Here is a 72,089-nt window from a genome sequence, read left to right as displayed (position 1 = left end):
TCTCTCACTCGCTTGCTCTGTGTGTGTGTGTGTGTGTGTGTGTGTGTGTGTGTCTCCCTTCTGCAAGCATCTGTCTCTGTGTCTACATTTTCCCTGTTTTATAAGGAGACCAGTCATTGGATTAGGGCATACTCTAATAACTCAATTTCAACTTGATTTTCTCTGTAAAGACTCTATCTTCGAATAAGGTCTCATTCTGAGATACTAGGAGGTAAGACTTCAACATATCTTTTCTTGGGAAGACGCAATTCAACCCATTGCCGTCTGCCTCTGGCACCCCAAAGTCCATGTCCTTCCCACATGCAAAACATAGTCACCCACCCAACATCTCCAAAAGCCTTATCAATCCAGCATCAATGCTAAGTCCCCAATCTTATTTAAACATCATCAAGTCAAAGTCCCAAATCTCATCATCTAAATCATCCAGATCAGATATGGGTGAGACTCAGTATGATCCATCCTGTGTCAAAATTTCTCCTCTATCTGTATACTTGTGAAAACAGTAAGTTATTTACTTCTAACATGCGAGGTGGGAAAAGCAGAGGATAAATATTCCCATTCCAAAAAGGAAAAATCAGAAGGCCAAAAGGGGCCATGGGTCTGAAGCATGTTGGAAACCCAGTTTGTTTTCTTTTGTTTTGTTTGAGACAGAGTCTCACTCCATCACCCAGGCTGGAGTGCAGTGGTGTGATCTTGGCTCACTGCAACTTCTGCTTCCCATGGTCAAGTAATTCTCCTGCCTCAGCCTCCCGAGTAGCTGGGACTACAGGTGCGCGCCACCATGCCTGGCTAATTTTTGCATTTTTAGTAGAGATGAGGTTTCACCATGTTGGTCAGGCTGGTCTCGAACTCCTGACCTTGTAATCCACCCATCTCAGCCTCCCAAAGTGTTGGGATTACAGGCGTGAGCCACCATGCCCAGCTGGAAACCCAGCTTTTAAGGCTTCAGCATCATCTTCTTTGTCTCCATGTTCTGTTCACGTCCTCCTCCCCTCAGTGCTGGTGAAGAACCAGATGCCTGACAACCTTCTTTCATGATGCCTCAACTCTGCCCGTTTCAGTCCAAGCTGGCAGTTTCTTCTGAGATGGTTGAGGATGCACAAGTCACGTGCCTTGTCTCTTTAGCCAACGGTGTCTAGACACACCCTAGGTATTCTCTCCAGAGCACACTTTATTATTTTTTGCAATATGTATAGACTGAGAGTTTCTCAAATCTTCAAGTTCTGATTCTTTTATGCTTAACAATTTCTTCTTCATTTCTCTTCTCTCAGGGCCCGTCTTAGTAACCTCAAATTAAACTCAGTTCCTGTTTTTGGGAAAGCTTCTGTACAAACTGTATCCCTAAATAAGGTCACACTCTAAGATACTGAGGATTAGGACTCATATATATACATATATATCATACATATATGTGTGTGTGTATATATGAGTATATATATGCATATATGAGTATATATGTATATATATGGGTAGATATATATACACATATATGTATTTTATATATATATCATACATATATGTGTATGTATGTATATGTGTGTGTGTGTGTGTGTATATTTTGGAAAGGGCATGATTCAACCCATAACAATGTGCTTGAGGAAGCAAAATGTATTCTGTATGTCTGGAGACTAGACTGCGTAAATTGCTCATATAACCTAAGAGTTGACACAACCAATGTTGGACTTTGTGTTGAGTCCCATTTGTGTTTAAGTTAAATATTCTGTGGAAGAAGAAAAGGGCTAGCAGTTAGACCAATGCTTTATCAAGGGCAAGAGACGGAGAGAAGAGGAACTTAATGATTTACCTTATGACAACATCGGGAAGTTTGGGTGGAGAAAGTAAAGGTACTTGACGGGAAGGGGTGAGGCAGGTCTTGTACACTGTGGTTTTTGAACTTTGCCTCCCAAAGGGATCAGAATTTTATCTAGCGCTGGTTGCAGGAGGAGCGTGGACTTGGCTGATGCCTGAGACTTTCTTTCCGTTAGTAGCAGGACAAGCACTGGCTTGGAAAACTGCCTTTGGCAGAGTTTTTCTGTTTATGTTTTTGCTTTACTTTTTCATGAAAAGCAGTATTAGTTAAGGAATATAATATTTTGGGGAAAGATATTCATTATCATTTCTTTAAGATGCATTGTACAGAAATTAGTATTGAAAACACTCACAAGATGTTTATTATTTTTCCTTTTATTTTACTTTAAGTTCTGGGATACACGTGCTGAATGTGCAGGTTACATAGTTATACATGTGCTATGGTGGTTTGCTGCACCTATCAACCCATCATCTAGGTTTTAAGCTCCACGTGCATTAGGTGTTTGTCCTAATGCTCTCCCTCCCCTCGCCACCCAGCACCTGACAGGCCCCGGTGTGTGATGTTCCCCTCCCTGCATCCATGTATTCTCATTGTTCAACTCCCACTTATGTGTGAGAACTTGCGGTGTTTGGTTTTCTGTTCCTGTGTTAGTTTGCTGAGAATGATGGTTTCCAGCTTCATCCAACTCCCGTCTATTACTCTTTAAAGGTAAACTACATAAGATAGTTTTAGGTTCCAAAAATTTTGTGAAGATGGTACAGGGCTTCCAAATATTCTAAACGCAGTTTCCCCTCTTATTAACACCTCACATTAGTATGATATATTTTGTTAAAATTAGTAAACCATTATTGATAGATTATTGTTAACTAAACCCATATTTTGTTGAGATTTCCTTAATTTTAATCTAATGTCCTTATTTTGTCCCATGATCCAATGTAGGATATCACATTACATTTATTTGTCAAATCTTCTTAGACTCTTCTTGGCTATGATGATTTCTCAGTCCGTCCTTCCTTCCTTCCTTCCTTCCTTCCTTCCTTCCTTCCTTCCTTCCTTCCTTCCTTCCTTCCTTCCTTCTTTCCTTTCATTTCTCTCTTTCTTTATGGAGTTTTGCTCTTGTTACCCAGGCTGGAGTGCAGTGGCATGATCTCAGCTCACTGTAACCTCCGCCTCCCAGGTTCAAGCAATTCTCCTGCCTCAGTCTCCTGAGTAGCTGGAATTACAGCCACCCACCACCACGCCCGGCTAATTTTGGTATTTTTAGCAGACACGGGGTTTCACTATTTTGTCCAGGCTGGTCTTGAACTCTTGACCTCAGGTGATCCATCCACCTCAGCCTCCCAAAGTGCTGGGATTACAGGTGTGAGCCACTGCACCCAGCCAAAGTTTCTCAGACTTTTCTTATTTTTGATAACCTTGATAGCTCTGAGGAGTGCTAGTCAGGTAAATTATAGGAAACCCCACTATCGAGATTTGTGTGACTGGGTTCTGTGTTTGGGGGCGGAAGATGACAGAGATAACTGCCATTTTCATCACATCCTATCAAGGCTTATCACTGTGATAGTGACTTGAGCACCTGGAGGGGCTGGAGCGTCACTTTCCTCACTGTGAAGTCACTCATTGCCCCTCCCCTTTCCCTGCTGCACCCTTTGGAAGGACATAAGCCTAGCCCACACACAGTCAGTGAGTCCCACCCGCTTGAGGGAAGAATATTTACAAAAATTACTTGGAAACTTTTGCCTGGGAAGTCTGCCCATTCTTCCCCATTTATTTATTCAATCATTTATTTTTATCAGTAGGATCTTGTGGATATTTATTTAATACTATGGGATATAATCCAACACTACTTTATTTTTTGTTGTTGTTGCTCAAATTGTTCCAGCTTTAGCCATTGGGAGATCTTTTAGTTTGTTTATGTGTCCCTGTTACATACCATAATCATTCTCTGTCTGTGTGTGCTTTTTTAAAAATAATTTCTAATTTTTGAAATTACAAGCTTTTCCAGGCTTAGTTTGTATATTCCCTGCATTAGTCCTGTAGTCAGCCATTTCCCCAATGATCCCTGGTTCCTTTAATTGGAGAATGGCATTAGAAACTGGGGTCTGGGGCTGGGCGCAGTGGCTCATGCCTGTTATCCCAGCACTTTGGGAGGCCAAGGCAGGTGGATCACCTGAGGTCAGGGGTTCAAGACCAGCCTGGCCAACTTGGTGAAACATTTTCTCCACTAAAAATACAAAAATTAGATAGGCAAGGTGGTCCATGTCTGTAATCCCAGCTACTCAGGAGGCTGAGGCAGGAGAATCGCTTGAAATTGAGAGGTGGAGGTTGCAGTGAGCCAAGACATGCCACTGGTGACCAGAGAAAAAAAAGAAACTGGGACCTGGGCCATTGGTATGCTGATTGCTGCTGGGGTGGCATTGCCTTTAGGCCCTCTCAGCTGACAGATTGGGGAAATATATATGTATACTAACCTGTGTAAATATACAACATTTATCAATTTTTTTAATGCGTAGCTTTCTGTATCTATATTAAGCTAAACATAAATTCATACTGGTGTCTCTAACTCTAATCCATTACCAAAAGGATTATTTCAGCCTCCTTCCATTGCTTATCTGTAACTCCCACTCAACTGTAAGAAAGCTGACCCCCACCATCTGCCATCCATTTATTTCATTATTTGACTCCTCTATACAGAGAGGTATCAGAATTGTTAACTTGTAACCCCATGGGAAATAACTTTATCAACTAGTTTCTTTAGTATTATTCTGAAGATTCACTCATTTCTGAAGTTACTTGGATCAGCATCATTTGCCTTCACCTTCTTTACAAATTGTTTAAAACATGTATAACATAGGTTGTTTTGTTATAGTATGTATTTCATCTTGGAATACCCTGACCTTCTAAATAAGTTCTTTAAATTTGCATTTAAGATTATAATCACCTTTTTGTGGCATAAAGTTCTATAGATTTGACAAATGCATATTGTGAATATCCACCATTACATTATCATACAAAATAGTTTCACCACCCAAAAATTCTCCTGTGCTTTAGCCATTTGACCCTGTCCCAACCCCTAGCAAACACTAATTTTTGTTTTTACTATCTCTATGTTATACCTTTAACAGAATGTTATATAATTGGAATCATTTATTTGTTAATATGCTTAGATGATTCATTTATGTTTTTTCATGTCTTGTTAGCTGATTTCCTTTTAACACTGAATGATGTTTCATTGTGTGGATGTACCACAGTTTATCCATTCACCTATTGAAGGATATCTTGGTAGTTTTCTGTTTTTGGCTATTATGAATATAGTTGCTATAGACACATCTACATGCAGGTTTTTGTATGGAAACACCTTTCAAATAAGTTGGGTGAATATAGTTGCTATAGACACATCTACATGCAGGTTTTTGTATGGAAACACCTTTCAAATAAGTTGGGTGAATATCTAGTTGGAATATATGGAAAGACCATGGTCAGCTCTGTCAGAAACTGCCAAACTGTCTTTCAAAGTGGCTATACCATTTTGCATGCCCACCAGCAATGAATGAGCATCCCTGTTGCTCCATGTCCTCAACAGCATTTGGTGTTGTCAAAGGGATTTTGCCCATTCTAATAGGTGTGTAGTGATTAGTCATTATTGTTGTCCCTAGTAAGTCTGAGGATTCTGCAGGAGACCAGGGTGTATCTCAGTCCTTATCTCAACTGCACAACACAGACAATCCCAGAGCGGCCATTTATAGACCTTCCCCCAGGAACGCGTTCCTTTCCCAGGGTATTAATATTAATATTCATTGCTAGGAAAATAATTTAGCGATATCTTTCCTACTTGCATGTCCATTTATAGGGTCTCTGCAAGAAGAAAAATATGGCTCTTTTTGCCCGACCCTTCAGGCAGTCAGACCTTATGGTTATCTTCCCTTGTTCCATAAAATCACTGTTATTCTGTTCTTTTTCAAGGTGCACTGATTTCATATTGTTCAAACACACATGTTTTACAATCAATTTGTACACTTAACACAATTATCACAGTGGTCCTGAGGTGACATACATCCTCAGCTTATGAAGATAATAGGATTAAGAGATTAAAGTAAAGACATATAAGAAATTATAAAAGTATTATTTGGGAACTGATAAATGTCCGTATTAAGATGAAATCTTCACAATTTATGTTCCTCTGCTGTGGCTCCAGCTGGTCCCTCCGTTCAGGGTCCCTGACTTCCCGTAACAATCCCCCATTGACTTTGTATTTGCATTTAGATCTATGATTCATTTTTCAAAAATAATTTTGAAAAGTTTAAGATCTGTGTCTATATTCACTTTTTTTGCATATGGACATTAAGTCATTCTGGTACTCTTTGTGGAATAGACTATCCTTTCTTTATTGACTTACCTTTGCTCCTTTGTCAAAGATCAGTGTTAGTGCAGGTCTTTCTTTTGGCTCTCTCTTCAGTTCCATTTACTCATTCATCTTTTCTTTTGCCAAAACCACAACCTTTATTACTGCAGCTTTATAGCAACTCTCCAATTTGGTCTCTCTTCTTCAGTATTGTATTGACTATTTTCTGTCATTTGCCCTTATATATAAACTTTAGAATCAGTTGGTCAATATTTATAAAATATCAAAAATTCTTGGGGAAATTTTGATTGGGATCATGTTGAATCTATAGAACAAGCTGGGAAGAATTGACATCTTAACAATATTGAGTCTTCCCATCCATGAATATGGAATATCTCTCCATTTATTTAGAACTTCTTTGATTTCATTCATCAGATTTTTATGGTTTTCAGTATATAGATCTTGTACATATATTGTTAGATTTATATCTCTTTTTTTTCTTTGTTACTATTGTAAATGGCATTTTTTGAAAAAAATCATTTTCCGTTTGTTTATTGCTGGTATACAGGAAACAACTGACTTTTGTATATTAACCTTGTATCACATGAAATTGCTAAAATCTCTTACTAGTTCCAAGATACTTTTAATGATTTGCTGGGATTTTCTACATAGACAATAATGTCATCTATTAAAAAGACAGCTTCACTTTTTCTTTTCCAATCTATATACCTTTGATTTTTCTTTCTTTTCTTAGTGCACTAAGTAGAGCTTTCAGCTCCATATTAAGTAGGAGTGGCGAGAGAGAACATTTGTGTCCTTATTCCTAATATTAGAGAAAAAATATTCAGTTTTTCATAATTAAATGTGATATTTGTCATAAGTTTCTATAGGTATATTTTTATTAAGAAAATTTCCTTCTATCTCTACTTTGCTATGACCTTTTATTGTGAATGACTTGGATTTTGTAAAATACTTTTTCTTCATCAGTTGGTGTGATGATATGATTTTCTTTCTTTAGCTTGTGGATATGGTGGATTATATTGATTGAGTTTTGAATGTTGAACCAGTCTTGGATACCCAGAATAAACTTTACATGATTGTGGTGTCTAATTCCTTTTTCTTGAGACAGAGTCTTACTCCGTCGCCCAGGCTGGAGTGCAGTGGTGCAATCTGCAACCTCTTCCTCCCAGGTTCAAGCAACAAGCAATTCTCATGCCTCAGCCTCTTGAGCACGTGGAATTACAGGCATGCACCACCACACCCAGCTAAGTTTTGTATTTTTAGTAGAGATGGGGTCTCATGATGTTGGCCAGGCTGGACTCGAACTCTTAACCTTAAGTGATCGCCTGCTTGGTCTCCCAAAGTGCTGGGATTACAGTCATGAGCCACCACACCCAGCCTGTTGCGTCTAATTCTTTTTATACATTATTGACTCTCATTTACTATGATTTTTTGAGCATTTTTGCATCTATTTTTATGATAGATATTGGTCTGTAGTTTTTTGTGTATGATGTCTTTATCTTGTTTTACTATTAGAGTAATTCTGGCTCATAGAATGAGCTAGTAGGTGTTCCCTCTGTTTCTATTTTCTGGAAGATATTGTAGATAATTGGTATTATCTCCTTCTTAAATGTGTGGTAGAATTCACCAGTGAAAATCATTTGGGCTGGTGCTTTCTTTCTTGGAAAGTTAATTATTGATTTAATTTTCTTAATGGACATGAGCCTACTAGGATTATCTGTTTTTCTTTGTGTGAGTTTTCATAGTTTCATCTTTCAAAGTTTATTCATTTACATTGTCCATTTTGTAATCGGTCCACTTCATCTAAGTTACCACCGAATTTATAGGCATTGAATTGTTCATAACATTTCTTTATTATCTTTTTAATGTCCATGGAATCACTAGTGATAATCCCACTTTCATTTCTGATGCCAGTGATTTGTTACTTCCTCCTCTCTCTCTCTCTCTCAACCTGGCTAGAGGTATTTCAAGTTTATTAATTTTTTTCAAAGAATTATATTTAGGTTTTCTTTTATTTTCCTGTTTTCAGTTATATTGATTTCTGCTCTAATTTTTATTATTTCTTTCCTTCTGCTTGGTGCAAGTTTAAATTGCTTTCTTTTTCTAGTTTCCTAAGCTTAGGATATTGACTTTAGATCTTTCTTCTTTTGTAATATATGTATTTAATGCTATAAATTTCTCTTGAAGGACTGCTTTGGCTGCATCCCACAAATTGATAATTTCTCTTGAGATATCCTCTTTGACCCTTGTATTTTTGGGAGGGGATGTGTATTTTACTCTTCTAATATGTGGATATTTTCAGGTATCTTTCTGTTATTGATTGGTTTAACTCCATTGTGATTTGAATATATATTTTGTACAGTTTCCATTCTTTTACATTTAAGATGTCTCTTGATTGTCTATTTAAGATTTCTATTACTCTGAGCGTGGTGTATATTAGTGAATGTTCTGCGTGAGCTTCAATAAAATGAGTATCCTGCTATGTTTAATGGAATATCTTGTAAATATCAATTAGATGAAGTTGATTGATAGTGCTATTTAACTATATCCTTATTGATTTTCTTTCTGCTTAAGCTAGAAGGTACTGATAGAGAGAAGCTGAAGTTTCCAAATATAAGAGTGGATTTATATATTTCTCTGTTTGGTCCTTTCAGCTTTTGCCTTATGTATTTCGATGTTATGTTATTAGGTGCATACATATTTAGGATTATGATGTCTTTTTGGAGAACCAACCCCTTTATCATTATGGAATTTCCCTCTTTATCCCTAATAGTTTTTCTTGTTCTGAAGTTTGGTTTATCTAAAATTAATATAGTTATTTCAGCTTTCTTTTGATTCGTGTTAGCATCATGTATCCTCATCCTTTTACTTTTAACATGGGTAAGTTTTATATTTAAAACGAAATTCTTACAGACAATATAGTTGGCTAAATTTTTTTTTACCCACTCTGACAACCTTTGTCATTTAATTCATTTAATTAATGTTTTTAGTTTATTCACATTTAAAGTAATTATTGATATGTTAATACATATCAGTCTTATAATTACATCTATTCATTGCATTTGTTTGTTATTTCGTTTTCTGCCTTCTGTGGTCTTAATTTAGCATTTTATATAATACCTTTTTATGTTCTATTTTATTATATCCATTAGATTCTTTTGTACATTTTGTTAACAGTTGCCCTGGAGTCCCCAGCATAATTTTTTTTTAGTCTGTATCTAACAACACTATTCTGCTTCATGGGTAATGAAGATATCTTATAATAGATTAGTTCCAATTCCTCCCTCTAATCCCTTGTGATGTTGCTGTCACTTATTTTACTTATCAATATGATATAATCACTCAATATATCATTTCTATTATTTTAAATTTATCTTTGCAGCAACATGGATGGAGCTGGAGGGCATTATCCTAAGTGAATTAACACAGAAACGGAAAACCAAATACTGCATGTTCTCACTTATGAGTAGGAGCTAAACATTGAGTATACATGGATACCAAGAAGAAAACAATAGGCAGACCTTCTTGAGGGTGGAGGATAGGAGAAGAGTGAGAACTAAAAAACTGTCAGGTACTATGGTGATTACCTGGGTGACAAAATTATCTGTATGCCAAACCCCCATGACACATGCAATTTACCCAAGTAACAAACCTGCAAATGTACACCCAAAACTAAGATAAAAGTTGGAAAAAAAACTTTTTAGATCAATTAAAAATAAGAGAAATAAAAAGTATTTTATTTTACTTGTCTGTATTCTGTTCTCCATGCTCTTCATTCTGTAGTCCTCAGTTTCTGACCTATGTCATTTTCCTTCTCCCTGAAGAACTCCTATTCACATTCTTTGAAGGTCGAGACTGCTGCTGCTGATTTCCCACTATTTTTATTTGTCCATGAAAATATACATTTCTTTTACTCTCAGAAGGATAATTTCACTGACTATAGATTTCTAGATGGGTATCTTTTTTTTTCTTTCAATGCTTTAAATATTTCACTCTCTTCTTGCCTGGATATGTTCTGGTGAAAAGCCTGCTATAATTATTACGTCAATGGGTAGAATGTTTCCCCTTCTTGCCTCTTCAAGATTTTTTCTCTTTGTCTTTGTATTTCTGCAGCATGAATATTATATTTTAATTTTATGTATATGTGTGTGTGTGTGTGTGTGTGTTCGAGAGAGAGATAGCAAGCAGGATATATGTGTGTGTGTGTGTGTGTGTGTGTGTATCTCCTTAGTTATATATATATACACACACACACACACACATATATATATGTCTCCAATATACTGGAGCAGCTCTCCAATATGCTGGAGCAGCTCTCCAGCATATTGGAGATATATATACATATGAAAATATATATATATATATATATATATATATGTATATATATATATATATATGTACATACATATCCTGCTTACTGTTCTCTGAGCTTTCTTGATCTGTGGTGTGATACCTGTTATTAAGTTAAAAAATTCTCAGCCACTTCAGGTAATACTTTTTCTTTTCCATCTGTTGTTCCAATTATGTATATTCCACAACATTTGAAACTGTCTCACAGTTCTTAGATGTTCTGTTATGCTTGTTTTCATTCTTTTTTTTTTTTTCATTTCTATTTTAGTTAGAGAAATTTCCATTGACTTATCTTCAGGTCACTAATTCTTTCCTTGGCTGTGTCTTCTGCTGATGAGTGCTTCAAAGGCATTCTTCATTTCTGCCAGAGTGTTTTTTATTTCTACCATTTCCTTTTGTTTCTTTCTTAGAGTTTCCATCTCTCTGCTTACATTACCTTATATTGTTTCTTATTGGTTACTGTCACCATTAGAGCCTTTACTATGTTAATCATATTTATTTTAAATTTTTTGTATGGTAATCCTAACATCTGTGTCACATCTGAGTCTGGTTTTAATGCTTGTTTCACCTCTTCAGAATTTTTTCCTACTCTTTTGTAATGCCTTCTAATTTTTGTTGTTGTTGTTGTTGAAATCCAGTCATGTTGTATTGGGTAATAGTAACTGAGGTAAATAGACCTTTAGTGTGAGAATTTATGTTCATCCGGTCGGAAATTGTCCTGTGTTTAATGTTTCCTGTAGGTATAGGTGCCAGAGGCTTCCAACTGCTCTGGTCCTTGTGTTATCTCTCTTGTTCTGCCTGGACTTCCCTGAGTACTCCTCCTCAGAGAGAGTCTGTACCTTGCACTCTTTCAGTTTTAGTCTGCAGTTACTGTACTGGAGCCCTGTGGGTGTGATGGTGAGGTGTGGGGAGGGGAAGCCTTCTATAGTTGTATAATTAAGTCATAGCTTCTTATGGGCCTTTCCACAAGTGCTGACCCAGTGGTAGAGCTTCCCTCTCCCTTTTTATATGAGATAAGAAGGCTAGTGAGATGCTGAAGTGCAGGGAATGCCTTTTGGAAAGTTGTTACAAGACTCTGGTAATCATTTCTTCTGGAAAGTGGGTCATTTTTATGGAGGAAGCTCTGGGTTTATTTCAGAAGGGTTACTTTCACCTCTCTCTGCCAGAGCCACTCGAGGATTTTTATTGGCTGTTCACCAAAAGAACCTGGTGGGGTTCTTGCAGGTAAGACCTAGGAAAGTATGGGGTTCTTCTGTGGCTCCCAAGAGTGTCTCACTCCCATCCTAGTTCTGCACTCAGTGTATTAGTTGGCTAAAACTGTTATAACAAAGTGTCACAGACGAGATGGTTTAAATACATGAATCTCTTTTCTCATGATTCTGGGGACAAAAAGTACAAGATCAAGGTGCCATCAGGGTCAGTTTCAGCTGAGGGCTCTCTCTTTGGTTTGCGATGCTCATCTTCTAGCTATTTCCTCACATATCTGCCCTCTCTACTTGTTTGTGTCCTAAACTCCTCTTCTTATAAGGACACATAAAATTGGATAAGGGCCTACCTTAATGATCTAATTTAACCTGAATTAACTATTTAAATACCCTGTTTCCAAATATAATCTCATTCTGAAGTACTGAGGATTAGGATGTCAACATATGAATTTAGGGGGGCAAAATCCAGCCCATAGCACTCGGTTCCTAGCAATTCATAGAAATTATAGTTCATGGCTCCAGCAGCTTCTGCTCCAGGTGTGCAGATCTTAGCTGTGACTGGCTCTGGATTAGCCTGTCCCATCAGACTTCAGGGTTACAGTTTGCTCTGCAACTTCCGTTCTCTGACGAATCAAAGAAAATTTTCAAACATCGGTTTTTTCAACCTTTTCCCGTAAGATCGAGAGTGATGACTTCCAAGCCCTTCATATGTCAGAGTTAAAACCAGGTGTCTGGTAGGGTTCTTGAGGATTTTCACAAGCCCTCTCCCCTTTGGAGCTCCACGAATAGAATCATTTCCCTCCCAGCACCTATCACAGCATGGCATTTTAGTATTGAATAACTTGCTTTGTGTTGGTGATTTGTGTCTCTGCTCACTATACCAGAGACTCCATGAGGGCAGGAACCATGTCTCTTTGGTCCTCTGCTGAATCACCATCGTACAGTACATAATAGACCACAAATAGTGGTTAAATGGATGAGTGAAGTAAGTCATTAAAACAGTGCTGCATCTCACTTTAATGTCTTTTTTGATAGAAAAAAATAAAAATGTATTTTCAATATCATTATTATACACTTTGATTCTAAAATTTTCTCTTTGTACTGTTGAGCCATTAAAATGCTTTTTGTGGGTTTTTAAGGAAACGCCCTGCTCAGTCACTGCTCTGACAAGGCCTCAGCTTTGGAGCCCAGAGCAACGCAGAGTTATGCATCTAAAGCTTAGGGGTGGTCCCAGAATGGTGCCTGCAGGATGAAGCCAAGCTCCCTAGCCCTTAAAGTTGGGGTCTTCTTTTATGTCTGTCTCCTGCAACTTCCTTCCCCATACTCTGTGCACTCATCAAACCAGCGGCCTCTCTCATTTTTGAATTCACCATATTCTTTCATATCTCCAAATCTTTCCTTTCTTCCTTTCTTGGGCAGGAAAGCCCAAGCCACTGCTCAGCCTTCCAAAACCAGCTGAAATACCATTTTGTTGGTGCAGCTTGCCTGAGCTTTCCGGCAAGCCCCATTACCTCCTGCTATGTGTTCCTTCAGCCTCCATGGGTGAGCACACTCATTCCAGCACCAAACTGGAATTCTCTCTCACTTCTTCCACATCAGAACCACGAACCCTTTGAGAGTAGGTAGGGGCTGCTCCATCCAGAGAGTCTCTTGGATGGAAAATAAGAGTTGAATTCAGACCCTAAGAATCTCTTCACCATTTCTCCTGGTTGCTTTCTTCTACTTTTCACTAACGTTAGGCAGAAATATCAAACTAAAATGATCTATCTCTCTCTCTCTTATCCTATTGTCAGGTCATCCTATAGTTGTTTTGCTCTGAAATTCAGTGTGAAAACCTGCCCCCTGCAAAGCTCTGTCTTTTTAGAACTTCGACGTTACTGCCTTGACATATATTATTCAAACATTTCTGAAAACATGTTCCCATGCTTGTTCTTGTTCCCATCAACCAGACAACTGTGTTTATGGGGAGGAACTAAATTTAGTTTCCTCTGTAGAAGTTTAAGTGCCATTTAGAGCAGCTACACAACTAATCTGAGGTGGCAGTTCCAGCCTTGTGTAGAATGCGCCAGCACAGCAATGTGGAGTTCAAACATGTCAGCCAATTTCTTCTTCACCCTGTACAGGCTGTGGTCATCACTAGTTGCTTTGGTCTTTTGCCTTCTGCAAAACACCTGGTCTCATATTCTCTGCAGGGTGTGATGCACAAAGAAGGAAGGAGCAATAGGTAGAAATCTCAGTCCAAAACCCCAGGCGTGTCAGAAATAGCATTTTCTTTTCCATAACGTCATTGAGTTTTGACTCTAAGTCTCCAGTCTGACTGACTGCAAGAAAATTTAACTTTGGGCTTTTTTGTCATCCCCACCAAACACTTATGCAGTGTCAAGGAATCTTAGGGTAGGAAGGTTGGAGTGGGCGAGAGGTGGGAGACAGAGCCGCTTGTCCCTGGTAGGCAGTCAGTGCAGGTTACTGCTGGGTGAGCCTTCATTCCTGTGCTCAGCCCCCCTCAGGTCCGGTGGTCTCTTACTACTTTCCTTTGATGTGTGTATGCTCTATTTTGTTCCTTTTGGCCCTTTCTCTGTGGCCTTGCTGACTCCCTGCTGTTACATTTGGGAAGTGGTGTTCAAGTCACTTGGACACGACCCACAGAATTCTTTGTCTCTTCTTCCATGCCGGGGACCTCTCTCCCTATTCTGAGGTTTGGGAAGTTCCATGTCCATAACTTTGGTTACAAGGCTGTGTTATGCCCTGCGCGCCCTGCCTTTTAGATCTTTCACCAAATTCTGGTAGTTCTGTTAAGATCCTAACTTTTGAATACAACAGCCAGGGTGTCTCGTGGACCACTTTTGCTTTCTGCCCTGAAACATACCATCCCCAAGGCAATGAGTCAGCATCCAGCTGATGACTTACCTAAATAAGGGAAAGAAAAGGAGGAAATGTAGGAAGAAAAATAATATAGATTCATATTTCAAAATATCATGTGGCCATAGTCAGAAGGTAGGGGGTCTTCAGGTGGCACAGAGACCGTTTCTCATCTCAACCTCCACAATATGCTGGACCAAAACTCTCCTGCCAGAGGACTAGCTTTCTTTTCTGTTTTAAATACAATGCAATACTTTGGTTAACTCTCATTGATGGTGACACTAAATTCCTTGTGTTAACCTAGACTTCTGTCATGTGTGTAAGATGGTTACCGTTTCAGAGTAGAAATGCGGGAGAGGGACTGACAAGTCACAGGGTGTGCATGTGATGTGAGAAGCCTGCCGGTTCACTCTCCGATGGATGCTTTGATCACCTGTGCATGACAGACCCCGCCTCCCATTCTCTCATTGGAATTGGGTATCATATCTGTAAGAGTGCTGCACCAGGAAGCTGTTGAGGAGATGATGGTTTTCAGTGTGGGAAATGCAAGGGTGTCATAGCCATTGGCTCTGGAAAAACCGGGCTGCCTCCTAGTGGAGAGCCAGGAAGAATGTGAGGTGGGGAAGGAAAGTTGTTGGCTCCAAAGAAAAAGAGATAGTGAAGCACAAAAGAATGTTAAATAGGATTGACGAGTTGATGGGTGCTGACGAGTTGATGGGTGCAGCACACCAACATGGCACAAGTATACATATGTAACAAACCTGCACATTAGGCACATGTACCCTAGAACTTAAAGTATAATAATAATAATAAAAAAAAGATCTCTCCTCAGGGAGATCACCTCCAAATGTCATATCCATGACCTCAGTTGCATGGGGGAAATTTACCTGATTTCATGGAGCCCTCTAAAAAGAATTGGGTTGTGGAGGTCTTTATTCTCTAGTATAGATGGCTTTCATTTCTGAAAGCCTGAAGAGGCCACCACCACTTGTTCAGCCTCTGTCCTTTCAATAAGTAATACAAATATAAAAAAGTAAGATAAAGATAAACACGTGATGCAGCTTTCAGATTAGTGGCGCTCAGAGAAGTTGGACGTGAGAAATGTGTATGTGGCCTTCTATATTCACCTCTAATTGCCATGCCTGAGGAGAGTTTGGGGGTGTTCCTGAGACCCATGAGGAAGATGTCCCAGGGCACAGGGCGCTTCTCACTGCATCAAAGAGACCTCAGTTTGAATCCCGATTCTCTGGGCCGTGCAATGGGGGCAAGTTACTAAACCTCTCTGAGTTCATTTCGTCATCCACCTTTCAAAGTTGATCACAATTGTAAAAGGCAATACATGTAAAGTGCATGTGCAGTGCCCAGAATATAGCTAGACTATTTTCGCTAACTTCCTGTGTGTTTAGCATGTGCCAGTTACTGCGTTACATGTTTCGCATACATGATCTCATTTAAGAGGAATTTGAACCTGAGAAAGTTGGATATACACATACATGCATGAAAGAAATTCAACGTCTAGGAAGCTGTCTAAAGAAAATAACAGTGTGGGCTGGCTGTGGTGGCCTATGCCTGTAATCCCAGCACTTTGGGAGGCTGAGATGGGTGGATCATGAGCTTAGGAGATCGAGACCATCCTGGCTAACGTGGTGAAACCTCATCTCTACTAAAAATACAAAAAATTAGCTGGGCATGGTGGCACGCACCTGTAGTCCCAGCTACTCGGGAGGCTGAGGCAGGAGAATGGCGTGAACCCAGGAGGCAGAGGTTGCAGTGAGCAGAGATCACACTACTGATTCCAGCCTGGGGGACAGAATGAGACTCCATGTCAAAAAAAAAAAAAAAAAAAAAAAGGAAAGGAAAGAAAGAAAATAACAATGTGTGCACACATGAATCTTAATAAAATATTAATTTAACACTGATCTTATTAAAATATTTCAACACTGTATGAGTGAAAAAAATCAGAAATAACCAATGTCCTACAATAAGGAAATGATGAAGGAGATGGCTGTATGGCTGTTAAAACGATGCTGCAAAAGAAGACTTAAAGACAAAGAGAGAAATCCACAGTAATTTTAAAAATCAGTTTAAAATTGTGTACAAAATGAATGACTTTTTACTTAAATGCACAGGTGTATAAATATATGTCCATAGAAGATGCATGGAATGACACATGTCAAGTGCTGACAATGGTTTCATCTGGATTTGGATAAAACTGATCATTTCTGTCTTCATCCTTGTTGTACACATTTGAATTTTCAGCTTCTTCCCAATGACCATCTGCTGTTAAGTCATAAAAACTCAACAACAAAAAAAGTTATTTGGAATTTAAACAATTTAAGTGGTAGACACATTTGCACCCCTTTGATGGTTTTCTCTAGTGCCTGGTGAAAGAATTTGGTAGACAAAGCTTCTATTTGGTTTTAAACTTTTCAGTTAAGCTGGAAGTAGCACACTGGGGAGGCCAGGTAGAAGCTGTTAACCCAATTTTAGGAATGAGTGTCCTGAAAGAGGCAGGGAGCCTGGAATCTTGCGGATCATCAGCCAGTGGGAGGTCAAACCTGAGGTCTATTTCGCTGCCAGTGGCTTTCCAGACGCTGTGAGGAAATTTACCCAGAAGGCACCAGGTGGTTTTCAGGCCAGTCAGCTCCTGGAGAATTTGGACACAAGTGGGCTGCGTCTGACTTTCCCACTTTCCTCCCACCCATTGGAAGATCTGATTGTCACACTGTCCCATCTTGGCAGGGCCTCAAGGGAGTGAGGAGGGCTGAGTAAGGCGTATCCTGGAGAAGTTTAAATATTTCCAGAAAAAATCAAGTCCCAGGCTCAGAGAGGGAGGGACGGGTCTTTTCCCTGGAAATACTGGTAACTTTTTGCATGAAAATGGGAATCTCTTAACGTTTTAAAACTGTGAAACGTATCACATATATATATGAATAGAATTGTTGTATATATATATATATATATATATATATGCATGTGTGTGTGTACTCTATGACTTGCTTTAGTGATTCATTCATGGTGATACAAACAGCTGTGATTCATTTATTTTTCACAGATGTGTACTTTTCTAGGACAAACCTAAAATATAATTTATGTATCCATTTCCTTTTTAAAACAAGTTTTTACTATTACATGAAATGCCATTATGAACTGGGGCACAAGTACAGTCTTATTGAGAGTACAGGTTGAGCATCCTTACTCTGAAAATCTGAAGTCCAAAATGCTCCAAAATCAGAAAATTTTGAGTGCCAACATTCACACCACAAGAGAAAAGTTCCACATATAAGTACTTAACACTACCTTTCATGCACAAAAGTATTAAAAATAGTGTATAAAATTACCTCCAAGCTATGTGTATAGGGTGTATGTGAAACATAAATGACTTCTGTGTTTAGACTTGGGTCCCAACGCCAAGACATTTTATTATGTATATGAATATATTCTAAAATCTGGAAAACTTCTAAATCTGAATACTTCTGCTTCCAAGAATTTTGGATAAGAGATGCTCAACCTGTATAATACCCAGGAATAAAATTAAAAGGGTTATAGGGGCATATGATTCTTCAAAATAACTAGGTAACAATACATTGTTTTCCAAGTGGTTTTATTAATTTACACCACCCTAAGTCTTTTATGACAACTTCTATTTCTCTTTGTTATCCTCTTTGGTAATGTTAGTATATTCAGACTTTTTTCTTTTGTAATTTTTGCCAACATAGAGTGGACGTTTGTAACTAGTACTTTATTGATTATGCTCATGCAAATCATTGTTTCACTTGTTATGGGTTATTTGTGTTTGAGCTTTTGTGAAATACCTTTCAGATCTTTCCTATGTTTTCTGCGGGGTTGTTTGTTATTTTCTTTTTGGTTCACTAACAATCTTGGTGCATCAGCTCTAAGCACTTTATCCGTTCTATGTGTTGCTAACGTCTTCTCCAAGTGAGTGGCTGTCCTTTGACTCTTCTGGGATGTTGTCTGATAAACAGTTATTCTTCATTTTAATGTAGTTAAATTTATAATTTCTTCTTTTAGATTTTGCACGTGTTAGTCTTATTTAGAATGTTATTTCCTGTTCTATGATAAGAAGTATACTCTCTTATATTGTGTTTTAAGTTTTTGTTCATTGACATCTAAAATTTTTAAAGATTTGTATTTCACATGTAAGTCCTTTTCTATATCAAGGTTTTTCAGTAGTGGTATTAGCACGACTTTGGGCTCTGGAATTCTTTGTATTGGGGGGATTCCTTGCACATCGTAGATCTCTACACATTAGATGTCAGTAGCACTACTCCCTCTCCTCACCCCCCAGTAGTGACAGTGAAAATGGTCCCAAGACATTGCCATTATATTCCCTGGAGACAGGCTGCCAGATTCAGCAAACAAAAACACAAGACACTGGGTCAAATTTGAATTCCGTATAAACAACAAATACTTTTTAGTATAAGTAATGTAATATTTGAGATATAGTTACATCAAAAAATTATGTATTATTTGAATTCAAAAGTAACTGTATGTCCAGTATGTTATCTGGTGATCATACTCAAATGAGGGTGGAGTATGTTTTAATTGCGTCCTCTTCACCCTGTTGGTGAAGGAGGGATTCAGGCCCTAGGATTATGAGGATGACCAAACGTATCACACCTAATACTGGAGAGATGAGCTTATTAGTCACATGTATTCGCAGCCCAGGTGAGGAGAATGCTGCACGCCACACAGGGCCACGCAGAGGTTGCACTCAGAAACAGAGTGAACAACCAGGGGCTTTGCAGTATCAAGTGGGTGGGGTGCCCGCTGGTTCCCATGGGAGGATGTATTTGCCTTGTAGGGATCTGAAACCTGCTACTCAGAGATAAGCAGGAACTGTGTCTGGTGCCTTTGATAAAGAAAGTTGTTTAGTGAAGGTGGTGAGGGGAACTTACAACTAGGCCACTCAAGACACTCCCAATTTTACCAGATATCAAGGCAACACAAAATATTGATCCTAGATTTTAGGCCTTCGGTCACAAAGTAGGGAGAAATTGCTCCCTTCCCCAACCCAATTCAGAACCATTGATCCAAATGGAAATGATTTTTGAGCATAAAAATGTTGAAATCCAATTTTATATTATATATATATAATGAATTCTCCCAGCACAATTTATTAAATTGTCTCCCCCACCCTCAGCTTGCAATGCTATCTCTTTAATACATCAAGTTTCCACAAATAAGTGGGTCTACAATAGGTCTTTCTATTCTCCGCCTTTGAACTGTAGCTCCATCCCTAAGAGTACATTCCCAGCCTTAATTAGTGTAGCTTTACAAAACTCTCAATATCTGGTTAGGTATGTCCTTCATATTGCACTTTATTGGAAAACCAGAACTTTTCTTATCTCTTTGATCTTCCATATAAATTTAGCATAAAGCTCTGAAGCACTATAAAAAGTTTCTGTTAGGGTTTTTACTAAATTGAAGTCTATGGATTAATTTGAGGATAACTGATATTTTTAACACAATGATTATTCTTATTCATAAATACAGTATGCATCCTTCTAGGCTTTTCAAACTTTAATGTTTTTATTCAAGGTGTGTCTCTTGTGAATAAGATGTAGTTGAGGGGCTTTTTTGGTATGGTGAGGTGATCTTCGTTTTTAATTCAAATATTAGATTATTTACATTTTAAAACATTACTGATCTATTTGGATTTATTTCTGCCATCTCACTGTTAGGTCCTAGTTGTCCAACTATTATTTGCCCCTTTTGTTTCTTGATGTTTCACATCAATTAAAATTTTTTTCTATTGTCTCCCTTCATAACTTTGTTACATACATTTTTTCTTGAGTGAGTTTTAATATTTATGCGGTCTGTGTCTTTACAATAAGTTGCTCATTATATGTAAGTTGTCAAATTTATTGCCATATACTTCACAGTCTTTTCTTATTATTCTTTTTAATTTCTGTTCTGTAGACTCAGGAATGATGTTGCATCTTTCATTCCTGATACTGTTAGTTTATGTGGTCTCTCTTTTCTTTCTTGATAAGTGTGACAAGTTTAACAATGTTATTAAATTTTTTAAAAACACAGCTTAGTTTCATCAATTTTCTGTTTTTTTTTTTTTTTTTGGTTTTGTTGATTACCGATCTTATCTTTGTTAACTCATTTTAATGCTTCCTTTGGATTGATTTTTTTTCTTCTTTTTCTCTAAGATAGAAGCTTAAATAATTGTTTTGAGAGCCTTTTCTTTTTCTAATATAAGCATATGATGCTATAAATTTCCCTCTAAGAACAGTCCTAGCTGGATCTCACAAATTTTGATACACATGTTTTCATTTTTATTTGGCTCGAATGTTTTCTAATTTTTCTTGTGATTTCTTTCTTGACCCACACATTATTTAGAATGTGTCGTTTAATTTCTAAATATTTGAATGCTTTCCAGGTAACATTTTGTTACTTATTTCTAGTTTAACTCCATTGTGAGCAGAGAACATACTTTAAATTATGTAAATTATTTTAGATTTATTGACATTTATTTTAAGGCTTCGTTTGTGGTGTCTCTTGGTGAATGACTCGTGTACTTGAAAGAGTGTGTATTCTATTGTTGTTGGATGGAGTGCTTTATAAGTACTAATTAGGTCATGTAGGTTAAGAGTATTGTTCATCTCTTCTATATCTTTGTTAATTTTCCATCTACATGTTTTATTAAGTACTGAGAGTTAATATCTCTGACTATAATTGTGGAATTGGATATTTCTCCTTTCAGTTCTATCCATTTTTTAATGTATATAGTTAAGCTTTTCTTAGGTACATAGAAATTTAGCAATGCTATGTGTGCTTAATAAATTGTCTCTTTAAAAATTATGAATATCATGATAGTGTTTCCTGTTCTGAAGTCTACTTTGTTTTATACATCAACCTCTAGCTTTCTCTGGATTAATGTTTTTGTCACATCGCTTTTTCCAACCTACTATTTTTACTCTCCCTTTATCTATATATTTAAAGTGTGTTTCTCATAGACGACAACAAAGGTTTGGTCTTGTTTTTTATCCACCTTGACAGTTTCTACCTTTCAACTGAACTATGTAGATAATTTGCATTTAATGTACTTATTGATCTGGTAGGATTTCAATCTACCCTCTTGTTATGTCTATTTTATTTGTCCCATATTCCCTTTGATAATTGTTTTTCTTACCTTACTTTGGATTGAATAATTTTCATGATTTTATTTAATTCCACAATTATCTTATTAGCAATAATTCTTTATTTTAATTTTAGTGATTTATCTGGGATATGCATTATACATCTTTAAAATACAATAATCCACCTTCAAGTAATATTATACCACTTTTAATATAGTGCTAGAACCTCACAAAAGCATATTACTATTTCATTCTCCTCTTTTTTGTGGTTTAAATATATATATATAGCATATGAGTCATTTGAAAGACATATGTATTACAAATAGTTTTCACATTCTCTGGCTTATGTATTTGCTTTATTAATGGCATATTCTGAAAAGCAGTTGTTCCAATTTTGATGATATCTAATTTATCATTATTTTATATTTAGTGCTTCTTAAATGCCCTGATAAATATTTGCTCATCTCATTATTGAGAAGATAGTCTCCTATATTTTATTCTGGAATTTGTATAAGCTTAGCTTTTAAATTTAGGTTTATAATCCATCTCAGCCTAATTTTTATATATAGTGTCAGGGTATGAGTCAGGATTCGTTTTCCCCACATAGTATCTGGTTGGTCCACCATTATTTATTGAAAATGCCTTGTCCTCCCTCATAAGTCAGTTGGCCATCGTGTAGGGCTATTTCTGGACCCTATATTGATCTATCTATCTATGCTTATGCCATATAAACAGTCTTAATTAGTATAGCTTTATAGTAAACCTTGAGGCAGTATAAGTCCTCTAACTTTGATCTCTTTTTTCAAGATTGGCTATTTTACATTTTTTTTTCCTCTTTAATATGTGATTTTTTTAAAAGAATTTTTTTTGTTATATTTTATGTTCTAGGGTATAGGTGCACAATGTGCAGGTTTGTTACATGTGTATACATGTGCCATGTTGGTGTGCTGCACCCATTAACTCATCACTTACATTTGGTATATCTCCTAATGCTATCCCTCCCCTCTCCTGAACTGAACAATGAGAACACTTGGACACAGGAAGGGGAATATTTTATATTTTTTAATTTCCATTTTAAAAAATGGAATCAGCTTGTTGCTTTCTGGAAAAAAAAAAAAAAGGAATGGCCCTAAAGTGATGGGGAAAGCCTACAGGCACTTGTAAGCATTTATCTCAGAGAAATTATACTTATGTTCACACAAAAACCTGTACATGATTGGTTCTTAGGAATTTTATTTATAATAACAAAAAACTGAAAACACCCCAGATGTCCTTTGATGGGTAATGGTCAAATAAATTGTAGTATATCCATACCATTGCATACTATGCAGCAAAAAAAGAACAAACTGCTTAACACTTAACGAGTTCAATGGATCTCAAAGGCATGCTGAGTGGAAAACATCACTATCGAAAGATTATGTACTATGTGATTTCTTTTATGTAACATCCTTAAAATGATGAATAATAGAAACGGAGAACAAATGAATAGTAGCCAGGGGTGAGGGAGAGGGGAAAGGAGGGAAGTGACTGTGACTACAAAAGATCCGGTCATGTTGAAAGGGCTCCCCAAATGCTTCTTGAGTGAATGGACAGCAGAACAATTGAAATCAGCAGTTCCCAAACTTTCCGTCTCCAAAAAGCCCTGCTTCCTCTCTGAAAACACCGTATGTTTTAGAACAGCATCACTATCATTCAGCCTGTGTTTTGAAAGTTAGAAAAAAATGAAAGAATTTAATTTCCAGTTTTAGAAATAATTTAATCTTGAAAACATACTAAGCTCTGCCATCTGAGATTCTGAGTAGGTAGAGGTAACCAGTGTAGATCACATCTTAGCCCTGAGAAAAATCCAGTCACTCATTGGTGAGTGCAGCTTTGATTTCAGAGACTTGACTATTTCCATTAGGTTACTTGTAAAAATAAAAGATGCCTGAAGATCCTCTTTACGTTCCCAAATTCCAATGTGCTTTAGATAATGAAGTCTCACAAACTTTCAGCCACCAAATATTGTTCTCGTTGTCTGCTCCTCAGTTGAAAGCTGAGAAAGAATGCTTTCACGTTACCTGCAGGCAAGGCCTGGGTCACCTTCTGTTCTGTAAGTCGCATGTTGTCTACTGTTCCATAGACTGCTTGGCAGGAAATCAGAAAACATCATGAAAACACAGGCACATTCACAGGATAGGAAGGCAGGATGGGCAGGTCCATTCAGAGGGTGGGAGATTCAAACACTCTGAAGAATAGGTCAATCCATTCAGGCGATGTGGGACTCAATTACTTTCAAGCCTGGGTAGTTTCTAGGAATTCCTCAAGAATTAAACCCATGGTTAGTACGATCCCCCACAAAAGGTATCATTCGAGAAATAATTTAGTTCTTCAACGATGAAAATATACCACTAAATAGCAGTCCATGGCTTTGACTGACTTCTGGAGCGTTAAAATTAGGGTCATGAGCAAAGGGTAGTTACTTGAAAAAAATGCTTATGATACACTATAACATTAAAATATCAGTGGAAATTATGCAGTTAAAGTGGCTATTGATTCACAATGACTAGCTTGGCTATGATCCTGCCAGTCTTCATCTCCAGCCATGGATGAGTGATCACAGGTCCAAATCTGATGCTGAGCTGACGAATCAGATTCTCTCCTGCTGAAATTTGAGAACAGGAGTGAGGTCTTTGGAGATGGAAAGGAACTGAGACTAAATCTGGGCGAGGTCCTATGTGGAGTTTTCCTGACCCTGGCTGAGAGGTCTTTTGGAGTAGCTTCACGTCTAGCCCTTCCTCCTGCCAGGGCGATCAGCTCTTCCTTTGCAACCAGAAAGAATGTTCTGAGTCACAGGGGATTGACCAGGCCATTGATTGAGTGCCTTCTGTGTGCCAGCAATGTATCTATATTATCTATCAATCCTGAAAACAGCTTTGGGATGGGTGTTATTACTCCTCTTTACAGATGAGATCACTGAAGTTCAGAGATGACAGCTGGTAAGTGATGAAATTTAATCTCTGGTTTCCAATCCTGTGATTTTTCTACTCACACTGAGACCGTGCACAAAACTGCAAGAATACAATAGTGAAAACAAAGAAAGAGATGCATTCAGAGAGGGAGAAAAACTACAAGGAAATAAATCAAAATGTTAGTATTGGTATGTTGGGGTGCTGGGACTGAGAATTGTTTCCTTCTTTTCTGTATTTTCCTAATTTTATTTAATATACACTGAAAGCAAAATAAGAACACAGTCAACTCCTGGGGCTATTTCGGGAGTTGGGGGCTTCCCTGAGTGTCCGTCGGGATACCTGCGCCTCTTCAACTGCACTTGCAGCTTTTCCCTTCTCTCTGGGAAATGATCTTTTCCATGAGTCACCTCACTCTGGAGACAAAGTGGCTTCCTCCTTCCTTCAGAAGACACTGCAATTTAATCACAAATAATTGCCACTCAGAAAGATCGGCATTTTACATCCCTCAGATTTGCTGTCTCTCAAATCAAACAGCTCAGTGACTCATTAAGCAGTCAGTATAATAGAGATTTTACCCACTTAAAAGCCCACCTCTCTCCCACGTGCCTCCTGAAGTTATTTTTCCTTGTATTGATTGATCATGATGAAAATACTTCTCTCACCCTCTCATTATGCCATAGACTGTGTTGATAAAGACTCAGGGAGCTCAATTCCTCTCCTGGTTAGAATGAAGGAACTAGTATACCAAGTACGTACTTAACGCCCTGAGTTAGTGCCTTAAATACACTATTTCATTCATTCATTCATGACAAGGATGGGAGAGTGATGTGGGCCTTGCCATTTTTCCTGTAGGGAGACTGAGGTTGAGGGATAGAGTAAAAGGCATGGTGCAGGTGATGTGGTGCAGTGGCTGCATTCTCATTCCCGGTGTCTGGCAGTCAAGGTCCTGACATCTGCTCTGCTCTGACTGTAACTTCCCGTAGCCTCGGGACCTTCACCTGTAAAAACGAGGAAGAGTAACAACAGTACCACCATCATGGCAGTGTGTTGAGGGTTAACATGATCTTTATTTAATGTAATTATCAAAATGACTTTTTGTTTTTGAGACAGTCTCGCTCTGTCATCCAGGCTGGAGTGCAGTGGCACAATCTCGGCTCACTCCAAGCTCGGTCACAGGTTCAAGCAATTCTCCTGCCTCAGCCTCCCGAGTAGCCAGGATTGCAGGTGTGTGCCACCATGCCTGGCTAATTTTTTTGTTTTTTGGTTTTTTTTTTTAGTAGAGACAGGATTTCGCCATCTTGGCCAGGCTGGTCTTGAACTCCTGACCTCAAGTGATCTGCTCGCCTCAGCCTCCCAAAGTGCTGGGATTACAGGCATGAGCCATCATGCCTGGCCAACACAATGACATTTAAAATGTTCTTTTGGTAGGCCTTGTACCTTTCCCGATAGACTTATTCCCAGAGATTTTAGATTACTTTTTGGCATTATGAATTGGATCTTTTTTGCCATTACATTTTTAATTGGTTATTTATTGTCATTCTTTTAAATGTTAACTCTGTTCACAGGGGAATGTCAGCTTTATGAGGGGAGAAATTTTATTATGTTCAAAGCCTTGTTCTGAATTCTGAATATAGAAAAGAATATATATAAATATGCCTGGCACATAGTAGGTGTTCATGAAATATTTGTGGGATAGATGGATCTGGCTAACTTACTGGCTAACTTACGGCACCATTTAGGGTGCTGTAGCAAGATGCAATAAAATGGGTGGCTTATAAATAACAGAAACTTGCTTCTCATAGTTCTGGAGGCTGGGAAGTCCAAGATCAAGATGCGAGCAGATTCGGTGTCTGGTGAGGGTCCACTTCCTGGTCTAGAGAGCATTTCTTCTTGCTGTATCCTAAAGTGGTTGATAGGGCTAAGTCTCTAGGGACTCTGTTATAAGAGCATGAGTCCCATTCTTGAAGGCCCTGCACTCATGGCCTACTCACCTCCCAAAGACCCCATCTCCTCATACCATCACTTTGGGGGCTTTGATTTCAACATATGAATCTTGGGGAGACACAGACATTTCGACCACAGAACTTACTAAACTTGGACTCGGGAAGGGGGACATCACACACTGGGGCCTATCACGGGGAGGGGGGAGGGGGGAGGGATTGCATTGGGAGTTATACCTGATGTAAATGACGAGTTGATGGGTGCTGACGAGTTGATGGGTGCAGCACACCAACATGGCACAAGTATACATAGGTAACAAACCTGCACGTTATGCACATGTACCCTACAACTTAAAGTATAATAATAATAAATAAATAAATAAATAAATAAATTCTCTTGCTGATGCTTGTGAATTTTTCAGTTGATTCTCTTGAATTTTTAGCCGATAGCAAATCGTCTGTAACTTGCAATGGTCTTTTCTTTCCCGATATTTATACTTTTTCTGTGAAACAGTCTTGATCTGGGAAGATATCTTTGTAATAGTCCTGCAATAAACAGGAATGCTTCTAATGTTTCAGTACTAACGATGACGTTCTGAGGGGTTTCTGGTAGCTGCCTTTCATCAGGTTGTAAAATTTTCACTTTATTCCAAGTTCCCTGAGGTTTGTTTTTATCTTATTTTCTAATTAGGACTGAGTGGATTTCATTATGTATGTATCTGGCATCTGTTGAGATGGTCATGACTTTTTGCCTTGACTTTGTTGATGCTTTTTTATTAGCTATTAAAAGTGACAAGCATACAGACTAGATATGTGGAAATGTGCATATGAATTTTTTTAAAATGCACATTACATAGTATATGTATGGATGGCAATTGTGTGAGTGTGTTACCATTACTCTAGGAGAAGTCATCTCCTCTTCTGCCTGCCCTTCTGGCCACACCTTCCCAGAGTCCTTCCCTTAAGCGGAAGAGGTGGCTGATCTGCTCAGTTATTGCAAGATATTTATCAGGGCAGAATCTCTGTGCATTGGGTGTTTCCTGGCCCTGTTCCCTCTCAGTGGCCTCCTGTTTTGCTCCACGTCTCAGAGGTAGTGAGTAGAGCTGGTGATCCTTTGGTTACTGGCATCTCCTTCTTCCACTTGTCTCTTCCATGAGGCTCTGAGAGCAGGCGGGGCTAGAAGTGGCCTCTTGGAACAGAGCGCTCATCTTCTGTCTTCTTCCTTCATGTGACTTCAGGGGATGGTAAGAGTCAAATGTCAAGCATTCCACTCCAGCCCAACTTCTTTAGAGGGCCCTGTTTGGCAAGTAGAAACCTGCATGGTGTGGTCCATTTGATTACCGTTCTTTGTGTCTGTCTCTCTCGAGGATTCTGCAAAGAACAGTAACGGCTGAAAGGGCAGGTATGGGCACTCCCAGGCTCCTGACTCTAGTACCAGGGATTTGAAGAGGTTTTCACAAAGGTATCATAGTGAGAGCTTAATAGTATCTTCCAAAAAGATACATGCGGTTCCTAACCCCTGGCATCTGTAAATGTTACCTTACTCAGATATAGAATCTTTGCAAATGTAATTTGTTAAGGATCTTGAGATGAAATTATCCTACATGGTGAGCCCTAAATACAATAACTGGTGCCATTATGAAAAGAGGAGAGGATGCACAGAGATGCACAGACAGGGAGGATGCCATGTGAAGGCAGAGGCAGAGGCTGGAGTGAGGCAGCCACAAGCCAAGGGACACGGGAGCCACCAGAAACTGGGAAGAGAAGAGGAAGGATTCTTCCTCAGAGCCTTCAGAGGGATATCAACAACCTCGTTGCCAACTTCTGGTCTGGCCTCCAGGGCTCTGAGAGAATACATTTCTGTTGTTTAAACCAAGGTTCCTCAACCCCTAGGCCACAGACTGGTGCAGTCCGTGGTTTGTTAGGAACCAGGCCACACAGCAGGAGGTGAGCAGCAGCGGGCGAGGAAGCGAAGCTTCATCTGTGTTTACAGCCGCTCCCCATTACTGGCATTACCACCCGAGCCCCGCCTCCTGTCAGATTAGCAGCAGCATTAGATTCTCATAAAAGTGTGAACCCTATTGTGAAGTGCAGATGTGAGGGATCTAGGTTGCGCACTCCTTATGAGTATTTAGTGCCTGATGATCTGTCACTGTCTCCCATCACCCCCAATGGGACTGTCTAGTTGCAGGAAGACAAGCTCAGGCTTCCCACTGATTTGACATTATGGAGAACTGTATAATTATCTCATTATATATTACACTGTAATAATAATAGAAATAAAGTGTACAATAAATGTAATATGCTTGAATCATCCCAAAACCAGCACTCCCCACCCCTTTGGTCTGTGGAAAATTTGTCTTCCACAAAACCAGTCCCTACTGCTAAAAAGGTTGGAGACTGCTGGTTTAAACCATGCAGTTTGTGGTTCTTTGTTATGGCAGCCCTAGGAAACTAACCCAGTTTATGAGGCATAGAGAAGTACATTAAGTTTTATGTTTAGTTTGGAGAACATTTCTTGCTACTATAACATAAAAGACCACATTTAAACAATTAAATGTGGTGTATCGTGGCTGATACCTGTAATCCCAGCAGTTCAAGAGGCTGAGGCAGGAAGATCCCTTGAGGCCAGGAGTTTGAGACCAGCCTGGGCAAGAAAGTGAGACTCTGTCTCTAGAAAAAAAAAATATTCTGGCATGGTGGTGTATGCCTCTAGTCCTAGCTACTTGGGAGACTGAGGCAGGAGGATGGCTTGAGCCAGGAGTTTGAAGCTGTAGTGAGCTATGCTTATACCACTGTACTCCAGCCTGGGTGACAAGGCAAGACTCTGTCTCAAAAAAAAAAAAAAAAAAAAAAAAAAAAATACTGTTATTATTTCACAGTAGGAAATTTTTTTTTACTTCTAGCTATAGGGAACTCGTTAAATAACTTCTGCAACATCACCTATTGAAATGCTTTCTATAGCTATTGCAAATTATAATTATAAAAACTATCAAACAATATTTAAAATATTTATGTTACGATGATACATGATTAATAAATAATACAAGTTTCTTTTTGGGATATGTACAATTATGTCTGCATACGAACAAAGACTGAGAAAATGCAGAAAGCTGGAGAAGACTTATGCAACAGAACAGTGGAATTGTGTCTAATTTTTAAATTTTTCTATGATTGAAAGATGTTTTCATAATTTTAATGAAAATTCTATGACTCTCTTCTTAGGAGTAAAAAATAGTTATAGAACAATTGTGTAATAAAATATGTCCAGGATCCTGCCAAGAGTTTTATGTCACTAATCAATACATTAGCAGGGAAAAAATGATTTTATAAGGCAAAATTTTATTCAAAGATCAAATGCCCAGGCTGGTTTTATTTTAAAAAGCACACCAAGAGACATACTCTACTGCCCCTTCCACCTGGGGCTCCCATGCAGCCCCCCAACCTCACCCACGACTCACACATCCAGGCCTGTGAATACATCTCTTCCTGGTCTACCCCAGCTTTGGAAATCTCCATCATCATGGAGCCATTTTGTCAGAGGAAAGCATTGTGTCTCTGTGGTTTATTAAATCAGGAGGGTGCCATACCTCCAGAGTATTCATTCTCTTTTCCTCATATGGATTCACTTGGCTAACAAAGCCCTCCTAGGTGGGAACAGGGTGCACAGCAGGAATGTAAAATGGTCCTTCCCCACTTGGGTCTTACAGCCTAGAAGGCTTGCTGAATAACAGGTTGCCTCTTGGGAAAGCCGGGATCATGCTCCAAATGGATGCTGCAGTGGGAGTCAGGGGAGATTTACCTGGACCCCTGTGGCAACTTACTCAGCTTCTTTTAACGTTGAAGGGTACAGAGAAGACGAGTTGGGGGGTTTTGGAGGAAAAGCCCACTGGACAATTTTACGCCAAAGCTCTGAAACCCAAGGTTAGTTCAAGTATGCAGACATACTCTCACATCTCAAACTAAAAGATGATTTGTTCTCTTAAAAAGCCTCAGACTTAATCTTTTATACATACATATGTAAATACATAAAATGTATTTATATTCACTCCTCCACACTCTTCAGCTTTTTCAAATTTAAAAGGTTTTCCTGCACTTTAAAATGCTTTCTCAGGCTTCTATGGTATCTCTGTCATGCAAGGATAGAAAAATTGGGGATGAACATGGTTTTTTACATGTGTAAAAAAATTAGTTTAAGGATTTTAGGTGTTTCTGAATCAACCTCATTTAAAACTTTACCGAACACTTATTATGTGCAAAAGATGAATCTTGGGGATGTGTGAAAGTTGGGTAGGGGGAATGAATGAATATGACATAGGTTTTAAGCCTCACAAATTTAGAATAGAATTTTTAAAAAAGGTAGATATGAGGCGTTAGGTGGTACTGAGCATGATATCATGGGGCCATGGAGAAGGCCTGGTTCCTGGGGTCAATCCTAACAGAGGGCATCAGGAAAAGTTCATTCAGGAAGCCCACTTTAGCTGATGGAAAAGGTAGAGAAAGCCATCCTGGAAGGACGAAATGGCATGAACAGAGATGTAAGGGCCTCAAAGTGCTTGACTGGAGCCCACAGGGGCAGGCAGTGTGTTCCCCATCTCTGTGCCCAGTACCTCACGTCACAGCTGGCACAGAGAAAGAGTTCATCATAACAAAGATCATGTATTATGGAGATCAAGATCCAGTGGGGGCTTGGTGCCAGGTTGCCACCTCTAATCCTTTGCTGCAGTTAGTATAGAGTAGGGGGTCTCAAGATCCATTGTCTAGAGGACAGAAAGGTAATGAAAGTGAATGAAACCAACCTAGCATCAGACATTAGAGAACGGCGGGGGCTGGAGGCAACCAAAGAGTGCTACCTTTTTAAAATGTGGGCTCAGTGCTGCTGGGTCCCCCGATTTTTCAAGAGAAGTAAAAAAAAAAAAAATTGTACGTGAAATCTTCAGATATTAGAATTGTCCAGGGACCAGAGAACATAACCCAAGATTCAGGTCATGGCCCAGCAGTTTATAACCCAAGAGGACAGTGCATGGTTGGAGTCAGAGAGAAATAGTCCTAGAATGGTAACTTGGGACTACGTTCAGAGGAGTGTTAAATGTCTCCCTATGGAGTTTGGAATCTCCAGCTGGTGATTGAGGGCATCTCAGAGTTTTTCAGCAGAAACAGATTTGTTGCTGAAATACAGGAAATGTATGGGGGGAAGAGAGAGACCAGAGGTTGAATGACTTGGAGGTCACTGAAATACCCAGGTGAGAGGTGACAAGGGAGAGCCGCTAGGGAGTGACCATGGCATGGGGTGGACAACATGGGTAGGAGAGAAGTTTAGAAGGCAGATAAGGAGGACTCCATGAGCCATGGAGAGAGGGAGGAAGAGGCAGTGAGTTTGACTTTAGCCTTGGACCTGGGTCACAGAGTGAGCGGCCGTACCAGTTACAGGAGGAGACAGTGGGGACTCATAACCTTCTCTTCACACCGTGTCTCCCACGTGTCGTGCTCGCTTCTGCCTCCTTTCCAAACAGTCCACCCAGGAAAAGGGCTGCCTGCCTCCTGACCTCCCTCTTACTTCCTCTGACAGCATCACTATTTTTAAAGCCTCCTTCCCACCCCTTCCAAGACTCCTTTCTTTGCTTTTCCTCCACTCTCTGCTCCTTTCACTGCCCCATTTCTTTTACAGAGTTGTCGTTTTAACAAGCTTCTCTTTTCTGTGTGCCTTCCCTCCTACGGGCAGCCCACCCACCTACGTCCTCCTTCAAATGAGGCTTTTAGAGCTAATTATCTAGGTGTTTTGATCAAGCACAGAAGCCGTGTACTTAAAGAAGTGAGACCAGGTGACTTTGGCCTATTTTTAGTGACTGCAATTTGTGGGCTCTGGCATCAGTTGTCACAGCAGCACCCCGAGACCAGAGCTCAACTCCAGAGCCACGGTGCCGAGGGATTTGTAAAATCTGCAGTGAGTTAGTTATTAGAGGAGTTAATCTAGTGATAAAGTCAGATTCTATGGTACCTTGGAAGCCCATCCTTCTAGCCCTCCCTGGTGAGAAACAAGAAATAGGACAGGAATGCAAATGTGCCAGGGAGAAAGGGAGAGAAGGAAGGCAAAGTGAAGCTCTCTTGCAGACTCAGTGTGCTGTGTCTCACTTCTGTGCCCATAGCTGAGCTATTCCCCACTCTTAGCACACCCGGTGCCCATCGTTTACCCTCCAGAGGATCACTTGGGGTCCAAGTGTTCCCTTGGCTCTCAGGAGGAGTCAGGACTAGAAGTAAGAGAGAAAGGAATTTCTCCATCCTAATGCAGATTCTCCTCTCAAACCAGCTTCCTGTTCAGATCTCAGGAGCCCAAATTCCTGAAACCAGGTGGCCTATAGCTACTGGGAAATAGAGGGTTTCCATCACTCCTTAAGGAGAGCTGGAGGTCTGTGCATGCCATGGAATAGCTTCAGCAACAAGAATAAACTTTCGATCCATGGAATAACATGGACCACTCTCAAACGCCTGTGTGAAGTGAAAGAAGCTGGGCTCAAAAGGTCCCGAACTCTGTGATTCCATTTACATGACTGTCTGCAAAATGCAAACTCACAGGGGGAAAAAAATCAGTCAGGGTTGCAAGGGAATGCAGTTGAGAGGTCAATGTCCAAGTAGCACAAAGGAAGTTTCTGGTGGTGATATGAACAGTCTTGACTGCTGATGGCTCCATGGCTATATTTGTTTGTCAACACTCACAGAATTGGACACTTAAAAAGGGCATATTTTACTGTATGACTTTAAAAAATAGAGCAAGGAAAAAGAGAAAAATGGGGAAAAAAGAGAAAAAAGAAGAGCTAAGCCTGGCATTCTAAGTTCCATCCGCTTAAGTGAAATCACCAATATCCACATGAACAGGGCTTTGCAGCTCAGCTGAAGTTGACGAAGCTTTGGGATCCTTCAGGGTCTCCTCTTTCTATCTGTGTGACTTTGGGTACATTACACACCTGTTTTAACTTATTCATCTGTAAAATTAGGATGATAATAGCACCTGCCATGGGTAGTTGTCGAGAGAATTCAATGAGATAATACATGAAGAGGGGTTAGCCCAGTGCCAGGCATATTTTAAGTTTTTAATAAATGTTCTGTGGTATTTTTATTATTGGCAAGCAACCTCAGATCCACAGACTGATTTTATTCTTACATGAACCTTAAGAGGTTGAAATTAGGACTTTTCCCCCCGTTACAATTCTTGGAAGAATCTTAATTGAGATTCAGGGAGATGAAGTGACTTGCCTGAGGGCAAACTTCTTACAAGTGGCAGGCTTGGGTCTTAAACTTCGATTTTGATGCCAAGTCTCACAGGTTTTCTGTTCCACCGTGGCCTCATGTCCTGGAGAGCAACACAGATGTGGGAGGCAGACAGCATGCAAATGGGGGCAGCCTGTGGTCCTCACCTGGAAACCTCACAGGAAGCCTCACCCAGCCTGGACACGGGCAGGCCTGACAGAATGACAGCTCTTTCTCGATTCTATGGGTGGTGGTGCATGGCCATTCTTAGTTGGTGGAGCAATTTGTCTGGTAAATTCTGATAAGGAATGAGACCCTGGCATGCTGACTAGTTCCATGATCCCTGAGCAGTCGGCCTCCCCCAACTTCTTAGAGGGACAAGTGGTGCTCAGCAACCCGAGATTGAACAATAACAGATCTGTGATGCTCATAGTGCCCTACACCAACGGCCCCGTGAATGCCTACCCTACGCTGGCAGGCGCTGGCAAACTGTTGAACCCCATTCGTGATGGGGATTGGGGATTACAATTATTCCCCATGACCGAGGAATTCCTAGTAAGTGTGCGTCATAAGCTTGCACTGATTAAGTCCCTGTTTGCATTAAGTCCAGCTCAAACTGGACTTGAGGTCTGACTTTGGTGAGACTCACTCTGACATCCCAGGTAGGAGACTATACCTTTTAGTCTCTTTCCAGAAACAGGGCATCAAAAGCCTTAATTTACTTCTGAAGATTTGCAGTAAAAATTAAATATTCAGCTATGATAAGCGGCTATAGAAATGCAGAGTGTGAATGGGACCCTACTAGGTATCCTAGGTATCGGGAAATCAGACACATAAGAAATTTGCTTCTGTTTATGACGGGAGTCATTCTGCTAGGCATTCACAGATCTGCTGCCATCTAGCCCAGTCTGAGGCTGAGGGTACAGCTGTACTCACTGAAGAGGAAGGGGCTTTCATGCTGCTCAGTCTGTTGCTAGCTGACTCCCCAAGACCTAAGCCCTGCAAGTGTCCCCAGACCCATCTCTCACTATGCCTGTCACCTCTCTCCTATGCTCTTCCAGAACAGAAGTTTGTCATCTTCATCTTTGAACCTCTGGGGCTTGGTGCAGGCAATGACTGAACTGAACAGATAAGGCATTTGCTCTGTTTGAAAAGCAACACCTACCTTTTCTTCTTCCCTTCCTCCCTTCCTCCCTTCCTCCCGTTCTCCCGTACTCCTGTCCTCCTGTCCTCTCTTTCTCTCTCTCTTTCTTTCTTTCTTTCTTTCTTTCTTTCTTTCTTTCTTTCTTTCTTTCTTTCTTTCTTTCTTTCTTTCTTTTCTTCTTTCTTCTCTCTCTTTCTCTCCTTCCTCCCTCCCTCCCTCCCTCCCTCCCTCCCTCCCTCCCTCCCTCCCTCCTTCCTTCCTTCCTTCCTTCCTTCCTTCCTTCCTTCCTTCCTTCCTTCCTTCCTTCCTTCCTTCCTTCCTTCCTTCCTTCCTTTCTTTCTTTGACGGAGTTTCACTCTTATTGCCCAGGCTGCAGTGCAATGGCAGGATCTCAGCTCACTGCAACCTCCGCCTCCCAAGTTCAAGCGATTCTCCTGCCGCAGCCTACCTAGTAGCTGGGACTACAGGCATGCACCACCATGCCCAGCTAATTTTTTGTATTTTTAGTAGAGACGGGGTTTCTCCATGCTAGTCAGGCTGGTCTCAAACGCTGAACCTCAGGTGATCTGCCTGCCTCGGCCTCCCAAAGTGCTGGGATTACAGGCATGAGCCACCGCCCCTGGCAACATCTGCCTTTTCACTGATGCACTGCTGTCTTATCCTGGCATTTACTCCTGAAAGCTCCTATCCATTCTGCAGGACTCTGTTTAGATGCCACCACCGGATGCCTTCCTGGATTGTCTCCTCTGCTTCTATGCATACCCAGCCCAACACAGCACTTCTGTTCTGTGCCAGGCTTCTCTATGGGTCCATCTTTCTTGGAGGACCAGAAGTGCCTCTGGATCAGGGAGCATATCTCAATTTTTTTGTTTGTTTGTTTTGTTTTTGGGACAGAGTCTTGCTCTGTTACCCAGGCTGGAGTGCAGTGGCGCGATCTCGGCTCATGCAAGCTCCGCCTCCTGGGTTCACACCTTTGTCCTGCTTCAGCCTCTTGAGTAGCTGGGACTACAGGCACCCACCACCACGCCCGGCTAAATTTTTTGTATCTTTAGTAGAGACAGGGTTCCATCGTGTTAACCAGGATGGTCTCCATCTCCTAACCTTGTGATCCACCCGCCTCAGCCTCCCGAAGTGCTGAGATTACAGGTGTGAGCCACCACACCTGGCCCCCATGTCTCAAATTTATCTGTTTTCCTAACACTCAAAGCAGCCTGGGACAGAAGGTCTTGCTGACTGACTGGCTGGCTAAATGAATGAATTAAAATTAATTTTCTTTTCTAGATAATGGTCCTCAGCTTCCTTCCCAACACTATTTGTTCCTTTTTAGTAAATCTTAGATGGTTTCTACCCATTCTTGTTCCATTTGTTGCTGGCAGTGATCTCATGATTCCAGCTGAGGAAGAAGAGCGTGGGTCTGGAGAAGGTGGTGGCTGCTGGCTATGTAGATGTGTTTTAGACATCATTGTGGAAGCTCCTGAGAGAACACTATCTTCAAAGTAGTGTGTGTGGTAGGGCGGGGGTAGAGTACGTAAGAGCACCAAAGGCCCAACCTGTGGATACCTCTAGCCTCCTTGATGCAAATAGTCTTGGAGATTTGTGCTGAGAAACCCCCCATGTTCACTATTTTCACCTTTCGATTCATACTCCATGCTACAGCATGAGAAAAGTTTTTAAAATTTGATCATTTTGTTAACTTCCCAAGATATCACTAGACAATCTGTTAACCAAGCAAAACTGAATCTATTTGAAGTTACCACAGTGATGGAGAACAACACCTTGAGAAAGGTTTTGGAGAAAGAAATCGATGTCTTAGAAGAGGGGTGTCAGAATACATTTATGGAGCCTTGGGGTCTGAGTTTCGCTGGTTTAAGGCAGGCTTTTCAAGGTGGGAAACTAATTGGCTGGGCAAAGTGTGTGGAGTGGCAGGGTAGGACTGGGGAACATCACATGGCAAGGACTTAAAGTCTTAATAAGTCAACTGTTTTGGGATCAGTAATCTGTTTGCTCAGGTTAGCAGACTGTTATATCAGGTAGATGGATCTGCAAAGATTTCCTAAAGCAGAGAGTGGACTTACTTATTGATTTACGGTCTTTTCTTTCCCAGGTAAAGTTTTCCTGGGACAAATAGCGACGTCATGTTGACACAGGTGGTCTCCATTCTTGGTCAAAATAGCTCTGGCATGTTTGATACAAGTGTTCATAGTTTTCAGTGTCCTCGAGCTTCTACCCTACTCCCTCCGAAAAGCAAATCAAAACTTTCATAGCTTCCCATTGCCTTAATAATAAAGATTAAAATCCTTAAGTATCCTCGAATGCCTTACCTATGCTGACCTCCTAGGTTATTTCTACTTGTCTCTTCTCTCTGAGCTGCCTTGGCCTTCTTTTCATTCCCTGAATGTGCCACATTCCCTCCAGTCACAGGGTATTTGCAGGCCTCCATGCCTGTAAATAAATAATGTTTCATTTGATCCTTACACACATGTGCACAATGCTTTATGAACTACAAACCATAATTATTCTCCCTTCACTGCTGACATAACTGAGGCACATAGAGATTAAATAACTTGCCTTAAGTCCCATTTCTAACAAGAGGATGCACTAGAGTGCAAACCCAGACACTCTGGTTCCAGAGCAAACATACCTCACTATTACTCTATCCTAAGTCCTGTGTGTCCCCATCTCCTTGGCTTTTTTTTTTTTTTTTTTTTGAGATGGAGTTTCAATCTTTCGCCAAGATGGAGTGCAGTGGTACGATCTCAGCTCACTGCAACTTCCACCTCCCAGGTTCTAACAATTCTCCTGCCTCAGCCTCCTGCGTAGCTGGGATTACAGGTGCCCACTACCGCGCTTGTCTAATCTTTGTATTTTTAGTAGAGATGGGGTTTCACCATGTTGGCCAGGCTGGTCCCAAACTCCTGACCTTGTGATCCACCTGCCTCGGCCTCCCAAAGTGCTGGGATTACAGGCATGAGCCACCGTGCCCGGGCCTTATTTGTTATTTTCTCTCTGTGTTTCCTAGACTCAAGGCTGCCATAAGTGAAGTTCGGAATGCAGGGTGTAAAATGCTGGGTGGGAGAAGCAGCTTAGCTGTGAAGCTAACGAACCTTAAGTAGTGACATATTAGGGGTCGGATGGTGAGAGCCCTGTGTTTCAGTTGCAGTCAATAAAGGCATGTCTTATCTGCAGCAAATTTAAAAACAATAATAAGACTAAGTAAAAATTGGCCTGCTTTTTGTTATCACCATGCTCTGGCAAACCTAAATGAAGTCAGTGGTAGAATATTCCTTCCTGCTAGGGTGGACTGCTTGAGCTGGCCCCACTCCTTGGTAGACCACTGAGTTCAAGCCTCAGGGTTCCCCATTTGCATAGGCTCCTTCTAAGGCCTGGGAGGGGCGTAACAATGTGTTCGCAAGATCAGACTTTTAGATGCAATTTGAAAAAGTGAAATATCCGTATTACCATTAGTTAAGACCACCATCAATTTTACTCCAACTTCCTCTCTGTCACAGTTGCCCCCATGTAGAGTAGTTGGAGCACTCAAGGGCATGTCTAGGATCCAGTGAAGACAAAGTTGAGCTCAGGATACATTTAGGTGGCCTTAGTGGGGTGTATTTGTCTTTTGTAATGACTTCCACTCATTGTGATCAGTAGCTGTCTTGGCATAGCAATGGCTTTCACGGTATTCTAGACGCCATTTTTATACTAAGTATTTTCTAATGTTATTTATCTACATTATGTCAGGTTTTATGGTGCTATAAGTGTCCTATGGCACCTAGCACTGGAAGTGTGTGGCTAATACGGTTTGAAACATGCAAAGCCAGAATCCAGTTCATAGAAAATTCTTCCAAATTTTTTAAGCCACTTACAAAAATTCAAGTGGTTTTCCCAAATTTAATAACAACCTTTAAAAATTATATGATATTACTAATAAAGAGATAAGAAGCTGAGGCTGGGCATGGCAGCTCACACGTGTAATCCCAGCACTTTGGGAGGCTGAGGTGGGTGGATCGTGAGGTCAGGAGATCAAGACCATCCTGGCCAACATGATGAAAGCCTGTCTCTACTAAAAATACAAAAATTAGCTGGGTATGGTGGCACATGCCTAGCTGGGTGTGGTGGCACATGCCTGTAATTCCAGATACTGGGGAGGCTGAGGCATGAGAATCACTTGAACCCAGGAGGCAGAGTTTGCAGTGAGCTGAGATCATGCCACTGCACTCCAGCCTGAGTGACACAATGAGACTCTATCTCAAAAAAAGAAAAAGAAAAGAAAAAAGAAACTGAAAAAACATTTCTAAACAGCCAATAATTTAAAAAACCAACTTTGATGAACCATAAGAGAAGAAAAACTAAATTACCTTCTAGTCTGTCTCTCTATAAAAAGCATTTCAAATGGTTGTAATAAAAATTGTAGTAATAAAAAGCTTATAAAGGTGTGTCCAGCAGTTAATTAAGTTAGATATTATATTATTTCCTGGTTTTGTGCTGCTGGTTGTATTCGTCAGTGTAGAATTATTTAAAAAAGTCTGCTCTTTGTCCCAGTTTCTGTTACAGAGCCTCAAATACCCTTGTAATTTCCTGATTATAGGAGTGTCTTTGTTATGCTAAGGAAGTGATTTATAATACTGAGCCATGAGGTAGCACCAGGATCCAGGACTGATCACCAGAAAGACAAAACATATGATGAGAGAATTGAAATTTTCAGCCAGCCAACCTCCAGGGAGAGGCAGAGGCTGTAAAATTACGTGGCCAGTGATTTAATCAATCATGCCTGTAATGAAGCCCCAATAAAAACTTGGGACAATGAAGCTCAGTGGAGCTTCCTGGTTGGGGGACACATTAATATGCTGGGAGGGTGACCTGTCCTGGCTCCATGGGGAGAAGATGCAGAAGCTCTGTTTCCTCTAAGACCTTGCTCTATTTGTACCCTTTATAAAATGAAACTGCACAAAAGCATAGCATTTTCCAGAGTTCCATTAGTTGTGCTAGTGAATTGGGCATGAACATGCTGGGATTGTGGGAACCCCTGAGTTTATATCCAGTTATTCGGAAGTATGGGTGGCCTGAGGGCCCTTCCTGCAGCTGGTGTCTGAAGTGGGGACAACCTTGTAAAAGAATGAACCGTTGGCCTGTGGGATCTGACACTAACTCTGGGTGGTCAATGTCAGAATCGTTTTGCAGTACAATCAGTTGGTGTTGGACCATTTGGGGTTTGGGGTAGTTAGTGTCAAGAACAATAGGAAATAGAATTTGCTAGAATAACCCTGATTCACTGAAACATGTGGTTTGGAAAGAAAAAGAATGAAAGGATGGGGAATGAGGACCCTTTTGTCCCTGAGTAGCCATGATATTACCCACAGTATGAGGCAGCAGCTGCACCGTGATCATTTATTAGAGATGAAAATTGTCAATAAAATTTAGAGATAATTTATATGTATCACTGGATGCATAAGAAATGCAAAATCATAAGAAAAAATCAAAATATACAATCCCTTGCTTATTTATTTATAAGAGCTAAAATGAAAGTAAGAAATAGGCCACATTTAGATTCTTCCAGTCTGAACTGCAGCTTCTAGTCTCAGGGCACATATCAAAAGAAGATGTTGGAAAGATCCTAATTCTGGCCAGCCTAACGTATAACCACTAACTTCAGAGCTAATTCCAAAGGAAATGATCACGCTGACACAATAAATAATTTTTAAAAGGCTATACTGATCCCCAAGAGAATGTGATCTCTGTCTAGAGGGGAGAGTCTGGTGAAAATCTTTAAGTGGCTATTAAGAAAAGGAATGAATAAAGCAAACATTGATAGGTTAGAAACATATCTCTTAAGATTGGGTGGGCCAGTGAGACCCTCTGCCAGTCCCCCAATGTTAAAGAGCCCCAAACAAGTCTATTTACCCAAGCATGGAATAATATTAAAAGCTGGAAAACAAAGACTACAATGAGAAACCCAACCTGGAATTGCCTGGAGCAAGGTTACAGGCAGGCAATCAAGATGAGAACTGAGAAAAGGACTGGGTCCCTGGGTTCAGTCCCCAAGTGGGGACTCAAAACTTTATGCACTCAGGAGGATTAAATGGACAGAGGGTGGAGAAAAGAAGTTTCTGAGACTCCTTGACATGGGTGTCCCATGTATCCAAACCCAATGGTGAAACTCTCAAAAGAGCTGCAATTAAATTGAGGATATAGAAATGTAAGAGTTGTTAGAACTAACATGAAAGTTTAAATGAAGACCTGAATGCTTAAACAAGCTTTGTATGAAGAGGTAGTGTCTCCTTTACCTGAATGTTTTATGGAATAGATATTATGTCTGATTAGGGAACACCTCCCTTACCTAGCATTGCAAAACCAAAACCTGTTGGCAAAGTCCCGACCAGGGCTGCAGTTAGGAGTGCAAGGGTTGATGGTATTAAGGCGAAAGTTTGGACAACATTCGGTACGTTCAAACAGGCTTTATGTGAAGTGGCTACATCTCTTTTAATTGAATGCATTATGGGGATGAATATTATGTCTGACTGGGACATTTTTTTTGATGTTGTTTCTCCTACCTACTATTGTAAAACAGAGGGTGTGCAAATCTGCCTTTCAAGCAATATGAATTGGATATGCTAAATGAAAACCAACAAGAATGAGCACATACAGCCTGTTGCTAGCAAGCAGTGTAGAATAGAGGCTGGGGTGCTGGTATGGATAAATACCCTGTTCAATACCCTGTGTGGAGTGTAGACTGAGGTTTATGTCAAAAGCCTGCCAGCATCTCCCAGGGATACATACTGGAGATCTGGACCATTTGAGAGGCAGTTGCTAGCTTGCTGTCTGACATGGATTGAAACTTTTCCTAAGATTGAACAACATAAATATCTTGAAACCTGAACACGCTACTGGGAAAATGCAGATACTCAGTATATTCACAAACAAGTAGACTCTTTTCCCTCAGGGACCAACTTTGGAACCACCTGAAGAGCTGCTGCATTCTATTGTCACTCAGACAGAGCTCTATACACAGTTCTCAATTATCCAACAAAGAACTGTTTGATTTATGAATGACAGTTCCAAGTTGAATAGACAATATCCTGTCTGGAAGCCCACCACTCTGATTGAAGAAGGTAAAACAAAATCAGCTTAATCAGCTGAATTGCATTCTGTGTGCCCCATTGTTTGGATTTCTACCAACTCATGGGCAGTGGCCAAAGGCCTGCCGACATGGTCAGCAGAATGGTAATGGAAAGCTGACCTATTAACACACGTCTCTATGGGGCATGGCCCTGTGGACATCACTATGGGAATTTCGGGGATATATTAAAGTAGGACACGTTGATGCCTGTCAGAAGAACCCCATTTCGGATTTGGAAGGTAATTCAAATTGACAAGTAGATTCCCCGTGTGCTCATTTGAGGAGGCCACCAGCGTCCATAAAGTGAGTGGACATGGTGGGTAGAGGGCAGCAGTGCAGAGATGGGCTGAGTGTAGACAAATTCCTCTTGCACCCTCTGAGGCACAAAACATGAATGAGAACTGTTCTGTCTGCCAACAAGAGAGACAGAGACTGCAGATGGCTATGGGACAGATTCCCTGGGGAAATGCTGCACATACTTGGTAGGTGGATTACATTGACCAATGCCAGTAGCCTCAGTGGGTGGGAGGAGGAACCAATGGGTCTGGACAGGAATAGACACTTACTCTGGACTGGGTTTTGTCTACCCAGTGGGAGATCCAAATGCTCAGAGCACTAAAAAAGCACTGCCACAGAAGACATTGCACCAATTTAGAACCCCAAGTTACAATTTTTTTTCAAAATAAGGGACTTTCATCCTCAGAGTAATGGTTTGATAGAGAATTGGAATAGGCAATTTAAATATTGAATGTCTAAAACAGGATTGGCTGGTGGGGAGATGTAGGCATGAAGGGCTGGCTTACAGACCTCTACAAGTGTAAGCTCACAATCAATGTCAGGGGGCCAAGGAGATGTACTTTGTAGTGAGTTATTTTAAATCGAAGTAAATATTTACTTTCACACCTAATGTTGTATTTATATTTTACAGAAACCCTCCCCCTAATTTGGAAGAAGACCCTGCAAACCAGGATCCACCCCACTGGGTAGGTTTACTTTGTATTTTTTTTTCAGTTTTTGCTAGTGATCTTAGGGGGCATTGTCAGTCACTTTCTTTATACAAAAACATCTCTGCGTTATTATTATTATTAATTATTTTATTATGATTTTAAAGATAAGGCCTCACTCTGTTGCCCAGGCTACAGTACAGTGGTGCAGTTTTAGCTCACTGCAGCCTTGAACCCCTGGGCTCAAGCAATCCTCCCACTTCAGCCTCCTGAGTAGCTAGGACTACAGGTATGCATCACTATGCCTGGTTAATTTTTTTTTAATTTATTTTAGACACAGGGTCTTTCTATTTTGCCCAGACTAGTTTCAAACTCCTGGCCTCAAGTGATCCACCCACTTCAGCCTCCTGAGTTGCTGGGATTATAGGAGTGAGCCACTGTGCCCAGCCTGTGCATTATTAAACTAATCTCATAATAATTGACATTTATGAAACAGTGAAAATGTGTCTGGTGCATGAAATGCCTGCATTGTATCATGTAACCCTAACAGCAGCTCCAAGAGGAAGGAAGTGTTGTCAGTCCCATTTTACAGCCAAGAAGACTGAGGCTTTGAGCAAATAAATAAATAGCTTATGGTCACCCTGATAAGTGGCGGTCCACATGAATGCAGATAGTCTAGCTCTAGCGTTCCTGCTTCTTAACTGCATTCTCCTGCCCAAGGGAAGGGCAGACATATGGAGCACCTGCAACATACGTGGCATTATCTCATTTCATCCTCGCCCTCCTGGCAGGTGTTTATGTCTCCTTTTCACAAAGGAGGCCCAGAGAGGGGAAGTGGCCTGGCCCGGGCTGACAGCGCCGGAGGGGAACCAGCATTCAGGCGCTGTGCTCGCTCTAGGTAGGGTCCCCTTCTGCAGCAGGGTCCTGTTGCTTCCAGGTGTCATCTTGCGTCCAGACTCGCTTTCTCACCTTCTGCTAATGCCGTGCTGCTCCCAGCCTCCTCCCAAGCCTGCATCTCCTTCAGGAAAGCAAACCCCCCAGATCCCAGGTCCCTGCAGACTTCCCACTCAACCCGTCTGTGAGTCCGTGAGACACCACGACAGATCTGTGAGGAATCCTGGATACCTGTCTGTTTCACATGTGTCCTTTAAAGACATGACGACGTATTGCTCTCTTATGGCAGGAGGTTTTTACATTTTTTAATTTGCTCTAAACGTTTTTTTAAATAAAGCCTTTCTAATTTGGCGCAGTTCCCCTGGAGGCAATAAGGGGCTGTTTTGCTGGGCGATCCTTTCCCGGTTTGGCCAGATTCCTTGGAGTTGTATTTCACAATTTAAACGTAGGAAAGCAAACACTGCCTCATTAAAACTTGGGTGCCTGTTTGATTCATTAATCATCTTGCCCTAATGCTCCCTAATAAGTCTGTTCATGGCTATTCATCACCAGGCTCGTGGGAGGAAACTGCCAGCTGTCGCAACTTTCCTCTTAGCCCCTTTTCTGCCCACACCCAGGTCCTGTAATAGAACATGGGCTATGAGAGTGAAGGTTTGCAAGAGAGGGTGGGTGGTTTGTCCTGTGAGCCTTGGGTGATGAGAAGTTCTGTCCTGTGAAGGCTTCTCACCAATGAAACAATGTGACGGTGCCCCAGGGCTGGGTACGTGCCTGAAGTCAGGTACCCTCTCTAGTTTGACAAGCATGACACTAATTTCCTGATAAGTACAGTGCTCCCCATTTTGCGGATGAGGAAACGGAGGCTCCAAAGTCACATCACTGACAGGTGCTGGGCTAGAATTGGAGGCCACGTGTGATGTAACCTAACAATTGAACAGCCAAGGAAGCCACTGGCCCTCTGCCCCCTCTCAGGCTGTCTGCAGCATGCTACTGTGTAGACTGGGATGAGCGTGGGCTTTCATGTCAGACAGACCTGAATTAAAATTCCAGGTCTGCCACTTTCTAGGTGAGTGCCACTTGCTAGGTGCCACTTTCTAGGTGAGTGCCACTTGCTAGGTGCCACTTTCTAGGTGAGTTCTATAAAGGCTGCAAGCCTTTATAGAATGATGATGATCATTTATAGAAAGATGACGTTATGAAGGTTGAATGAATGCCATAGGAAACGCCTTGCATAGTGCCTGGCAAGTAGTAGATGTTCCACAAACGGCAATTTTCTTCAGACACCTCCTCCTTCTACGGTGGAACAACCATGCTTCTGCCTGAACACTCAACACTGACCTCATGTTCACCTGCTCCTACTCATCCTCCAGACCCATTTCAACTCCACACCCCTGGAAATTCCTTTTGGATCCCACTAAATGAAATTAATATTCTTCTTAGACTATGGAAAAAAAGAAGCTGACCAATACAAAGCCTGCTAACACCAACAACGGGGCTAGCCCATCTCTTTCTCTCTCCCTCAGTGGCTTCTTTAATTAACTGCCCTTCAGGAATGTTTCTGCGTGATCCTGGATCGATGGGAGTTAATGAGACGTCAGGGAACGAGTCTACACAAAGGACTTTCTTGAAAGTTTGTTCCTTTTTTCCCCCTAAGATCAAACTTTCCCCAGACTTTGAAAACACTCCACTATTTTGTTTTAATCATTTACTAAGATTCATGGACTTTTAAACATAAATCGGCTCTGAGATTTGAACTTGAAAATAACCAGATTTCAAAAGATTCAAAACTTCTATTTGTTAATCAACGTACTTTACTGATCCATTTGTATATTTGATGGATAAGTAATATTCACCCTGTTCATGCTGACCTTGTAAAGCCAGAGTATGTGCATGTAGGTCCTGTCCTCAGAGTTTGGCCAGTGAGTGTACACAACCCAAATACCCGATAACTGATACCACGCACGCTTCACAAGTGCCTACTGCTTCATTTGTCCAATGTATCCTCATGATGAGATTCATGATTCATGACATGATAGCCAGTGGGAAGGAATACATCATTTTCTTTTTAAGTCAGCTGAAATGGCTTCTCTCTGGGTGGTTATGCCACCAACTGGACACACATTTTAGGTTCAGCATTTCATTTAACTTCGGGTTTTAGAAATTTATTTTAAATTTAATTTTGTCATGTCATTATGTGATATATGTATGTGTTTCCTAAGTCACACCTAAAAAAATATGTAGTCAAAGAAATTGAGTTTGTATCCCTGTCCCTCCACCTGATTCACTTTCTTCCTAGAAGAAAGCATTTTAAAATCATGGCTTAACTTTCTGCTGTCCTTCTAAATATAAACAAAAGGTAGAAAGCTGGAAAGATAGATAGATATACATATGTATAGATATAATATGTAATATAGATGATCTTTATTTTATCTATCAATCCATCCATCCATCCATCATCCATCTATCCATTCATCCATCCATCCATTCATCATCCATCCAATCTATTCATCCATCATTCATCCATTCAGCCAGCCATTCATCCACTCATGCATCCATCCATCTATTCATCCATCATCCATCCATCTATCCACTCACTCATCCACTCATCCATCCATTCATCATCCATCATTCATCCATCCACCCATCCACCCCTCCATCCATCCATCCATCCATCCATCCATCCATCCACATGTTCACATGCTTCCTTCCTGAGATGACTGATAGCATATCACACTCTGTCTACCTTGCACTCTCTCTTCAGCAGTGCATCCTGCAGAGCCCTCCATGAGCACACATAGAGATTTCTTTTACTCCTTTTCACAGATGCACTGGGCATCATTGATGATTGTGCCCCAGTTTTTCAGCCAGTCCATGAGCACACATACAGCACACATAGAGATCTCTCTTACTCCTTTTTACAGATGCATCGGGCTTCATTGATGGTTGTGCCCCAGTTTTTCAGCCAGTCCTCAGCTGATGAGCAATTGCAGTGTCTCCAGTCCTTTGCTATTATATAATACATTATTTATTATTTATTTTGTTTAGATGCATCTCTCATAGATAGTATCATATTTGACTTTATTAATCAATATGGAAAATAGTTTTATTTTAGTAGATGAACTAAGTCCATCTGTATTTATTGATGGGATTAATCGATTTAGTTTCAGTTTTGTCATATTTTATATTTATGTAAAATCATACACATATATGTGTGTGTGTTTTTATATATATATTTCCTTTTAGTCTTTCTATCTTCTGGTATACATTCTGATATTTAGGCAACATTGTTTTTGATTTATTATTATTATAACAAAAATTATCTTTATAAGTGTACATGATCTTGTTAGTTCCTTTCTTCCTTCTTTCCATTTTTCTTTGTTTTCTGCTACCTATTTTGGATCCTTACCATGAATAATCTCAAAATTTACTAGTGACTTCTCCTCTCCCTCTACTCCCTCTCCCCAACATACCTTTTTATTCCCAATTAATATAGTTGACTTGCACAACATGGGTTGTTGCTGTGTGAGTCCACTTACATAAGGATTTTTTTCAATAAACATACTGGAAACTTTTTGGAGATTTGAAAGAATTTGAAAAAACTTGCAGATGAGCCACATAGCCTAGAAATATCAAAAAGAATAAGAAAAAGTTAGGCTGTGAAAGCATAAACTTTATGTAGATACTATTCTATTATTTACTATCATAAAATATACACAAATCTATTATAAAAAGGTAGAATTTATTAAAACATATGTGCACAAGCACAGACCATATGTGGCACCATTCTCAGTCAAATGTAAACAAAGGTAAAGATGTAGTATTAAATCATAATTGCATAAATTTAACTGTAGTACCTATGGCACTACTGTAATATCATAGTCACCTCTTATTGCTATTGCCTTGAACTGAAGTGTTCCAGTGTCTGCTTAAGATTCCATGTGATACTAACCATCTCCAAGTAACAAGTTCATCTCTCCAGTAAACTGCATATCACAGTAATAACTAATCTCAAGGTTCTCACATAGTTTTCACTGTGTTTAGTACAATACCATAAACCTTAAATAACACCATGAGACTCATACAAAATGCCACTAGTGAAGCTGGAAGTGCTCCCAAGAAGCAGAGAAACATCATGGCATTACAAGAAAAAGTTGAATTGCTTGATATATACCAAAGGTTGAGGTCCGCAGTTGCAGGTGCCAATATTTCAGACAGATGATCTGTGACATAAACAGGTGATGTAAACTTATGTTATCGAGAGACACAGTACTGAACTGTAAACGTATTTTCTCTTTTTATGATTTTCTTAATAATACTTTGTTTTCTCTAGCTTACTTGATTGAAAGAATACAGTGTATAATATCTATAATGTACAAAATATGTATGAATTGGCCATTTATGTTATTGATAAGCCCTCTGGGCAACAGTAGGCTGTTAGTAGTTAAGTTTGTAGGTAGTCAAAGTTATATGTGGATTTTCAACTGCATGGAGGGTTGGCACCCCTAATCCTTGTGTTATTCAAGGGTCAGCTCCATGCCTGTAAGGTAATAAATGAGCTTACTCTACTTTTCCTATATATTCTCTATTGTTTCTCCATTTCTTTGTAGTTTTCTGTCTTTCAACCTTAATTTATTATTAGCTTACGGGAAATGGGCAAGTTTCACCAAGAGTTAAAAAAGCAAAGAAGTATGTGTGTATGTGTGTGTGGTGGAGGGCGGGTAGTGAGTGGTAAGTACGTACAGTCATCCCTTGGTGTCCATGGGGTATTTGTTCCAGGACCTCCTGCAGATACCAGAATCTGTGATGCTCCATTTCCTGATATAAAATGGCATAGTATTTGCATATACCATACACACATCCTCCCATATACTCTAAATCATCATTAAGTTACTTATAATACCTAATACAATATAAATGTGACATAAATAGTTGTTATGCTGATTGTTTAGGGAATAATGACAAGAAAAAAGTCTGTACTTATTCAGTACAGACAAAAATATTTTTTCTGACTATTTTTGACCCATAGTTGGCTGAATCCACATATGTAGAACCCATGGATACAAAGAGCCAATTGTATTTTTTTTTTTTTTTTGACTAGTAGACACCTATTTAATGGTCATCACCAGCCCCAGGGCTATGATTCTCTAGTTCTTTCAGTTGTCTGAAGCTCATTTCTCAGTAAGAGTTCTTGGGAACAGTGTTCCCTGAGTTCTTGAGTGCTTGGGACAGTTTGTCTGCAGCCTTCATGTGGGAAGGTTAACGTGGCTGCGTATGAAGCTCCTGGTTACCTTTCTTTTGTCTTGAGTATCTTTAATACGTTAATTTTGAACTTCTGGAATAAAGCAATACTTCAGAAAGTCTAACAAATATTTGGTTTATTGTTTTCTCTTATTGCTCCATGAACTCTTCTTTTTCAGCTTGCCTAGCCGCTAGGTAGGGCGATGACAGTGGGAAATGGACTTCCTGTTCAGCCAGTGGTCCTCCCACCGGTGACTAGCAGAGCTGAAAGGGGATCCCAAGAGGCTATCTCCTCAGGCCCTAGTGCACATAAGGAGCCCTAAAAAGCATGTAAAATGCAGGTCCCAGAGCCTCACTCCTAGAGTCTGATGTAGTGAGTATGAGGCGGGGCCTCAGAAATGTGAATTCTTAACGTCTGCTACTCATGGTCTGTGGACCACTTTGAGAACTACCCGTGTGGTGCAATTGTCTTATTTTGTAGATAAAGAAAATTGCTTAAGACCACATAGTGAGCTTGGATGAGAGTTGGATTCCCGAATGGAGCTGGCAGGTTTCTTGAATCTCAACCAGGGTTCTCACCAGGGTAGCACAGGGCTCTGAAGGACAGAAAATCCTGGGTTTTATTGCTTGGGGGAATTGATAAGTGCAAAGACTAAAATATAAAAACAGGCAAAGAAGTGGCCAGGGGCGATGACTCACACCTGTAATCCCAGCACTTTGGGAGGCCAAGGCAGGTGGACCACGAGGTCAAGAGATGGAGACCATCCTGGTCAACATGGTGAAACCCCGTCTCTACTAAAAACACAACAATTAGCTGGGCGTGGTGGCATGCATTTGTAGTCTTAGCTACTCAGGAGGCTGAGGCAGGAGAATCGTTCGATGAGGCAGGAGAATCGTTCGAACCTGGGAGGCGGAGGTTGCAGTGAGCTGAGATTGCACTGCTGCACTCCAGCCTGGCAACAGAGTGAGACTCTGTCTCAAAAAAACAAAAACAAAAACATACAAACAAACAAAACAGGTAAAGAAGCAAACAAATCACGCATAAGAAATGTCAGCTGAGATATAAGAGGGACCCGATGAGGCCCAAATCTTACTGAGGACTCGCTCTGCCTCATTCATTCTTCTTGGTGGTCTTGAGATATAGCAGTTATTATCCAGTTTTATGAAAAGGAAAATGGGATATCCATAGAGAGAAAGTGACCAAGGACGCTGGGTAGTTAGTGGAAGAGCCAAGATATGAGGATGATGATGGTAATGGAGATGATGATGATATGACAACAATGATAATGATGATGGAGATAACACGCATGATGTCATGGTAGTGATGATGATGATGTGACAGTGACAACAATATTAGCAAGTACAGGTAATAATTGTCATTTCTGGAGCTTGGCCCTGGGTCAGCCTTTATGTTAAGAACATTGCATACATTACCTCACTGACTCCACATCCAGCTCTAACGTGTTAAGCACCAGGCCTATCCTCTCCAAATTGAAGATTTTTAATATTATTTTATTATTTTACTATTAATAAAATATTAACACTGATATTTTAATATTACTATTATTTCAATATTTTTAATAACATATGACACTATGCTCTTGCCACAAGGTAAGAAATCAGAGGGTCATTATTCTCTTGTTCTTTGTTCAAACTTTGGGAAGAAGAAACTATTGGGGAGTTGAAAACTTGAATTTCTGATGATCTTAAAGGCATCCGAGTGAACGAAGGAGCTGATACTGATGGAATCCACTTGCCAGGACTATATAAATAGCAACTTGTACCTACACGGCACCTCATCTGCACACATCAAAGAACACATTAGAAGAATTAAAATGTCAAGTGGGTTAAATCTGAAATGCGACCTATCTTATTATCTTGTGAGGGGGGAAAAGCTGTCAAGAACTCAAATCTTCCCAGTTACTTTGAATATAGCTGGGGGCTGGTGGGCCTCTTCTGGGAGACTTGCCAACAACCGCTGTTCGTGGAGCTGAAGTCAGGTCAGCCGGTGTCCACTTTTACAGTCAGGTATGGTCAGAAAGATTTGGGCAATTATTGTGAGGCTACCTCCCTGTGGTGTCTTCCCTAAAAATGTCCGTGTTGTTTTTAGTAGTTTATCTCCTAGTGCAGCAGTTGCAGCCTGGAACCTAGGTCTTCTGGCGCTTTAAAAACAAGCTTTTAAGCTTTTTTTTTTTCTGATCAATGTTTTACCACTGGTTCCTTCGGAGAATTCTCTCCAGGACTTGTAAGTAATGAGCTTGAGGCTCTAACAAGTCCAAACATCTCAGACAACTCCACGAGCCATCCACCTTGCTATCTGGTGGTCACCCAGATTCCAAAACATTGAGGACCATGTATGGATTCAGCAGAGTCAAAAATGTTGGTAAGACCCAAAGGTGATTTCTAAATTGGAGAAATCGTCTGAGATAAGATCACCGCACATATCTGACAGACACAGACCTAAGGAGCATGGCGAACTTTGTTAAGGGTCTGTCTGTTGGCCAATACTCTGAGGAACAAAGAGCGGGAGATCGGGCATTGAAGATTGCTGGGATGTGCACTGGCCTCTTTCCTCGTGCAGGTTGTGGAAATGAGATGAACTTCCAGTGTACCTGATGGTCGGGAAGTGACATGAAAAGCCAGTGTCTGGCAAAGACCCACCCAGTCACAGTGGAAGGCCACCTCCCTGCTGCCCACCCAAGGGACAACCGTCCTCCTCTGGCTCCCACAAACAGAAGCCAGGGACGGGGCTCAGTTCTCCAGTTCTAGTCCAAGAAGAACCCAGAATGCTGTATCTATTGCTGTCCATCTTCATCCAGCATCTGCTTCAGATGCTTTTGGCTAAGTAAATAGCAATTAAAAACTCAATCTGACTTAAATAACAAAGGTGATGTGTTGACTTACATGATTTAAAATGTTCAGAAATAGGGATAGCATCCAGTGGGGCTTAACTCAAGGTTTGCCCCTAGGAGCCAACAGCAACAGGCATGATGATGTGACATAAAAATGTTCACCAAATGTTTTCCTCTCTGCCCAATGTTTTTCTAAAACTGTTTACATTTAACTCATTGAATTATCATAAAAACACAATGACATAGGCATTATCACATCCTTTCTTTACAGATGAAAGAATAGAGGAACAGAGAGATTAAGGAATATGCCCAAGATCTTGTAGCTTGTAGAGCAGAGGAACTGAGTTCCAATGCTTGGTGTCAGGCACCAGAATGCTGACTCTTAGCTACGGTACTGCATCACCTCTGCGTTGGGCTGAATTGGAATTGTTTGTTACCCTTGAAGAAGCCATGTTTTAGCAGGAAAGGCAGAGAGAGGAGAAAATAACAAAGCAATGTGAGGCATGTGAAGCCATGTGAAGTAATACTGGGATGCACACAGCCCTGCAAATCTATCTGACAGTTCCATGCACACAGCAAACCACATACAAATTGCCTACGACAAGCAGCCTTTCAACCCGTCTGGAGAAACCCTGGTGGTCATGGCTTCAGAAGTGCCCTCCCCAGTTCTCTATTTAGGCTATTTTTTAACAGGCTACGTTGCTCATAATTGCTTGTGTCTCCTTCAAGAGAGCAAAAATCCCTTGCCACTGGGAGTTTCTGCATTAACTCTCAGACTGATTTCAGCAGCCTCCTCTTGACATGTTAGGAAACCAGGGTGTTAGTCGAGGCCCTGGGATGCCAAAGGCATCAGGACAAATGCAAGAGGAACATCCCACGATGTGCAAGTGACAGCAGCAAGGGCAGAGCCCTGAGTCAGCCCAACATGGGGTGGAATCCCAGCTGGCCACTCGTGAGCTCTGTGACCTTGAGCAAGTCATGCCTTCTCTCTAAGCCTCCACTCTCACCTGTAAAATGGAGATAATAATACCCACGTTTAACATCTCAGGAGTAAGTGTGGTAATACAATATATCCAGACTCCTTTAGGGTACTATGGAGTACATGTTAACAATTCAATAAATGCTTGTTATTACTGAAATTTTCTTTTTTTTTTTTTAATTTTACTTTAAGTTCCGGGATACATGCACAGAACGTGCAGGTTTGTTACACAGGTATTTGTGTGCCATGTGGTTTGGTGCACCTATTGACCTGTCCTCTAAGTTCCCTCCCCTCTCCTGCCACCCCTGCAACAGGCCTGGTGTGTGTTGTTCCCCTCCCTGTGCCCATGCGTTCTCATTGTTCAACTCCCACTTACATGAGTGAGAACATGCAGTGTTTGGTTTTCTGTTCCTGTGTTAGTTTGCTGAGGATGATGGCTTCCAGCTCCATCCTTGTCCCTAAGCATTCCTTTATACCAACAACAGACAAGCAGAAAGCCAAATCATGAATGAACTCCCATTCACAATAGCTACAAAGAGAATAAAATACCTAGGAACACAGTTAACAAGGGATATGAAGGACCTCTTCAAGGAGAACTACAAACCACTGCTCAAGGAAATAAGAGAAGACACAAGCAAATGGAAAAACATTTCATTCTCATGGATAGGAAGAATCAATATCATGAAAATGGCCATAAAGACCAAAGTAATTTATAGATTCGATGCTATTCCCATCAAACTACCATTGACATTCTCAGAATTAGAAAAAACTACTTTACATCTCATGTGGAATCAAAGACGACCTCGTACAGCCAAGACAATCCTAAGCAAAAAGAACAAAGCTAGAGCATCACACTGCCTGACTTCAGACTATATTACAAGGGTACAAGCCTACAGTAATCAAAACAGCATGAGACTGGTACCAAAACAGAATTACAGACCAATGCAACAGAACAGAGACCTCAGAAATAACACGACACATATACAATCATCTGATCTTTGACAAACCTGACAAAAACAAGCAATGGTGAAAGGATCTCCCATTCAATAAGTGGTGCTGGTAAAACTGGCTAGCCATATGCAGAAAACTGAAACTGGACCCCATTCCTTACACCTTATACAAAAATTAACTCAAGATGCATTAAAGACATTAAAGGTTTTATATTTAAATGTAAAACCCAAAGCCATAAAAACCCTAGAAGAAAACCTAGGCAATACCATTCAGGACATAGGCATGGGCAAAGACTTCATGACGAAAATGGCAAAAGCAATTGCAACAAAAGCCAGAATTGACAAATGGGTTCTAACTAAACTGAAGAGCTTCTGAACAGCAAAAGAAACTATCGTCGGAGTGAACAGGTAACCTACAGAATGGGAGAAAAATTTTGCAATCTATCCTTTTGACAAAGGTCTAATATCCAGAATCTACAAGGAAGTTAAATAAATTTACAAGACCATCAAAAAGTGGGCAAAGGATATGAACAGATACTTCTCAAAAGAAGACATTTACGTGGCCAACAAACATATGAAACTTTCATCTATCACCTGAAGCATTTAGTGACTTTGAAACACAGAAAATCATTATCTTTCTTGCCGATAACATTTGGGGTCACTTAGCATGGAAGCTCAGTCCATTGTCCTGCAGTTGAAATCTTTTTCTATTTTTATTCTTTTTAAATTGTAGAATTAGGGGCACAAATGCAACTTTGTTACATGGATATATTGTATAGTGGTGAAGTCAGGGCTTTGACATTTTTACACGGTTTTAGTCTTTGCCAGGAACTGTTGCAAATTTGTGCCTCCTTCAAGAGAGGAAAAATCTCTTGCCAGTGGGAGTGTTTTCATTTCCCCTGAGAGTGATACAGTAAATTGCAATGCAGTAATTCCAATTTAGAGACTGGAAGGTCAGTTAAAATTACCCATTTTGTTGGAAAGATTGTATCTTTCAGTTACATTCAAAAGTCTATACTGGTCTCATGATTCACTCTGCATGGATGCCAGCAGCCTAAATAACCAAGTAATTAAGCACAATATAGAAAGAGGCTTAGTTGAGGAAAAGTTTTAATTTGACAATTTATTAATTCATACAGTGAATATTTACTGAGTATCTACTATATGCAAAGCACAGTTGTAACCGCTGGGAACACAGCAGTAAATAGAACAGGCAGGGTCCCACAGCTGATATTCTCACGACCCGTTACCATTGTCTAGAGCATGGGGGAAAATGGACTGGAAGGGCAAAGGGCCCATGGAGGCAAGTTGAGAGTGTGTTACCCCAACACATACATTCCAAGTGAGATGTAGTGTGGTCCAAGGTAGGACAATGGAAATGGAGGGGTGGGGTAGGGTGGGGGTTGAAGGTTGGCAAAGAAAAACGTAAAGATTCTTAGAGAATGCAACCTCAATGTTGCATCAGCCAGGATGGGGTAGAGTGGGGAGTCTCCCACTGACTGCAGTTGTGCCCAGCACTGGAATGTTAGAGGTGATTTGTGTGATTACTGTGCCCTGACAGCCCCCCAGGAATCTAAAATTCTATCCCTTTCAAAACAGGAAAAAATTTAAAGCTCCACACTTGGTTTTGACACATAGCCACTGATATGAACTGATTGGTTGTGTCACCCCCAAACTCATATGTTGAAAGCCTAATCCCCAGTGTGACTGTATTTGGAGCCTTTGGGCCATGATAGGTCATGAGAGTGGAGCCCTGGTGAATGGGATTAGTGCCCTTATAGGAAAGGACAGTAGAGAGCTTGTCTGTTCTCTCTCACTGTCCACCATGTGAACATAACCAGGAAGAGGAATCTCCCAGGTCTAAATTGGTCAACACTTTGTTCTTGGACTTCTCAGCTTTCAAAAATGTGAGAAATAAATTTCTGTTACTTGAACCACTCAGTCCTTGATATTTTTATTACAGCAGCCTGAGCCAAAACAAAGACACCTGCAGTGAGAACTCATAATGAAGTTCAACTGCAGCTTAAATGATCTCCTTGCCTCCTCTCTCTCTCTCTCTCTCTCTCTCTCTCTCTCTCTCTCTGTCTCCCCCTCTCTCTCCGTCCTCCCTCCCTCTCTCTCCCTCTCTCTCTCTCCCTTGCTCTCTCTCTCTCTTTCTCTCTCTCTGTCTCTCTGTCTCTCTCTCTATCTCTCTATCTCTCTCCTGTGCTCTCTCTTTCTGGTCTGTCTGCCTGCTCTGCTCTGCGGCAGCTGGAGATATCTTCCTAAAACACACATTTAATCACAGTAGTCTCTGTGGGTTTTTTGTTTGTTTGTTTGTTTGTTTTTGTCTTCAGGAAAGTATCCGATTACCTTAACAAAGCCCCCTGCCTGTCTGTAGCTCCGTTGCCCCACTTGCTCTGTACCCAGCCACCCACCCCAGGTCACTCACCACATCCTCAGCTGGCAAAACCCTTCTCCACCATGACTCCTGGCGAACTCCTACTCACCCCTCAAGACCCAGTACGAAGTGCTCTCCCCTGAAAAACATTCACAGACTCTTGGAGGTAGAGTAAAACCACTCCTCACTTTGTATTACTCTGGGAGTTTGTGCCTTCCTCAGCAGATGGCTTCTGTATTGTTCCATTGCCCTTGCTGCGGGGGCTGCAAATGGGTTATAGGAAACCTCATCCCTCATGTATGTATGTGTTTGTGGAGGTGGGTGCTGCCAGGACCAGGTAGCCTCCGGCAGGAGCAGACAAATAGCAGGGGCAAGGTGGGGCCAGGAGAGAAGAATAAGGGAGCACTATCAGTCAGCTTGAGCAGCAGAGTGAGGTCATGAGTTTGTCTTTCTCTAGGAGGCCTGCCCCCATGCAGGGCTGGGGCAGATCTTCCTCACCTCCAATCTACAGAGCTTGTGAGAGTTTTATGTGTCAGTTTGACTGGGCCAAGAGATACCCAGATATCTGGTTAAACATGATTTCTGGGTGTGTCTGTGACAGTGTTGTTGAAAGAGACTAGAATTTGAATTGGTGGACGGAGTCAAGCTGATGGCCTTCCCAGTGTGAGTGGGCATCATGCCATCTGTTGAGGGCCTGAATGGAACAAAACCGTGAAGAAAGGCTGAATCTTCTCTCTGCCTGACTGAGCTGGAACATTGATCTTCTGCCCTCAGTGCTTCTGTCTCAGGCCCTCAGATCTGGATTGGCTCTCGGGTCTTGGAATTATACCACTGGCTTTCCTGGGTCTCCAGCTTACAGAGAGCAAGTCATGGAACTGAGTAGCTCCTATAGTCAGGACAGTCAATACCTTATAATGTGTGTGTGTATACATGTGTACACATATACATATGTACACATATATACACATATATGTACACATGTATACACACACACATTTTATTGGTTCTGCTTCTCAGGAGAACCCTGGAGACTAGCACACGTTTGCTGAGCAGTGGACACCCCCACTGTCTTCAGATGCTGTCTTCCACAAACAGCTTCTTGATTAATCTCTTCTCATGTTACCACCACCTCTTATCCAAAGGAACGAATGGGAGGATGCACTGAGAAATCAGGTAGATCACTTGCCCAGTGTTAGATGTTGTGGAAGCCACAGAGGTAGGAGACCCACAGTCCTTCCCCTCAAGGATGGCCCCATCTCCCTGGAGAAAGTGGAATGAACAGAAGACGTTGAGTCTATGGCCAGGCACCGTGGCTCACACCTGTCATCCCAGCACTTTGGGAGGCTGAGGTGGGCGGATCATTTGAGGTCAGGAGTTTGAGACCAGCCTGGCCAACATGGTGAAACCCCATCTCTACTAAAAATACAAAACTTAACCAGACGTGGTGGCGGGCGCCTGTTATCCCACTTGCTCTGGAGGCTGAGGCAAGAGAATCACTTGAACCCGGGAGGCAGAGGTTGCAGTGAGCCGAGATCGTGCCACTGCACTCCAACCTGGGAGACACATTGAGACTCCATCTCAAAAACAAACAAACAAACAAACAAACAAACAAACAACGGTACAACAGAAATTTGTTTTCTCACCAGTCGGGGGGCAGGATGTCTGAGATTTGTTGATTTCTCCTGAGGGCTATCTCCTTGGCTTGTAGATGGCTGTTTTCTCTCTATCTTCACATGGTCTCCTCTACTTATGTGTCTGTGTCTTAATCTTTTCATCTATAAGAATACTAGACATTTTGGATTAGGGCCCACCCTAATGACCCCACTATAAGCTGATTACCTCTTTAAAGATTCTGTTTTCAACTACGGTCACATTCTGAGGTATTGGGGGTTAGGACTCAGCAGGTGTACTTGTGGGAAGGCATAATTTAATGCATAACAGTAACTTCCTTAGCAAGGGGCTGTATGGATTGTTCCAGTCCTCAGAGCAGAAACTGAGTAAGGGAGCTGAGCTGGGGGAAGGTGAGCAAAAGATTCTTGGGCAGCTCCTGAGTCCACTGCCTCTGCCAGGGTAGCAGGCCAGCAGTAGACAGACAGCCAACCCTGCTGTCACACTCGGCTACCTTCAATCATTTCGCTTGGAGATCTGAGTGGCTGCAAAATCTGCGGAATTCAAGGAGATGCCTTTCTCTCATGCCCTCAAAGAACTCACCACGCAGATGTCTCCTGCTGCAATGAATGGTAAATCAGAGCCCATAATGGAAGAGGCTGGCATCCTTGGCTCTGTCTATACGTGAAGGCTTTCAGTCCTCAGAGGGGCTGAAAGAAGCCAAATTACAGAGTTCACTTGGAGGATTCAAAAGCTGGAGATGAAACTCTTTGAGGTTTTTTGTCTTTTGCTTCCTCCTACCACACACTCTATTACTGATACAGGCAAAACTTATGAAGAGCAATTTTCTTTTCAATAGAATTCCTTTTCTTTTAGAATATAAAATACAAAGTCCAATTTGCATCACATTTTTAGGGAACCTATTTCATGCCAGATACTACTCTAGTGCTTTCGTTCCTATTATATCAGCTAACCCCAAAATAGCCTTGAAAGATATATGTGATGATTCCAATTTTACAGCTGAAGGGAACTGACGATCCACGGAGGGAAGGAAGTTTCCAGAGACCCTCTTCTATGGGTTGACCAAGCCAGAACTTGAGCTCAGGCTTTCCGAGCTCGGAAACCTAAGCATAATGCACTTGGCTTGCTGACTTTCTTAGTACAAGAAGTACCTGGGCAAGAACCTGTGATGTGAGGTCAGCACGACTGTGGCACAGACCAAGAACAGAGCCTTAACCTCACGTGCCAGCCTCCACTCGTGCCCTTTGATGTCATTCCCATCCATCTGCTCTGAGCACCTGCCCACATTTTTTAAGTTTCTTTCTTTGACCTCCTTATGTTCTCTCTGAACTGCAACAGCTTGACAGTGTGGGCTCAAATGCATCTGCTTCTCTATAGCTCTACTCTAGGAAACAGATTTATTCCTCAAAAGTCTCCTACAATCTGAGTGCCAGAATGTCTAGTTCAGGTGTGCCACCAGCCCTCATCATCAAATCCGAGGTGTGTTCTGGGGAGGTGATACAAACAAACCAGAAGCTGAGCGCCCTATTCCAGGAGGCAGAAAACTTCGTGAAATCACCTTGGGCAGGAGATGGAAGGAAGATTTAATAAAGCAAGATTATTACTAGCAAAAATACATTTGAAAATAGGGTAACAGTGCAGCTAGGTTTGCTCCCTGGAGTCATCATCATGACAGCCAGCATCTACGGGTCACTTCCCTTGTGCCAGGCTCTGTTCTAAGACTGCCGTGTGAATTAACTCATTTGCTCTTCATCATGACTCCATAACGGGGCATTACCACCAACCCCATTTTACAGAGAAAACCAAAACCCATAAAGGTTGAATAATTACCCTACTTCATGCAGCTGGAAAATAGCAGAGGCAGATTTTGAACCCAAGCAATCTGGCATCAGAGCCCAGGCTCTCAATCAGGCTGCCTCAGTGTAAAGCAAAGTGATTGCTGCATTCCCTTACCGAGAAAGCTTTGGCTCTGAAGCTCCTTTGAAGGTGCGAATAGGTGGGGCCACCACTTCTCCAAGCATGTTCTTTCTAGAGGGAGTCATGAGAAAAATTCAAGAAGTCTAGTAAGATCCTGAAATAAGGCGAATGAAAACAATTGTTCCTTTCCTAAGAGTTTAACCATATAAATCACATAAACATCAGGACGTATCATGGTTTAATAGAGTGTTGCTGGGCGCGGTGGCTCAGCCTGTAATCCCGGCACTTTCGGAGGCCGAGGCGGGCGGATCACGAGGTCAGGAGACCGAGACCATCCTGGCTAACACGGTGAAACCCCGTCTCTACTAAAAATGCAAAAACTAGCCGGGTGAGGTGGCGGGCGCCTGTAGTCCCAGCTACTCGGGAGGCTGAAGCAGGAGAATGGCGTGAATCTGGGAGGTGGAGCTTGCAGTGAGCTGAGATTGTGCCACTGCATTCCAGCCTGGGGGACAGAGCAAGACTCCATCTCAAACAAACAAACAAACAAACAACAACAACAACAAAAAATAGCGTGTTTCAAAGTCCAGGAAAGAGAAATAAAAATATTGACAAACTCAAAAGAAGGCTTATCAGCTTTCAATCCTGGAAAATACAGAAATCAGGATGCCTCGAGCAGTTAGGAGTAGTGAGCCCAAAGCAGCCAACCCCGTCAGGTTGTTGTGAGGATGAATACACAACTTGAAGCTGAAAACTATTCAATCACCCAATTAATTCCACTTCTTCTGGTCTAACCTTACCATTAGGGCAGATTCTGCAGAATTGTTCATTCAATCGTTTCTGAACGTGCCTTCCTGTATCACCAAGGCAGGGAAGCTACAAAGTATGTTTCCCAGACTTCCTTGTAGCTAAAGTTCTGTCTGTAACCTGGGTCCACCAAGAAAACCCACTCACGCAAGAGCTGGTGGGTGGAAGTGAGCAACCTGGCGGCAGTCAGGCAGGGTAGATCTCATGCCAAGCTTGTTGGCAGGGGAGTTTGGATCCTACGGAGCAAGGATGGTGGAGCTTCTTGGTCAACTCTCATTGTACCGCAAGAGCCCTAGATAGGGCAATGGGATTTCCTTTAGAATTATCCCATGGTATGACTGGTCTGGTTTTGGCTGCATTTGTGTCTGACTCTATAGTATCTAAACATGCTTCACCAAATCTTCTAGAAATTCTAAGTTTCCATTAGGGTCATGCTGGCTGCTGTAACATATAAACTCCCAAGTATCTCAATGGCTTAATGCAAGAGAAGCATATTTTTCTCTTACGTAAAGTCCAAAATGAGGGTTTCTGGTCAGTGGGTAGTTTTCCTTTCAAGCATTTGTTTAGGGACCAGGCTTCTTGCATCCTCAGCACACGGCTTCCAAGGTTACCACGGCTGTCTACATTGAGCTGATTAAAGTAAAGACCATGAGGGTCTGCACATGGGTGGCTATTATGGGCCAGGCCTGGGAGTAGAGCACTTTGTGACTGTTCACATCCCATTGGCTAGAATTCAGTCACATGGCCACATCTAACCACATGAGGGTTTTTAAAATGTATCCTAGATGTGTGTCCAAAAAAAAAGATGAAACAGATTTGGTGAGTAGCTGACTGAGCTCTATGGTATTCTTTGCAAACCACTACTCTGTTATAAACTCTGCTCGGCTTTAATAGGCTGGAGTAGAGTTTGTGGTCTGCAATAAGAACCCTAAAACATCAGAGCACTTTGTATGTTTCACTTGCCTCCTTTTACAATGCGACTTTCAGGGGGAAATAAGGATGCAGTTCCTAGTGCCCATGCCAACTCCATTTCTTATTGTAAATTTATATCCTGCCATTCCTGTCTATATATCAGTCTCTTGTGAAATTGACTCACTTGTTCACACACTCTCACACTCACACATACTCCATATATACACTAATTAGACATCTTTTCTATAGGCTTATCAGTACTCACTAGCTTAAGAGAGATGACTTTCTCCCTAGCAAAGTAAATTTCTGCCTGTGTCCTGGGTGGTCAAATAGTGAAAGATGCTGGGCAGGATAACTTTCCAACTTTAGCTCCTTCACTGACTCCAGTACCCAAAGCCTGAAGAGATGCTTAGTGTCTACCCTTGTTCTCCAGGAGGCCAATGAGCCTGGCAAGCCATCCAGGACCAACTATGTAATTTGCAGAGCCCAGTGCAACATGAAAAGGTAGGGCACTTGTTCAAAAGCAGGAAAGTGCTATTAAAAATATCAAAACATAAGCTTTTTCCTTCTTCACGGTCTCTTTCTTGACTTGTCATGGTGGTTCTTATTTGCTATTTAATGTCTAAATAAATAAATGAAGAAAAGTTAAAATTATCAATGATTAGCATGTATGTCATTATTCATTTTATATTGTGCAATGCCAATTTTAAATTCAAGCCTAAGAGCATTTGACTCATACGCAGAATTGCCAAAATTATACAATTCATGTCTCAAGGCTTGCATGTGCATATGTATTTCATTTTTATGGGAATGGTGGAAAAGCTGCAGAAAACTAACTCAACTGTTTTCATTTTGCTCTTTCAGATGTTCCTCCGGCACTCTCTAGTTTGGGTTTAATAGTGAGTAAGGAAGGACTAAAAGGAAAAGAACTATGGATTGCCCTATCTTTCCCATTTCAGTACAAATGATTGGTTAATTCAGGAGAGTAAGACCAGTGAGAAAATGTATAATAAGCTTCCTTGGCCAGTCTGGTTTCTTATACCAGCACTGCCTTCTTTTTGTACTCAAGACAAATTCTGGTTTGATAGGAAAGCACAGCCTCTCTGGGCTCTTAGCACCTCATTTACTCAATCTTAGATATAGTGATGCCTTGGACAGCGTGGCTGAACATTTAGCAAGACTCATGGCAAGTGCAAGGTAAGAATGTATGGAAAGCTGTGTAACCAGCTTCATAAAGTTGTATGCAAATGGCCTAGCAGGGTACTGTGGGCAGATGTACTGCATCTCTCTCCTCTGCTCAGTGTCCCATTGGACTTCACTTACAAAACATAAGTTCAAAGATAAAATTATTAAGATAAAATGATGGAGAATGTCAAGACAGTGAAAGCAGAGCATTAAATCAAGCACAAGGTCCTTCCGAGAATGGCTATACAGGTCACTCAGCCATGAAGCTGGCCCAGAAGTTGTGCTCTAGGGAGTCTCGGGCATGAGGTTGAAAGAAGGAGGGGAGAATTAATTTTCGTATAATGAGTAAGGAAAGGATCCAGTTTCAGCTTTCTACTTATGGCTAGCTAATTTTCCCAGCACCATTTATTAAATAGGGAATCCTTTCCCCGTTTCTTGTTTTTGTCTGGTTTGTCAAAGATCAGATGGCTGTAGATGTGTGGTATTATTTCCAAGGGCTCTGTTCTGTTCTATTGGTCTATATCTCTGTTTTGGTGCCAGTACCATGCTGTTTGGTTACTGTAGCCTTGTAGTATAGTTTGAAGTCAGGTAGCGTGATGCCTCCAGCTTTGTTCTTTTGGCTTAGGATTGTCTTGGCAATGCGGGCTCTTTTTTGGTTCCATATGAACTTTAAAGCAGTTTTTTCCAGTTCTGTGAACAAAGTCATTGGTAGCTTAATGGGGATGGCATTGAACCTATAAATTACCTCGGGCAGTATGGCCATTTTCACGATATTGATTCTTACACTGTTGGTGGGACTGTGAACTAGTTCAACCATTGTGGAAAACAATGTGGCGATTCCTCAAGGATCTAGAACCAGAAATACCATTTGACCCAGCCATCCCATTACTGGGTATATACCCAAAGGATTATAAATCATGCTGCTATAAAGACAAATGCACATGTATGTTCATTGTGGCAATATTCACAATAGCAAAGACTTGGAATCAACCCAAATTTCCATCAGTGACAGACTGGATTAAGAAAATGTGGCCAGCCTGGGCAACAGAGCAAGACTCCGTCTCAAAAAAAAAAAAAAAAAAAAAAGAAAATGTGGCACATATACACCATGGAATACTATGCAGCCATAAAAAAGGATGAGTTCATGTCCTTTGTAGGGACATGGATTCACCTGGAAACCATCATTCTCAGCAAACTATCGCAAGAACAGAAAACCAAACACGGGATGTTGTCACTCATAGGTGGGAATTGAACAATGAGATCACTTGGACACAGGAAGGGGAATATCATACACCTATTGTGGGGAGGGTGGAGGAGGGAGGGGTAGCATTAGGAGATATACCTAATGTAAATGATGAGTTAATGGGTGCAGCACACCAACATGGCACATGTATACATATGTAACAAACCTGCATGTTGTGCACATGTACCCTAGAACTTAAAGTATAATAAAAAAAAAAAAAAGGAGGGGAGAACCTTAGCAGGCATGGCTTCTGCTCGGTTCTGAATCAGGGACACTCCGTAGGTGCCTCTGTCTTCTCAGTTTACATCCTGAGTTCTCATTCTACTGTGAGAGAGATACTGGATTGGAAAGCTTGCCTTGCTCACCTTATAAGAAGTAGTCCAGGGTACTGGCAGATTCTCTTGAAACAATATGCCTCATATAAAACCCATTAAAGGAAGACAATTCTTCCCTTCCTTCTTTTGGGAGCCTATTAAAGAAATCAAACAGCCAGAGGGAAAAAAGCAGGGGTGGAGGGAGCTGGAACCCCACTACACATCCCCTCCTGCCCCCGGCAATAAAGGGCATAGCAAGCATACTATGAACACAGAACAATCTGTCACTGTTCCTGTTGACAGCAATTAACTCCACATGGGCTTCTTACTGCCAGTCTTGTTTAGGCTATAATTTTAAGAAACTGGACTGTTCAAAGATACTCATCAAAATTCCTAGGGCCTATGTATGAATTTAAAATTACTCCACCGCTCAGAGATAACTAAACATTGATGAAGATTCACAGCGGAACTTGGCATCGTCGATTAACAGCAGTAGGCTGTAAGTTAACACAACCGGTTCTCTAGGTCATTAAAGAAATGAGGGTGGACATATTGTCTAACTTTATATATATATGTACTTATTTAAAATTAAATAATGCAATGTGTCTCCTTTTCAAGCACTCTGATTTTTCTTATAATTAACTTTCTATCTGCTTATCTTCTACTTCAGGCATGATCAGAGCTTTTCTTTTCATTTCCACTAAGTATTATATGACATGGCACTAACCAGAAGTTTCTGTTATAAAAGACATAATATTTGCACTTATTGATGACCTACAGTGTGTTATACCCTAAGCCAGGGGCCTCTCTGCACACCATTTCATTTCATCTGTAACTTAGCTCTGTGATGTAAGAGTTGTTATTCCCAGTTTTAAATGTATACTTTTCATTTTGCAATAATTGTAGATTCATGTGTGATTTGTAAGGAATAGTACAGAGATCCCATACACTCTTTACTCAGTTTTCACCCATTCATAGCATCTTGCAAAACTATAGCGCAATAGCACAATCAGGATGTTGACATTAATACAATCCACCAAACTTTTGCAGATTTCTCCAGTTTCACTTGTTCTCGTGTGTGTGTGTGTGTGTTTGTGTGTATTTAGTTCTATGCAATTTTATCTCAAGTCTAGGTTCATATATCCACCTTCACAGCCAAAACCAGAGAATAGTTCCATCACTACAAGGAGCCTTCTGTTCTTTTTTATACCTACTTCTTTCCTGCCTCTCAACTCCTTAACTCTTGGCAGCTGCTAATCTGTCCTCTCTTTCTAGAATTTTGCCATTCCAAGAATGTTATTGTTTTAGTCGAGGTTCTCCACAGAAATAGAAGCAATAGGAGATATGTATGTATAAAAAGGTTTATTGTAAGAAATTGGCTCATACAATTATGGAGGCTGACAAGTCCCCAGATCTGCAGTTGACAAACTGGAGACAAAGGAGACCTCATGGTAAAGCTACAGCTTGAGTCCTGAGGTTGGAGAACCAGGAGAGCTGATGATGTAGTTTTCATCTGAATGTCAGCAGACTCAAGACCCAGTCTGAAGGCAGGAAAGCAGCACTGTCCCAGCTCCAGGCAGTCAGGCAGGAGGAACTCCCTCCTACTAGATGGGAAGTCAGCCTTTTTGCTCTACTTATGCCCTCAGCTGACTGGATGAGGCCCCCCTGCCACCCCACAGTTGGGAAGGCAATCTGCTTGACTCAGGCTACCAATCCAAATGTTAATCTTATCCAGGGACACCCTCACAGACACACCCAGGACAATGCTTGGCCAAATTCTGAGCAGCCTATGGTCCAGTCAAGTTGAGACACAAAACTAACCATTGCAGTTTTATAATCATATGGCACGTAACCCTTGGGGACTGGTGTTTTTCACTGACTGAGCATAATTTTTGGGTGATTCACCCAAGCTGTTGCTTCATGATGAACTATTTACATTAGTAGTTCATTCCTTCTTATTGCTAAGCAGTAATCTATGGTATGAATTCAACTTCATCAGCCATGAGGGAAATGCAAATTAAAACCGCCATGTGTGTGCCAGATTCTTATAACAAATCTTTGTACATACGTATATCTTCTATTGGTTCCATTTCTGTGGAGAACCCAGACTAATACTATCACGAGGGCTAAAATGAAAAATAGTGATTAACACCAAATGATGGCAAAAAATGTGGGAAGACTGGATCACTCATACATTGATGACAGGAATGTAAAATGATACCACCACTCTGAACAAAACTTAGCAGTTTCTTATAAAATTAAACATGCCATTATTGCGTAACCCAGCAATTGCTCACATGGGTATTTTCCCCAAAGAAATGGAAATTTATGTTCACATAAAAACCTGTGCACAAATGTTCATAGCAGCTTTATTCCTAATAGGCAAAAACTAAAAACAACCTACATGTCTTTCAGCCGGTGAAAGATGGTGCCCATTTTATTGACAAGCAAGGTGAGACTTAGAGAGGTCAAATACAGTGTCCGACATCCCACAGCTGGAAGGGAGCAGAACTGGATAAAATCCTGCTCTGTTTTATTCCAAAGGCCATGCTCTTTCTACAGGGCAAGGCATCTCCCATCACGATATTGGTCTTGATTCTTTGTAAGAACATGCTCTGTCTTCCGAATCGAAGAAATGGAAATGCTATTAAGCATTTAAACAAATAGCTTAAGCTATTAAGCAAAATTTTCTTACCCTGAGATCTTTGGTAACTATTAACCAGAGTATGAGATTAATTGAAACACATATTCTTAACTGGACAAAGTAAATTTTCCATATTTTCCTTTCTCCTGGAGTTATATCTTTTATATCACCCTTCTGTGTATTTAGAATTTTCCTATTTTCTTACGTCTGTCTTTGCTATTGGTCTGTGAACTACTTGGGGCAGGGGTTATTTCTTCCTCCTCACCATATGGTTTAGGCATAGCACAGCATCTGGAGTCCATAAATGTGGATTGAAAGGATCAAAAGAAAGCACAGTGTTTTGTGCCATATATTCTGAAATGATAAAGTTATTCACAGATTACCTGTCATTCATGTCTAGGCTACACTGCAGTGGAAGGTAATGTAGTCTAGCCAAGAAGGCTGGCTCTAGGGCTGGCCTCTGACTGTGGTTAAATTCTACGAGGTATCCGACCTTGCCAAGCTACTTTGCTCTCTGTGATCAGCTTCACCACAGCAAAGTGACATAATGAAAGAAGCTACTTTATAGGGTTATTATAAAGATGTAAAGCATTTAGGCCAGTGCCTGGAAAAGAGTAATGTTAGCTATTGCTGTTATTATACCAGAGGAGAGAAAGAAAAATTGGCAATGAGGTCAAGACAGGCAAGGAGAAAGATGAGTTGCAGAGAAGTAGTTTAGGGGATGCAATAAAGTGTGTTAATGAGGGAAGACTCATAATATAATCTAGAAACTGCAGAGACACACAGGACTGACCTCAGAATTCCCTTGGGAGAGCATGCTTGTGGCTCCCTCTCCAGTTCACAGCCAATGTCTCCAGCAGGCATTTTGGGGCATTCACTGGTCTGGATGCTAAACAGAAAATGGTATGGGCTAGGAGATATCCATTATGATTCCAGTTAGCCAGAACAAATGGGGGAAACAAGAAGGGAAGGAACTGTTTGGCAAAGTAGCAAAGATTCAGAGCATGACTAATGATTGTAGAAAGCTGATGAAGGGTCTTCTGCCAGTGTAGTAACAGCTGCTCTGGAAAGTTCAAATCCAGTGCTGAAATGATGCCATAATAATAGCAATGGAAATAGCAATAGTTGTCATGAATGGAGAGCTCATTATGTACCAAATACTTTAAGAAAAGTTATCTAGTGACAATTACCATTTCACAGATGAGGCACCTGAGGCATTTACCTGAAGCTAAATGAGGTTAGTAATTCATCATGTGACATCTAGTCAACTTCAAACCCCAGATTGCACAGATTCAAGCCTGTGCTTTCATCTTCTTCACTGCACTGAACTCGTCCTGGGAGGACAGAGAAGTGGGTGGGGCTCTGGAGGAGCCACTCCATTATCCAGGATCTCCAGAAGGATGCTTATTGCCCTTCAATTACTTGGCAGAAGGCACCTGCAGCACTGTCAGTGGGGATGTGATAATGGCACGAAGCCTGGGCTATATACCTGGGCCTCAGGCTGTCCCCCAAACCTAAAGCTGCTGGAGTTTGTGAGAGCTGTGGAACAGCAAACAGTAGCTGAATACAAGCATCAGGGAAAAGAATCAAAGGCAGGTGGACCATTGCTGAAATTATCCAGAGCTTTGAAACACACTTGCTAGAAACATCACTGTCCCAGTTAAGGATGCAAGACAAATGTTTTCAGATATGCTGCATTTGGGAACAGAGTGCTATTTTCTAAATGAATTCACACTGGTCATTTTAGATTTTTTTTTTAAAGTATGTGAGTTGGGCTTCACAGGTCTTGCCCTATCTGTTTTCTCTGAACCCCTTCTTTTGGTACCAAGAGGATCACCATGATGCATCCTGGGTTGCTTGGCTCAGTCTGGTTTATGTCTTTTGTCCTGATTCAATTATCAACACACCCCTGTTCATTCCCTAAAGGATCTCAGTTTGGGGGATGACATATCCTCACCCTAGGTCACAGGGAGAAGGGTAGACCCATGTCCCAGGCAAGGCCCGAGTCACGTGGACACTGGCATTGGTCCAGGGCTGAGAGTTTGTCCCAAGCAGGGCCAATGCATATCCTTCCCCAGGATGCATTTGTGGACTTTGGGAAAGAGAAGTGCTTCACACTTGCTTTGCTATATTGTAAAATGTGTTCTTGGAGCCACTGAGGGCCTACTCCATCTGCCCCATCTAGTAGACCTGTGCAGAAAGTGGTAGGAGTGGGCTGATACACAGAAGAAAAGAGAGTGGATGAAAAGAGAGACAAAAAAGAGAGACAGAGACAGAGAAAGACAAAGAGATAGAGAGAAAGACAGAGATACAGAGACAGACAGAGAGAAAGAGAGAACGAGTCAGAGACAGACAGAGATCCACAGAGAGACAAAGACAAAAAGAGGCAGAGAGATATAGAGACAGAAACACACATAGAGAGGCAGACCAGGAGAGAGATGGAGATTCAGAAACAGAAACACACACGGAGAGACAGAGATACTGAGACACACAACGAGACCAAGACAGACAGAGATACACACAGAGAAAGAGAGACAAAGAGACATACACAGAGAGACAAAGAAAAACCCACAGAGACAGAGACAGACTGTCAATATAAATAACAAGTAGGGAGGGGCTTTCTAATAGAAAAGATACTTATTTGGGAATAAAACATCGCAATGGGAATATATATGCCATAGTAAACTATGTGTGTATTCAAAACGGCAAAGGAAGAATAAGATTTTCAGAGAAAAAAGAAGTATTATATAACTATTTTGAAATAATTACCCTTGGCTACATAGATCAATGACAAGGGTGACATCAGTCCAAGGTTAGACGTGCAGTTGCTGGGCAGATGTCCTTTCAGAAGTATTTTTTGTGTCAGGTTGCAATGGCCTTTGTAAGGTTGTGATTTTTGAAGTCTTTTGTGAGAGTTTTTGTTATTAGGCATACAAACATAGGAATCCTCTCTTCATTGCTTTCCGTGGCTCTATTTGTCAGGTTTTTCTTAACATGAGTGACTCCATTTTGATTCTGAACAACTTTCACATTTCTCCCTTTTGATCAAGATCTTTCTCTGGAAGCATCACTAATCAATCATCCTGTAGTTAGGTATTGATGCCCCCTGATGATGGGAGGCACCAGTCTTGGGGTTGTTCTTCTTGTCCCATGTTTCAGGGAGTGATTGGTGACTAGAAATCAGTGTCAAAATCCAGGCCAAGCACAGTGGCTCACGCCTGTAATCCCAGCACTTTGGGAAGCCGAGGCAGGCAGATCACCTGAGGTCAGGAGTTTGAAACCAGCCTGGCCAATATGGAGAAACTCTGTCTGTACAAAATATACAAAAATTAGCTGGGCATGGTGGCAGGTGCCTGTAATCCCAGCTACTCGGGAGGCTGAGGCAGGAGGATTGCTCAAACCTGGGAGGCAGAGGTTGCAGTGAGCTGAGATTGTGCCACTGTACTCCAGTCTGGGTGACAGAGTGAGACTCTGTCTCAAAAAAAAAAAAAAAAAAAAAAAAAAATCCATCTAGCCACATTTGAGCAACAAGAATTTGAAAAGAGTGGCTCTCAGGCTAAGTCTACCCAGACTCCATTATTTAGTTCAATTGTGTCTGTTTCATAATCTTTTGTTATTATCTTAAAGTGCTGGGCCAGTATTATTTTGTTAGAAATAGTACTTCTGCAAAAATTTAACAAGTAATGGTTACAACTTTGAAAAGTGGAAATGCAGAGTATAATTAATAGTAATATAATAATTTCAATTTGTATAATGGTTTTGAGCCATGAAACTTAACTTAATCAATTGAATAAGTCAAATGACCATAGGACGTTAGATGAGACCTGTTGTAACCATGTGGCCTGTTTTCTAATTTTATGTATATGGGTCTCAACTTTCTCAGATAAAATTTATCCAAGTACAGCATGCAGTATTAGTATCAACACAGACATTTTCTTATTTAACCAATTAGCACTACAGAATTTCTTCATCTGGGTTCTGTTAAGTTGCTAGCAGAAAGTGTTGATTGTGAAATTTCAATTTCACCATTATCATGCCAAATGGAAAAAAGTAGCATTATAGTGGGTAAAAGTCTCATTATGATATGAAGTCTTACTCTGACATCTTGGAAAAAGCCGTCTATGGTGTGAAAATATCAACTTTTTCTCCTGATGGGCAGTTTCAATGTTTTTGGTCAATATATTGGGTGGTTTAATAAACTTTCTGCTTAAAATTCATCTCATTTCAGCTTACGGGGCTTTAGGAATAGAGCAACTTTTGTTTTAGTTGGAGATTTGTAGCCCAATATTGAAGGAAATTAGGAGAATTTAGGAACAAATCCAGCCTGCAGGTAGATCACTAGAACTTGAAAACAATGCACAGGGTTACAAACTAATAATAGGTGTATTCTAGTTTTTCTTTAGAAACACAACTTTTTTGCCCTACATTAATTGTATAGGCATCTCAAATTTAAAAACCTCTTGAGGCTAGGAAGTCAAACCAAGGCAGACTTTAGATTTTACTTTCAGTCTTAAGGTTCTTAGGCGTGCCGGGAAGTGACAATATTTATCACTCACTGTAAGGCAGGGAAGGAACTCTTGAAACCAAGCATTTTATGGATATTTAAAAATATGACATTTCAGTTAAAGCCTTGGTAATATAGTCAATGTTGCCAATTGTACCCTGCTTATAAAGAGAAAGCAGATTTTTACTGAACTTACATAAATAAAAACTAAAATAGTCATAGTTTCCAAGTTTTGGATGCAGCAAGTGGGAAGAGAAAACAAATGCGTTTTCCATCTTGATTCATAAAAGTATGTACTTTACCTTTGGGAGGCCGAGGCGGGCAGATCACAAGGTCAGGAGATCAAGACCAGCCTGGCCATCATGGTGAAACCCCATCTCTACTAAAAATATAAAAATTAGCTGGGCATGGTGGTGGGCACCTGTAGTCCCAGCTACTCGGGAGGCTGAGGCAGGAGAATCGCATGAACCTGGGAGGCAGAGGTTGCGGTGAGCCGATCCAGCCTGGGTGACAGTGCAAGACTCCATCTCAAAAGAAAAAGAACAAAAGTATACTTTATCAAATTGTTGTAAGCTATAGATGACTTATGAGAGAAACATTTCTTAAA

The sequence above is a fragment of the Macaca fascicularis genome, chromosome 6 (assembly GCF_037993035.2).
Source record: "Macaca fascicularis isolate 582-1 chromosome 6, T2T-MFA8v1.1".
Lineage (NCBI taxonomy): Eukaryota > Metazoa > Chordata > Mammalia > Primates > Cercopithecidae > Macaca > Macaca fascicularis.
The sequence above is the reverse complement of the archived record's forward strand: the minus strand, read 5'-3'. Positions refer to the sequence as shown.